The 71,897-nt window shown below is 48.5% G+C and overlaps 4 protein-coding genes across 4 annotated transcripts; 1 reads left to right on the top strand and 3 right to left on the bottom strand.

The window, feature by feature from the left end:
• The first annotated feature begins 17,167 nt into the window (after positions 1-17,167).
• On the top strand, positions 17,168-22,767 carry LOC125516674 (putative pentatricopeptide repeat-containing protein At3g47840). The gene is made up of 5 exons (XM_048682024.1): positions 17,168-19,852; positions 20,936-21,040; positions 21,674-21,754; positions 21,908-21,994; positions 22,317-22,767. Exon 1 carries the CDS (start codon positions 17,168-17,170, stop codon positions 19,289-19,291), a length of 2,124 nt encoding a protein of 707 aa, XP_048537981.1. The 3' UTR covers positions 19,292-19,852; positions 20,936-21,040; positions 21,674-21,754; positions 21,908-21,994; positions 22,317-22,767.
• Positions 22,768-37,127: 14,360 nt separating this feature from the next.
• LOC125515086 lies at positions 37,128-38,039 on the bottom strand. The gene has a single exon (XM_048680507.1). The coding sequence runs from the start codon at positions 37,957-37,959 to the stop codon at positions 37,363-37,365; it is 597 nt and encodes a 198-aa protein (XP_048536464.1). The 5' UTR covers positions 37,960-38,039; the 3' UTR covers positions 37,128-37,362.
• A 6,064-nt stretch (positions 38,040-44,103) lies between these two features.
• LOC125515085 lies at positions 44,104-45,143 on the bottom strand. The gene has a single exon (XM_048680506.1). It carries the CDS (start codon positions 44,967-44,969, stop codon positions 44,391-44,393), a length of 579 nt encoding a protein of 192 aa, XP_048536463.1. The 5' UTR covers positions 44,970-45,143; the 3' UTR covers positions 44,104-44,390.
• A 20,527-nt stretch (positions 45,144-65,670) lies between these two features.
• Positions 65,671-66,538, bottom strand: LOC125515078. Its single transcript, XM_048680498.1, has one exon. The coding sequence runs from the start codon at positions 66,450-66,452 to the stop codon at positions 65,877-65,879; it is 576 nt and encodes a 191-aa protein (XP_048536455.1). The 5' UTR covers positions 66,453-66,538; the 3' UTR covers positions 65,671-65,876.
• Positions 66,539-71,897: the final 5,359 nt, after the last annotated feature.

Here is a 71,897-nt window from a genome sequence, read left to right as displayed (position 1 = left end):
TTCATCAAGAAATTCACCTAGTGGCACAGTATTATCAAGCAGAGAAGTAGTTTCATCATAAGCATCATGCATAGCAGAAGTGACATTATCGATAACATGCGACATATCAGAATCAATAGCACGTGTAGGTGTCGCAAGTTTACTCAAAACAGAAGGAGAATCAAGTGCAGAGCTAGATGGCAGTTCCTTACCTCCCCTCATAGTTGAGGGATAGATCTTGGTTTTGTTGTATTTCAGATTCCTCATAGTGATCAACAGATATAAATCCCAAGTGACTCAGAGAATAGAGCTATGTTCCCCGGCAACGGCGGCAGAAAAAGGTCTTGATAACCCACAAGCATAGGGGATCGCAACAATTTTTGAGGGTAGAGTATTCAACCCAAATTTATTGCTTCGGCAAAAGGGGAGCCAAAGAATATTCTCAAGTATTAGCAGCTGAGTTTTCAATTCCACCACACCTGAAAGACTTTATATCTGCAGCAAAGTATTTAGTAGCAAAGTAATATGGAAGTAACGGTAACATCGGCAAAAGTAGCAGTAGTAGTATTGTAGCAATCGTAACAGTGGCAACAAGAAAGTAACGGAGCAAAGATCAATATGAAACGATCTCGTAGGCAATGTATCAATGCTGGATAATTATGTGGATGGCATTCATCATGCAACAGTTATAACATAGGGTGACACATAACTAGCTCCAATTCATCAATATAATGTAGGCATGTATTTCGAATATAGTCATACATGCTTATGGAAAAGAACTTGCATGACATCTTTTGTCCTATCCTCCCGTGGCAGCGGGGTCCTATTGGAAACTAAGGGATATTAAGGCCTCCTTTTAATAGATTACCGAACCAAAGCATTAGCACTTAGTGAATACATGAACTCCTCAAACTACGGTCATCACCGGGAAGTGTCCTGACTATTGTCACTCCGGGGTTGCCGGATCATAACACATAGTAGGTGACTACAACTTGCAATATTGGATCAAGAATACAAATATATTCATGAAAACATAATAGGTTCAGATCTGAAATCATGGCACTCGGGCCCTAGTGACAAGCATTAGGCATAGCAAAGACATAGCAACATCAATCTTAGAACATAGTGGATACTAGGGATCAAACCCTAACAAAACTAACTCGATTACATGGTAAATCTCATCCAACCCATCACGGTCCAGCAAGCCTACGATGAGATTACTCGCACACGGCGGTGAGCATCATGAAATTGGTGATGGACGATGGTTGATGATGACGATGGTGATGGATTCCCCTCTCCGGAGCCCAAAACGGACTCCAGATCTGCCCTCCCGAGGAAGAATAGGGCTTGGCAGCGGCTCCATCGTAAAACGCGGTGAATCCTTCTCTCTGATTTTTTTCTCCTCGAACGTGAATATATGAAGTTGGAGTTGAGGTCGGTGGAGGTCCAGGGGGCCCACAAGGACGGGTGGCGCGCCCCCCACCCTTGGGGCCAGGGTGTGGGCCCCCTTCACTTGATTCTTTCGCTAATATTTTTATTAATTCCAAAAATGATCTCCATGAATTTTTCAGGTCATTCTGAGAACTTCTATTTCTGCACAAAAATAATACCATGGCAATTGTGCTGAAAACAACGTCAGTCTGGGTTAGTTCCATTCAAATCATGCAAGTTAGAGTCCAAAACAAGTGCAAAAGAGTTTGGAAAAGTAGATATGATGGAGACGTATCATATAGCAGCACCAAAAGTTTGGCCATCCTCAAGAGGAACACGCTTCGCTCGTCCGAACTAATTCAGAAGGGGGCGTTGTTGTTGTCGTTGCAGAGGTGCAGCAGGTTGTGGTTGTGGAAGACACGTGAGCAATTCATTAAGCTTGTTATCCAACTTTGTTTCGAACAACTTCTCCATGCCATGTATCTTCTCCATGGCCTCTTCAAATCTGTTTAGCACATCTCCCACCTGGCCACTCATCATTTGCTGAAACTTATCATGCAACTCCTTGTTTGTCATGTTCTCCCAATCCAGCTTGTCAACTTGTGATCCTGGCATGGTTAGGAGCAATATAAACACACAAGAATATGATCCTACAGACTACTAGAAAGTGGTGGTGGTGGTGTGTCACAAAACCGTCAAGCAAATCTCAAATCCTTACCAGTTCTTACCCAGCAGTAGGTGGTGATCGGTAACCGATGTAATCAAAACTCCCAAAGCTTGGACAGAGCGATTGCCAGGTGGTGTCAAACGCACGATGTAGATGTATGTGGAGCTGGGAAGGCTTATGATATGGTAGCAAAAATGTTAGCAATAATCAATTCAGAGATGCAAAGTTGAATACAGTCCCAACAACGGTACTGTGCTGGTCCTAGGCTAGACCGTGCTAGAGACGCGAGCCTAGAACACTATCAAAAATCACGGCGCGACATGGAAACAAGGGAAAAGCTCACACTGGATTTGTTTTTGCGCTCTTTTTTTGTGCTCCTTTTTTTTGTCGAAAATCACTATAATGGCCAGTGTCTCAAAACTCTTTCCAAGTCAAACTAACAGGATAGGCACAAAAAGATTGACTATTTTTTTGGAAATCAGTGCAACGACGACCAAAAAGTGCGATAAAAAATCACTATGATGGCACGTGTTTCAAAAGACTCAAAAAGCCTAAAAACAGGATAGGGGGAAAATATTTTCACTCGCCGAAATTTTGGCCTAAAAACTGCCCGGGGTTCTCTAGACTCTTTTTTTACAAAACCTACTCAGGAAACGAAACACGAATCGGAAAATAGATGTATCTCGAAAACAAACATAATATGAAAAAAACTCAGATTGATGGTGGATATATTATGGTAAGATATGGCAGTGGTGGTGGTATATGGATACGGATTGGTGGTGGTATATGGATATAGATCGGTGGCTGATACATCTACAACGTATCTATAATTTTTGAATGTTCCATGCTATTATATTATCTGTTTTGGATGTTTTATACGCATTAATATGCTATTTCATATTATTTTTGGGACTAACCTATTGACCTAGAGCCCAGCACTAGTTTCTGTTTTTTCCTTGTTTTTGAGCTTCGCAGAAACGGAATACCAAACGGAGTCCAAATGGAATAAAACCTTTTGTGATGATTTTTCTTGGACCAGAAGACACCCAGGAGACTTGGAGTGCAAGTCAGAAGAGCCATGAGGCGACCACAAGGGTGGAGGGAGCGCCCAGGGGGGTAGGGCGCGGCCCCCTACCTTATGGGCCCCTCGGTGACCCCCCTAACCTAGATCTTCGTCCTATATATTCACATATATTCCCAAACCACCAGAAGCATCCACAAAAACACTTTTCCACCGGCGCAACCTTCTGTTCCCGTGAGACCCCATCTTGGGGCCTTTTCCGGCATCCTACCGGAGGGGGATTCGATCACGGAGGGCTTCTATATCAACTCTATTGCCCTTCCGATGAAGCGTGAGTAGTTTAACTCAGACCTACGGGTCCATAGCTAGTAGCTAGATGGCTTCTCTCTCTTTGATTCTCAATACCATGTTCTCCTCGATGTTCTTGGAGATCTATCCGATATAATCTTCTTTTGCGTTGTGTTTGTCGAGATCCAATGAATTGTGGATTTATGATCAGCTTATTTATGAATATTATTTGAATCTTCTCTGAATTATTTTATGCATGATTTGATATCTTTTTAATTCTCTTCAAACTATCGGTTTAGTTTGGCCAACTAGATTGGTTTTTCTTGCAATGGGAGAAGTGCTTAGCTTTGGGTTCAATCTTGTGGTGTCCTTTCCCAGTGACAGTAGGGGAAGCAAGGCACACATTGTATTGTTGCCACCAAGGATAAAAAGATGGGGTTTACATCATATTGCTTGAGTTTATTCGTCTACATCAGGTCATCTTTCTTAATGCATTACTCTGTTCTTCATGAACTTAATACTCTAGATGCAGGCAGGAGTCGGTCGATGTGTGGAGTAATAGTAGTAGATGCAGAATCGTTTCGGTCTACTTGACACAGACATGATGCCTATATTTCATAATCATTGCCTTAGATATCGTCATAACTTTGCACTTTTCTATCAATTACTCGACAGTAATTTGTTCACCCACTATATTATTTGCTATCTTGAGAGAAGCCTCTAGTGAAACCTATGGCCCCGGGTCTATTTTCCATCATATAAGTTTCTGATGTACTATTTTCCTTCATATTAGTTTCTGATCTACTATTTTGCAATCCTTTACTTTCTGATCTATAAACCAAAAAAACCCCAAAATATTTACTTTATATTTTGTTTAGTTTTATCTATCTCTATCAGATCTCACTTTTGCAAGTGACCGTGAAGGGATTGACGACCCCTTTATCGCGCTGGGTGCAAGTTGTTTGATTGTTTCTGCAGGAATTGGTGATTCGTCCGTTGTCTCCTACTGGATTGATACCTTGGTTCTCTAATTGAGGGAAATACTTATCTCTACTTTGCTGCATCACCCTTTCCTCTTTAAGGGAAAAACCAACGCAATCTCAAGAAGTAGTGGTGGCAGTTAAGCCGGTGGTGGTAGATGGCAGGGGTGATGATGATGGTGCGGTGGTGGCGTGACAACTTATGACCAGAACTCTAAACTCTAAAAGACTAGATGCTAAGACCAGCAACTTTACATGATGATGCAACCGCAAATTCAACAAAGCAAAAGACTAAAAAGACTATGCAAAGGCTCAGACTGGTTCAGATATGATGAACTAACCCTAATTTTTTTGTGGATTTTTCGTGGACTATAGGTATGAAAAACATACTCGATCTAAACTACGAAAAACTGTAAAATCTCACCGAGCAACCTGGAAATCTGATACCACTTGATAGAGGCGAAGGTGTCCCAATGTTTCGATGAGATAACTATCGTTTTCTGTGGAAGTCGACTTTGACGATCCGACTAGGAACGTGCGAAGACGTCACGTCTTAGCAATCGCTAAACCAACTTCCAAGGGGTTATTGACCACGTCGGAGCACGATCAACCTGACCACGAGGGTCTATTTCCTGCAAGCAAACGAAGAACAAGCAAGAAACTGAGATTGCAATCTGGATATTGCGAATATAAGATGAAAGCTTTATTGATCAAGATGAGGTTCTGTGGCGTCTTGATCTGGTCGTTGAACACAAATGAAGTACGTGAAGTTGCAGCTATGTCGAACTTTAAATCTAAACAAAACCCAAAGACTAAACGACGCCCAAAGGGCTGTATATATGGAGCAGGGGGGATTTTGTGTCCCCTTGTAGGAGGGGTTCGAAACCAACCCTAACTTTGTTTCCCCACACATACGAACTCTAAAAACAACCTATACTTAATTATTTCGAAATTACATGGGCCTGGCCAAAAAATAAGGTGGCGCGGCACCTAAAATAAGCTATGGACGAAAGTTATGAAGGGGCGTCTTGTATATTTCGTCCATGTCCTTGTAGGTCATCACAGAGGCTTCAAAGTGCTCAAATATGCACTAGAAATGCCATTCTAGATCCCTTCGCGTGCGCCTTCATCTCCATGCTTGATCCTGCTCCAGTGTTCATCACTCTTGTCCATGCTAGGCCCTTCACTAGTAATCAACACAACTGTATCCAATTTAGGCAACATCATATTCTCATGAACATTAAAATTGTCACAAAGAAATGAAAGTACCTGGTAATTCAATTGGCGTGCACGAGCTCTAGTAATTGGTTTAGTATGTGTAGCGGCAGGGGTTGTGGGTGTAACAATGGTATTGATGTCCTCATGAAATTCCAATGTACATGGAGACAGAAGTGAAATTTGAGGGCCACAAATATGTTGTATCGTGGATGTCCCCCTTTACATCATTGTTTTATGAAATGCACTAACGCTCCCGAAAGGTTGTTCTCAGAATATTTGTATATTTGTTACAACAAGTATGATTTGGTGTGAAGTTTGCCAATGTTGTGTGATGAACCTTGATGTTTAGTATTGAATTATTAGTAAGTGTTTAGTAACCTCCTGCTTTTTTGAGATGTTACTTTTGTAGCAAAGTTGTTTTTGGTATAACTTTAACCTATATTGGGCAGTTGCTGAAGGAAATATGCCCTAGAGGCAATAATTAAAGTTATTATTTATTTCCTTATATCATGATAAATGTTTATTATTCATGCTAGAATTGTATTAACCGGAAACATAATACATGTGTGAATACATAGACAAACAGAGTGTCACTAGTATGCCTCTACTTGACTAGCTCATTAATCAAAGATGGTTATGTTTCCTAACCATGAACAATGAGTTGTTATTTGATTAACGAGGTCACATCATTAGTTGAATGATCTGATTGACATGACCCATTCCATTAGCTTAGCACCCGATCGTTTAGTATGTTGCTACTGCTTTCTTCATGACTTATACATGTTCCTATGACTATGAGATTATGCAACTCCCGTTTACCGGAGGAACACTTTGGGTGCTACCAAACATCACAACGTAACTGGGTGATTATAAAGGAGCATTACAGGTGTCTCCAAAGGTAGATGTTGGGTTGGCGTATTTCGAGATTAGGATTTGTCACTCCGATTGTCGGAGAGGTATCTCTGGGCCCTCTCGGTAATACACATCACATAAGCCTTGCAAGCATTACAACTAATATGTTAGTTGTGAGATGATGTATTACGGAACGAGTAAAGAGACTTGCCAGTAACGAGATTGAACTAGGTATTGGATACCGACGATCGAATCTCGGGCAAGTAACATACCGATGACAAAGGGAACAACGTATGTTGTTATGCGGTCTGACTGATAAAGATCTTCGTAGAATATGTAGGAGCCAATATGGGCATCCAGGTCCCGCTATTGGTTATTGACCGGAGACATGTCTCGGTCATTTCTACATTGTTCTCGAACCCGTAGGGTCCGCACGCTTAAGGTTACGATGACAGTTATATTATGAGTTTATGCATTTTGATGTACCGAAGGTTGTTCGGAGTCCCGGATGTGATCACGGACATGACGAGGAGTCTTGAAATGGTCGAGATGTAAAGATTGATATATTGGAAGCCTATGTTTGGACATCGGAAGTGTTCCGGGTGAAATCGGGATTTTACCGGGTTACCGGGAGGTTGCCGGAACCCCCCGGGAGCCATATGGGCCTTCATGGGCCTTAGTGGAAAGGATAAAGGGGCAGCCCAAGGTGGCTGCGCCACTTCCCCCTCCCCTAGTCCTATTAGGACTAGGAGAAGGTGGCCGGCCCCCCTCTCCCTCTTTCCCCCTTTGGGGAATCCTAGTTGGAATAGGATTGGAGGGGAGTCCTACTCCCGGAAGGAGTAGGACTCCTCCTGCGCCTCCCTCCTTGGCCGGCCAGCCTCCCCCCTCTACTCCTTTATATACGGAGGCAGGGGACACCTCTAGACACACAAGTTGATCCACGTGATCTATTCCTTAGCCGTGTGCGGTGCCCCCTGCCACTATATACCTCGATAATACTGTAGCGGAGTTTAGGCGAAGCCCTGCTGCTGTAGTACATCAAGATCGTCACCACGCCGTCGTGCTGACGGAACTCTTCCCCGAAACTTTGCTGGATCGGAGTCCGGGGATCGTCATCGAGCTGAACGTGTGCTCGAACTCGGAGGTGCCGTAGTTTCGGTGCTTGATCGGTTGGATCGTGAAGACGTACGACTACTTCCTCTACGTTGTGTGATTGCTTCCGCAGTCGGTCTGCGTTGGTACGTAGACAACACTCTCCCCTCTCGTTGCTATGCATCACATGATCTTGCGTGTGCGTAGGAAAATTTTGAAATTACTACGAAACCCAACAGTGGTTTCAGAGCCTGGTTATTTATGTTGATGTTATATGCACGAGTAGAACACAAGTGAGTTGTGGACGATACAAGTCATACTGCCTACCAGCATGTCATACTTTGGTTCGGTGGTATTGTTGGACGAGACGACCCGGACCAACATTACGCGTACGCTTACGCGAGACCGGTTCTCCCGACGTGCTTTGCACACAAGTGGCTTGCGGGCGACTGTCTCTCCAACTTTAGTTGAACCAAGTATGGCTACGCCCGGTCCTTGCGAAGGTTAAAACGGAGTCTATTTGACAAACTATCGTTGTGGTTTTGATGCGTAGGTGAGATTGGTTCTTGCTTAAGCCCGTAGCAGCCACGTAAAACTTGCAACAACAAAGTAGAGGACGTCTAACTTGTTTTTGCAGGGCATGTTGTGATGTGATATGGTCAAAGCATGATGCTGAATTTTATTGTATGAGATGATCATGTTTTGTAACCGAGTTATCGACAACTGGCAGGAGCCATATGGTTGTCGCTTTATTGTATGCAATACAATCGCGATGTAATGCTTTACTTTATTACTAAACGGTAGTGATAGTCGTGGAAGCATAAGATTGGCGAGACGACAACGATGCTACGATGGAGATCAAGGTGTCGCGCCGGTGACGATGGTGATCATGACGGTGCTTTGGAGATGGAGATCACAAGCACAAGATGATGATGGCCATATCATATCACTTATATTGATTGCATGTGATGTTTATCTTTTTATGCATCTTATCTTGCTTTGATTGACGGTAGCATTATAAGATGATCTCTCACTAAATTATCAAGAAGTGTTCTCCCTGAGTATGCATCGTTGCGAAAGTTCTTCGTGCTGAGACACCACGTGATGATCGGGTGTGATAGGCTCTACGTTCAAATACAACGGGTGCAAAACAGTTGCACATGCAGAATACTCAGGTTATACTTGACGAGCCAAGCATATACAGATATGGCCTCGGAACACAGAGGCCGAAAGGTCGAGCGTGAATCATATAGTAGATATGATCAACATAATGATGTTCACCGATGAAACTACTCCATCTCACGTGATGATCGGACATGGTTTAGTTGATTTGGATCACGTGATCACTTAGAGGATTAGAGGGATGTCTATCTAAGTGGGAGTTCTTAAGTAATATGATTAAATTGAACTTAAATTTATCATGAACTTAGTCCTGGTAGTATTTTGCACATCATGTTGTAGATCAATAGCTCGCGTTGTTGCTTCCCTGTGTTTATTTTGATATGTTCCTAGAGAAAATTGTGTTGAAAGATGTTAGTAGCAAAGATGCGGATTGGATCCGTGATCTGAGGTTTATCCTCATTGCTGCACAGAAGAATTATGTCCTTGATGCACCGCTAGGTGACGGACCTATTGCAGGAGCAGATGCAGACGTTATGAACGTTTGGCTAGCTCAATATGATGACTACTTGATAGTTTAAGTGCACCATGCTTAAACGGCTTAGAATCGGGACTTCAAAGACGTTTTGAACGTCATGGACCATATGAGATGTTCCAGGAGTTGAAGCTAATATTTCAAGCAAATACCCGAGTTGAGAGATATGAAGTCTCCAACAAGTTCTATAGCTAAAAGATGGAGGAGAATCGCTCAACTAGTGAGCATGTGCTCAGATTGTCTGGGTACTACAATCGCTTGAATCAAGTGGGAGTTAATCTTCCAGATAAGATAGTGATTGACAGAATTCTCTAGTCACCATCACCAAGTTAGTAGAACTTCGTGATGAACTATGATATGCAAGGGATAACGGAAACGATTCCCAAGCTCTTCGTAATGCGGAAATTGACGAAGGTAGAAATCAAGAAAAACATCAAGTGTTGATGGTTGACAAGATCACTAGTTTCAAGAAAAGGGCAGAGGGAAGAAGGGGAACTTCAAGAAGAACAGCAAGCAAGTTGCTGCTCAAGTGAAGAAGCCCAAGTCTGATCCTAAGCCTGAGACTAAGTGTTTCTACTGCAAAGGGACTGGTCACTGGAAGCGGAACTACCCCAAGTGATTGGCAGATAAGAAGGATGGCAAAGTGAACATAAGTATATTTGATATACATGTTATTGATGTGTACTTTACTAGTGTTTATAGCAACCCCTCAGTATTTGATACTAGTTCAGTTGCTAAGATTAGTAACTCGAAACGGGAGTTGCAGAATAAACAGAGACTAGTTAAGGGTGAAGTGACGATGTGTGTTGGAAGTGGTTCCAAGATTGATATGATCATCGTCGCACACTCCCTATACTTTCGGGATTAGTGTTGAACCTGAATAAGTGTTATTTGGTGTTTGCGTTGAGCATGAATATGATTTGATCATGTTTATTGTAATACGGTTATTCATTTAAGTAAGAGAATAAATTGTTGTTCTGTTTACATGAATAAAACCTTATATGGTTACACACCCAATGAAAATAGTTCATTGGATCTCGATCGTAGTGATACACATAATCATAATATTGAAACCAAAAGATGCAAAGTTAATAATGATAAGTGCAACTTGTTTGTAGCACTGCCGTTTAGGTCATATTGGTGTAAAGCGCATGAAGAAACTCCATACTGATGGGCTTTTGGAATCACTTGATTATGAATCAGTTGATGCTTGCGAACCATGCCTCATGGGCAAGATGACTAAGACTCTGTTCTTCGGAACAATGAAGCGAGCAACAGATTTGTTGGAAATCATACATACTGATGTATGTGGTCCGATGAATATTGAGGCTCGCGACAGGTATCATTATTTTCTGATCTTCACAGATGATTTGAGCAGATATGAGTATATCTACTTGATGAAACATAAGTCTGAAACATTTGAAAAGTTCAAAGAATTTCAGAGTGAAGTGAAAAATCATCGTAACAAGAAAATAAAGTTTCTACGATCTGATCGTAGAGAAGAGTATTTGAGTTACGAGTTTGGCCTTCAGTTAAAAACAATGTGAAATAGTTTCACTACTCATGCCACCTGGAACACCACAATGTAATGGTGTGTCCGAACGTCATAACCGTACTTTATTAGATATGGTGCGATATATTATGTCTCTTACCGATCTACCACTATCGTTTTGGGGTTATGCATTAAAGACAGCTGCATTCACGTTAAAAGGGCACCATCAAAATCCGTTGAGACGACACCGTATGAACTATGGTTAGGCAAGAAACCTAAGCTGTCGTTTCTTAAATTTGGGGTTGCGATGCTTATATGAAAAAGTTTCATCCTGATAAGCTCAAACTCAAATCGGAGAAGTGCGTCTTCATAGGATATCCAAGGGAAACTATTGGATACACCTTCTATCACAGATCCGAAGGCAAGACTTTTGTTGCTAAATTCAGAAACTTTCTGGAGAAGGAGTTTCTCTCGAAAGAAGTGAGTGGGAGGAAAGTAGAACTTGACGAGGTAACTGTACCTGCTCCCTTATTGGAAAGTAGTACATCACAGAAAACTGTTTCTGTGACACCTACACCAGTTAGTGAGGAAGCTAATGATGATGATCATGAAACTTCAAAACAAGATACTACTGAACCTCGTAGATCAACCAGAGTAAGATCCGCGCCAGAGTGGTACGATAATCCTTTTATGGAAGTCATGCTACTAGATCATGATGAACCTACGAACTATGAAGAAGCGATGGTGAGCCCAGATTCCGCAAAGTGGCTTGAAGCCATGAAATCTGAGATATGATCCATGTATGAGAACAAAGTATGGACTTTGATGGATTTGCCCGATGATCGGCAAACCATAGAAAATAAATGGATCTTCAAGAGGAAGACGGACGATGATAGTAGTGTTACTATCTACAAAGCTAGAATTGTCGCAAAAGGTTTTCGACAAGTTCAAGGTGTTGAATACGATGAGAGTTTCTCACTCGTATCTATGCTTAAGTCTGTCCGAATCATGTTAGCAATTGCCGCATTTTATGAAATCTGGCAAATGGATAAACAAAATTGCATTCCTTAATAGATTTATTAAAGAAGAGCTGTGTATGATACAACCAGAAGGTTTTGTCAATCCTAAAGGTGCTAACAAAATATGCAAGCTCCAGCGATCCATCTATGGACTGGTGCAAGCATCTCGGAGTTGGAATATACGCTTTGAGAAGTTGATCAAAGCATATAGTTTTATACAGACTTGCGATGAAGCCTGTATCTACAAGAAAGTGAGTGGGAGCACTACAACATTTCTGATAAGTATATGAATGACATATTGTTGATCGGAAATAATGTAGAATTATTCTGTAAAGCATAAAGGAGTGTTTGAAAGGAGTTTTTCAAAGAAAGACTTCGGTAAAGCTGCTTACATATTGAGCTTCAAGATCTATAGAGATAGATCAAGACGCTTAATAAGTTTTTACAATGAGTACATACCTTGACAAGATTTTGAAGTAGTTCAAAATGGAGCAGTCAAAGAAAGAGTTCTTGCCTGTATTACAAGGTGTGAAGTTGAGTAAGACTCAAAGCCCGACCACGGCAGAAGATAGAAAAAGAATGAAAGTCATTCCCTATGCCTTGGCCATAGGTTCTATAAAGTATGTCATGTTGTGTACCAGATCTATTGTATACCCTGCACTGATTTGGCAAGGGAGTACAATAGTGATCTAGGAGTAGATCACTGGACAGCGGTCAGAATTATCCTTAGTGAAATAAGGATATGTTTCTCGATTATGGACGTGACAAAAAGGTTCGTCGTTAAGGGTTACGTCGATGCAAGTTTCTGACACTGATCCAGATGATTCTAAGTCTCAATCTAGATACATATTGAAAGTGGGAGCAATTAGCTAGAGTAGCCCCGTGCAGAGCATTGTTGACATAGAAATTCGCAAAATACTTACAGATCTGAATGTGGCAGACCCGTTGACTAAGATTCTCTCACAAGCAAAACATGATAATACCTTAGTACTCCTTGGGTGTTAATCACATAGCGATGTGAACTAGATTACTAATCTAGTAAACCCTTTGGGTGTTGGTCACATAGCGATGTGAACTATGAGTGTTAATCACATGATGATGTGAACTATCAATGTTAATCACATGGTGATGTAATCTAGATTATTGACTCTAGTGGAAGTGGGAGACTGAAGGAAATATGCCCTAGAGGCAATAATAAAGTTATTATTTATTTCCTTATTTCATGATAAATGTTTATTATTCATGCTAGAATTGTATTAACCGGAAACATAATACATGTGTGAATACATAGACAAACAAAGTGTCACTAGTATGCCTCTACTTGACTAGCTCATTAATCAAAGATGGTTATGTTTCCTAACCATGAACAATGAGTTGTTATTTGATTAACGAGGTCACATCATTAGTTGAATGATCTGATTGACATGACCCATTCCATTAGCTTAGCACCCGATCGTTTAGTATGTTGCTACTGCTTTCTTCATGACTTATACATGTTCCTATGACTATGAGATTATGCAACTCCCGTTTACCGGAGGAACACTTTGGGTGCTACCAAACGTCACAACGTAACTGGGTGATTATAAAGGAGCATTACAGGTGTCTCCAAAGGTAGATGTTGGGTTGGCGTATTTCGAGATTAGGATTTGTCACTCCGATTGTCGGAGAGGTATCTCTGGGCCCTCTCGGTAATACACATCACATAAGCCTTGCAAGCATTACAACTAATATGTTAGTTGTGAGATGATGTATTACGGAACGAGTAAAGAGACTTGCCAGTAACGAGATTGAACTAGGTATTGGATACCGACGATCGAATCTCGGGCAAGTAACATACCGATGACAAAGGGAACAACGTATGTTGTTATGCGGTCTGACCGATAAAGATCTTCGTAGAATATGTAGAAGCCAATATGGGCATCCAGGTCCCGCTATTGGTTATTGATCGGAGACATGTCTCGGTCATGTCTACATTGTTCTCGAACCCGTAGGGTCCGCACGCTTAAGGTTACGATGATAGTTATATTATGAGTTTATGCATTTTGATGTACCGAAGGTTGTTCGGAGTTCCGGATGTGATCAGGAACATGACGAGGAGTCTCGAAATGGTCAAGACGTAAAGATTGATATATTGAAAGCCTATGTTTGGACATCGGAAGTGTTCCGGGTGAAATCGGGATTTTACCGGGTTACCGGGAGGTTGCCGGAACCCCCCGGGAGCCATATGGGCCTTCATGGGCCTTAGTGGAAAGGAGAAAGGGGCAGCCCAAGGTGGCTGCACCACTTCCCCCTCCCCTAGTCCTATTAGGACTAGGAGAAGGTGGCCGGCCCCCCTCTCCCTCTTTCCCCCTTTGGGGAATCCTAGTTGGAATAGGATTGGAGGGGAGTCCTACTCCCGGAAGGAGTAGGACTCCTCCTGCGCCTCCCTCCTTGGCCGGCCAGCCTCCCCCCCTCTACTCCTTTATATACGGAGGCAGGGGACACCTCTAGACACACAAGTTGATCCACGTGATCTATTCCTTAGCCGTGTGTGGTGCCCCCTGCCACTATATACCTCGATAATACTGTAGCGGAGTTTAGGCGAAGCCCTGCTGCTGTAGTACATCAAGATCGTCACCACGCCGTCGTGCTGACGGAACTCTTCCCCGACACTTTGCTGGATCGGAGTCCGGGGATCGTCATCGAGCTGAACGTGTGCTCAAACTCGGAGGTGCCGTAGTTTCGGTGCTTGATCGATTGGATCGTGAAGACGTACGACTACTTCCTCTACGTTGTGTGATCGCTTCCGCAGTCGGTCTGCGTTGGTACGTAGACAACACTCTCCCCTCTCGTTGCTATGCATCACATGATCTTGCGTGTGCGTAGGAAAATTTTGAAATTACTACGAAACCCAACAGTTGCTTTGCTTATGCATGGATGTGCTGCAAACTTTGTTTTAGATTAGGACATTGCTCTCTCATGTTCGCCCTCTTGGTACCGAACTGGATGGAAGTGTTTACCTTTCATGGTCTCATGAATGTACCGAACTTAATATTGTCTTATAATCTCACGATGATGTTGAACTCGATGATGTCTTCTATTATAAATGAATGTTTCTTCTTTTTTTTCCTCTTCTTTATCATCATCTTCTTCTTCTTTATTTTGTTGTCCTATTTCAATACGTACGCTAAACCAGGATTCCCACTAACTCGAGAATTACTTGCTTCACCACATCGTTGGGACCGGCACCCTCGCGCCAAGACGTGTTTCTGATCTAGTGAGCATGAGAAGAGGAGACCTACACGCGCGCTCCTCCTCCTCCCTCGCCTCGCCACACCAGGTCTCGTCACGACGCGCCGCGGGTTGCGGGAATGAGCCGAGGACATAGCTATGCATGTTGTCTATATTTTTGCTGCTCGGAAAAAAATAATGAGTCATTAATTAATAATTAACAGATGCATTAATTACTGAATTGTTTTCGATTTTGTTGGATCGTGACTCGGACGTGGGGTTTACTCTCACGATCTACCCGGCCGCATTATATAGTCAGTCAAATGTCTACCTAGTCGCCGCCGAATCGTATGGATTCGCACCACCGTTTCAGATCATTGCGCCACCACGCAAGTCTTCTCCACCCCTCCTTTTGGCGTGCACCGCTTAGGGGCAATAGGCCTCCGGAACCCCGCCTCTCGTGATCCTATACGGGAGAGGGATGATCAAATTTTTGTGGAGTGCACTCGCGCGACTGCTGGCAGCGACGACTTCACCAACGACGACTTCTTCCACGACCTCGGCAACCTCTTCCTCAAGGACATGGGCGACAACCTCAACACCAACGGTGTTGCTTCCGTTGCACCGTATGTGATTCTGGCCCTCCTATTCGAGATCATGGTAGAATTCATGTTTCTAGTCTGTGTCCTAGATTCGATCTGTTCATCTGCTATGCTAGTTCACATGATTAGTTTAATCTTTGTTATTGCTGTCATGATTTATTTTATATTTATTCGGACTAAATCTCATAGTAATTTGCTTATATATTCAACACTTCATGGCTGAAGATGTGGTTCTGCTCGTTTTTTAGAAACAAAGAGAGCAGACCAAAATGCCAATGCTTGCATCGGTCGTACAATCCCCAGTTGACTGGCTAACTCGCACGATGTCGTCACAGTACATCAGCGGCTTTGCTACATCAATGGAGCTTTACGGGCTTGGCGCCCACCCCCACCAGTTAAAATCAGGGGGCGATTAATTAGGAGGAGATGGCTATTTAGTCCAATTAAAAAAGAACAAGTCAGCCACAATTAAAAAGGATGGAGTAAGCCATCGGAGGGAGTTCCCAAACTTAATGTCGATGCCACTTTTGATCCTGATAGGGGAACAGGGGGTGCAATCTCACGGGATGAAGCTGGTTTCTTCGTCGCAGCCTCATGAGGTGATATCCCTTTTGTGGAAGACGCGGCTACGGCAGAAGCTAGAGGTATGCGATATGGGCTCTTACTCGCAAATGAAGTTGGGTGCAATAAAATTTGCGTCGAGTCCGATTGCATGGAGGTCGTTGAAGTCATGCAGGGGGGGGGGGTAGTTCGCTAGGCCTGGTAGCCGCAATTTATGAATAATGTTCTTTTCTTGCTAGAAATTTTATTTCTTTTATGTTTTCCCACTGCCCTAGGGAGGCCAATGCGGTGGCAGATTTATTGGCTAGAAACTCGGAGTTCTCTCATACAATTGTTTGAAAATCGAAGCCTGCAGGGTTTCTAGTAGATGTATTAACAAACGATGTATCATTTTTTGTGCATGAAATATAAACCGCCATGATGGCTTTCTCTCAAAATAAAAAAGAAACAAGTCAGCAGGTCCGTAGAATCCCGTTGCTTTAGTGCGTGTATCTAGCATTTTTGGTACATCAGCCACATCTGACGGCTCACGCGCGGCCGCTCGGGAAGCCAGAATCGTGCGCGTGCACGATGAAGTATTTATCTCTATTCTTATAAAAACAGAGTTGGTGATGATGGTGTGTCCGTCATCCTATAATGTAGGCCGTCCGATTTATATTTGACGGATAGGAAGGAAACTATGGCAATTTTATAAAAAGATACCCACACACCTCTTCACAATTGCAAATAAGGCCTTCCTTTATTCATCATTTTTCCTTATAAGATAAACTACTTATACAAATGCATCTTAATGTTCCGTGCAATGCACGGGCATTTTGCTAGTATAGGAGAAAAAAGGGGGTAAAATCCAGGCGGGGAAAACCGGAAAAGGAGGGTTTGCGCGGGCCGTCTCGTGCAGTCGTGCTCTCGCGCGCTTCGCCGCGAAGAGCCCAGCTCCGGCCGGTCGAGCGCCGTACCGCAGAGGAGAAACCACGCCGCGCAGCCGTTGGGGACTGGGCAGGAGCGCCGCCGCGGGCCGGGGAGGAGTTCCAGGCCGCCGGGGGGACTCAAATGGTGACGCGCTTCGCTCCCCGCGTGAAATCTCCCCGTCTCGGTCGCTCCATGTGGGCCGAAGCTGCTCCTCTTCGTTTCGAACCACACCCACCGCCCGTCTTCTCCGTGCCGCCACTGCAAGACCTCAACGCCCGGCTGAAGCGCCTGGTCCAGTCGGGCAGGTTCTCGGACGCGCAGGCCCTGTTCGACGGGGCGCCGCACCGCGACGAGGCCTCCTACTCCGCCCTCCTCGCGGGCCATGCCGCGGCGGGGGACGTCGCCGGCGCCATGGCGCTCTTCTCCCGCATCCGCGCATCCTCGCTCCCGGCCGCTGACCCCTTCGTGCTCAGCCTCGCGTTCAAGGCCTGCGCCGCGGCCGCCGACGCCAGCCACGCCGCGTCACTGCACGCCTTCGCCGTCAGGTCCTCGGCCGTCTCCTCCGTCTTCGTCGCCACCGCGCTGGCCGACGCCTACGCCAAGGCCGGCCGCCTCGCGCTGGCGCTCAGGGTGTTCGACGAAATGCCGCTCAAGAACGTGGTCTCCTGGACCACGCTCATCTCCGCACTGGCGCGGGCCGGCCGCCGCCACGACGCGGTCCGCCGCTTCGCCGAGATGCGAGCCTCCGGCATGCCCTGCGACTCGCACGCCTTCGCGGCTGCGCTCACCGCGTGCGCCGACACCGGGCTGCTGTCGCGCGGCCGTGAGGTGCACTCGCTCTGCGCCAAGCTCGGCTTCGACGCCACACCCTACGTCGCCAACACACTTGCCACGCTGTACGCGCGCTGCGGGGACGTCCACCGCGCACTGGCTGCGGTCGGCCGCATGGGCTCGCGAGACGTTGCCGCGTGGACGACTGTGATATCCTCCTACGCGCAGACTGGTCGTGCCAAGGAAGCCATCCTGGCATTCGTCGCGATGCTTCGTGACGGGGCATCAAACGCGGCAAGGCCCAACGAATACACATACGCTGCAGTTATTGCTGCGTGTGCAAATATTTCGTGTGTACATCTTGGAGAGCAGTTGCACGCGCAAGCTGCACAAAGAGGGTTCGCCAGCTCGCGCTCGGTGGGCAATTCACTCGTCACACTCTATGCCCGCGCCGCCGGTCGTCTGTCAGCAGCCGATGCGGTGTTCCAGGAAAGTGCTGCCAAGGATGTTGTCTCTTGGAGTGCAATCATATCAGGCTATGCGCAGGAAGGGCTTGCCGGGGAGGCTTTCGCCCTGTTTACTGAAATGCGACGGCACCATTGTCCTCGTCCGAATGAGTTTACTCTTGCCAGTCTCCTCAGTGCGTGCGCAACTGCTGCGTCACTGGACGCTGGTCGCCAACTCCACGCACTTGCTGTCGCTGCTGGACTTGAACACCATGCCATGGTCAGGAGCGCGCTCATTGACATGTATGGAAAGAGTGGCAACATGTCAGATGCTGATGTTGTATTTTCGAATCGCACGAAAGATGATGTGGTTTCATGGACCGCGATGATCGTCGGGAATGCTGGGCATGGCCACAGCGAAAGGGCACTTGAATTGTTTGAGGAAATGTGCCGTGTTGGGCTAAAGCCGGACCATGTTGCGTTCATTGGTGTGCTCAGTGCTTGCTGTCATGCTGGGGCAGTTGAGCTTGGATTGAGGTACCTCAATGCAATGAGCAAAAGCTACGGACTGGAGCCGTCAAAGGAGCACTATGGCTGTGTCGTAGATTTGTTGGGCAGAGCTGGTAGAATAGATGAGGCTGAGGAGTTGATTGGTGGTATGGCAGCTAATGAAAGAGATGGCGTTGTTTGGACATCTTTGCTTAGGGCATGTGCAGCTCGAGGGGAAGAGCAAACCGGGAAGAAAGCTGCAGAGAGGGTAATGGAGGCAGAGCCATGGGGTGCAGGAGCACATGTGGCAATGGCAAATCTATACGCCAGCAAGGGACAGTGGTGTGAGGCAGCACAAGAGAGACATATGATGAAGCAGAAAGGGGTTGTGAAAGGAGTAGGCTGGTCATCAGTCACAGTTGGAGGGGAGGAGAGGGGAGTTGGGGTGTTTGTTGCAGGTGACCGGACACACCCCCAAGACAATTTGATCTATGAGATGCTTGACTTGATTTACTATGGAGTTGGAATGGCTCGGTATGTACCCGATCAGATGAATTTAGCATCTGAGGTAGAGCTAATGGTTAACACTTACAGTAGTAGTTATAACTGAGTAATTTCAGAAGGAGATAGGCTTGAAAAGAGAAAAAATATATAGAAGTCCTTGGCACGATGAGCGCTAATGCAGCCATGCGACTTAAAAGTTCTGCTGCTGTGCTGAAGTACTGATTTAGTACTAGTAGTTCTTTGGTATTACCACCGGGGCTTTGATCTTGGTATACTTTTGATAAGATGGTTGATTGCCTGCAGCATATATGTATGAGGCAAGAGTTCTCCGTTGAAGCTTCAGCGCTCAGGCTGGTGCCAAAAGTAGCAGTTCTGTGTCTACCACAGATCAGAGCAACAAAAGTTCTGATATCTGCATCAGAATTGCATTGAAGATCACTCCTTGCTCTATGGACTAATACATGTTTGCGGCATTGCACAAAGGCTTGGACCAGACAATGATGTGATGGGGGATTGATGTTTTTTTCTCTCTTAAGAAGTGTGTGCCTCACTGATCCCCTTCTTTTGAAGGAAGCCAGACCACATTAGATATATCAGCATTCTTTCCAGCAACATTGTTGCACCGGTGGCACCCAAAGTCGTGTCAACTTGTATATCATACTAATTGGTTAGTATCTTGATTCTTGACAAATATATTGATAGCTAGGTGGTGATTCAGCTGAAGCTGGGTAGACATCACTCTGGTCGATAATTTTGAGTCTGGGTTTGCAGAGCTGATGCCTTTAGTCATTTTGAGATAATTGCTACTCCCTTCGTTTCGAATTATAAGATGTTCTAAATTTTTCTGAATTGGATGTATATAGCCGTGTTTTAGTGTGTTTGTTCACTCATTTTAGTCCGCATGTAGTCCATATTGAAATATCTAAAACATCTTATAATTTGGAATGAAGGTAGTACTTGCCTACCCGCCAAATACTCTAATCTTGGTCATTGTCAGGGTCACCGGGGTGCCACCACAAATATGATAGAAACAGGATAGCTATCAGCAAAGTATCTAAGTTCGAGCTAACAACATCTACAAACTTAGAACTGATGTGCACATGTGCTGATGCGCATACAGAGTTAAAGAAATAAGAAAAATGAATATAATTGAATAAGTTTTTTTGTGGGATATAATTGAATAAGTTTCAGTTTATTTAGAATGTACAAATCAAAGGAGATAGAAAAAAAATTACATCTATGAAAGGAATATAGATGATCATCTGAAAGGAGTCATCGCAAAGGCAATTAAGGATGGCAGAATTATTGACATTCCATTTTCTAATGTATTTTATAAGCTTATCCTAGGACAGGTATCTTGGACCCTACATTTTTGAAATGTATATTGTGTTTATTACGCTTTCTTACTTTTGTTAGCCTATATAGTAAGCATTTCTTGTTAGGAGCTTAATATATACGGTAACAATTCATTTGATCCTAAACTGGCAACGACCCTCATGGAATTCAAAGCACTTGTCAAAAGAAATACTAAGTCATGTTCGATGGGGGATATACCAGAACACATCTGATTTGTCTTAATGAGGTTGTAAAATTGAGGATCTTGATATTGACTTTGCGGTCCCAGGGTATCCAGAATATGTGCTTTCTTCAGAGGGTACCTCAGATAATGTAACTGATATGACTGCACTCTCAGTTGCTGGCTTCTCAGCAGATTTAAAAGTATTCTCTAAATTACTCATGTTATTTTTAGGTAACTGATGAGAGTTTGGAAGAATATGTTTCTTTTGTTGTCAACACTACGGTTAAAAGTGGAATCTCAAGACAACTGGAGGCTTTTAAGTCAGGATTCAGTCAGGTATGCTGTATCATGGCGCTGCTCTCGTCTGTTTTTTACTTAGGTAACTTGGGACAGCTTTTCAGTTACACCATCTGAAAGAAGCTTTTGAATTACACTATGGCTAGGTTGGCCCCAGTTCACAAATTGGGGAGTGTGAGTAGATGTATTGTTACTTAGAAGCTATCAGGGCTCCACATTTCGTAGTTTATACGAGTTCTACTCCCTTTGATAAAGTTACTAGGTTGCTGTTTCCTACTAGCATTTTATCTTTAGAGGAACTTGGCAGTAATGCTCTAATTTGACAATGCAAAAACCCTTTCCTTATTTTTTTAAACCCTGTGTATTTCTTAAGCAATCTTAATCCAATATGTATAAACTTATACTTGTTTCTGAAAGTAATTATTTTGCTTCGGCAGTCGACTTGCTCTCTGTCCTTTTACTACATTTGTCCATTCAGGTGTATTTAGATGTGAGATTGCTTTCTGTACTTTGATCTGTAACTCATGAGGCTTACATGGGCCCTATAGGGTGACATGCACTCGATGTTCACTTCTCATTTTATACATTTCACTCTTCTCTGGTGTTGTCTCTTACTGCCCGCACAGTCAAAAAATCCATTTTGTTGTTGTCCACTGACACTGGGGATTGCAGGTATTTCTACTAAGCACACTTCAGGTATTCTCAGAGGATGAGCTGGAGAGATGACTCTGTGGAGAACAAGATAATTGGGATGTATGTGCTTGTCTTTTGTTGGAAGTTGTTGATTTTTTTTGTAACCATTCAATTTTGCGAAAATTTTGTTTTCCGTTACTGACCCCTTGCTTCTGATAACTTTGTGGAACTTGTGGATCACATAAAAATTTGATCATGGCTACGCACCTCCAGCAGTCCTGCAATCTTCTCTCGGATGATGACCTGCCTAGTGTGATGATTTGCGCTAACTATCTCAAGTGACCTGCCTACTGCACCAAGGTCTGAACTCACTACCCTTCTATAAATTGAGCATCATAGTAGATTAATTTAAATCTATTCTTCTCGCCCTTTTTATTAATTTAAGTTAGGTTCTGTAATGTCTCGACGTAACACTTGAGCTAAAAAAGCTATGGACTATGAAGTATGAACCACCAATCGCTCAACCCAGGCACGTCCAAGTCAGTCGTAATTGGCATTCTGAACATGCTATTTCAGGCATGATGATTTGCAGTAGTTAGTTCCAGTTATTGCATGTTTGTATTTCCTGAAACGGTACCATATGATGACCTCTATGCTGATGAGGTTATCTCCCACTGGGCAGGCCCATGGCGACATATTACCCAGCTAAGGCCCATGGAGGCTCAAGCTCATTATCTTTACAGCCCAAGGCAATGCTAGTAACAGGGGGGTTTATCAGTCAGTGTGGGCACCCGTAAGGGGGATTCCATCAGTCGACGATCAGTTGGATTAATCGAGGACACGATATGACGGAACCTAAACTGGCAGATCTCGAGGTAGGGGATTCTAAGATGGGCGTCTAGGAACGATGGTAACGCGCCCTGTTGGAGTTGTGTCGAATATAGTGTACGAGGTAGATTACAGTTGGATTTGTAGTTGTATTGTGTTTAGATAGGATATAGAGTCATGTTCTAATAGGACACTTGTATACTAGGCCTCTCATATATAGCGGGGCTAGACACATGATGTAACCTATGCCAACATAATAGCACAGGCACGTAAGGGGGAGCTGGCGGCGTGTGCCGACGCCCGGATGGCCGGTGTGCGGTATTGTGACGGTGTCATGGGGAGGAGCGCCCATAGTCAAGCCCCGGAGATGTAACCATATCGGTGAACCTTGTTAACAAATGTCGGTGTCGTGCTCGTGTGATTACTTGATCCTCAGATGATCGACAGTATGTCTCGGATTTTATTCTAACAAGTGGTATCATGAGCTAGGTTGTTTGGAGGTAGTGGATTGTTGATCAAAGAGGTGGAGCAGAATTTGTCGAATCGGTCGGCGGTCGAATCATGCGACTGGAAAAGATTGATGGAGGCGGCGGGAGTTCTGTTCGTGTGAGAAGCAATCGAGCCGTACATCTCGGCGAGATCGGATGTGCCGACGGTGGCGTAACAGGTCTGGAGTTCGGCTCGATCCTGCGACGTGCGAAGGCGCTACGCACCAAGGGCTACGTTGGCCCCAGGCAGCGGCCCAGGTGCAGAGGTCCAAAAGCTGGCGGGGCCTCGGGGCCAGGCGCTAGAGGCAGACGCAGGCTCAAGGAGCGGAGGCGTGGACGAGGCACGGTGTACGGAAGTGCAAGCTGCAGCCGTTCCTGAGATTTGTTTTGGACAAAAAAAGGGACCGAGTCCCAGGAGGAGCCGTGTTCTCCTCGTCTATGTGGCGGGTTAATATCAGTCAGTAAGGGAGACAAAGGCACGAGGCAAAGCCGATCAGATCTGTAGAAAATAATTCATCGCTGATTGTGTTCATCCATCGGGAAGGCAAGGGCTTTAGCTAGGCAAAGCTAGCAGTGGAGTTGAGCCACGGGAGACACCACGTGAAGGCCAAGAATGATTCTTTGGTTTGTTTAGCTATTAGTACGTGGAGATTCAGTTCGTGTACTTGGGGCATTGTGTGGAAAGCTTAGATATTTTCTTTCATAGGGTCAGTCATACAAAGGACCATGGCGCCAACGGGTACCAAGTTTGAGGTGAAGAAGTTCACGGAACTGAAAACCTTGGATTATGGCAGATAAGGGTGAAAGATTTGCTGGCGTAACATGGATGCTTGAAGGTGTTGTAGGAAGTCATGTCAGCTAAGATGAGATTATCATGTGATGGATGGAAATGGCGCAGAAGATGATCTGGGAGTCTGGGTCGGACTAGATAGTCTGACGGATCGACGTGAGTCGGTTGGTACAGAAGACGGTGGTGGAATCAGCGACGACGACATAGGTGCGTGATGCTGATAGTGACCGACTTCTGGGGCGTGGAAACACGTGGCGCAGGCCCGAGGGTTTGTGTGGCTTCGACAAGACTATGGCGCAGGGTTGATTCAAGACGGTGCACAAGAGAGCTTGGAGTCGACGAGGTGCGGGGTGGCAAGTACAACCACTATGGAGTCATGTTGAAGGTGGAGCTGGATTGAGGAGCTACGGTGTAAGAATCCAGAGAATCGAAGCCTATTCAGCGGAGGAAACGAGTGACATGCAGTTCGGACTGGAGCCCAGTAGTCTGATGGAAGCGTGAAACTCGTCATCGGTCGGTGATGATCGGTGGTACTATGCAGTGGGGGTTGAGTGATGTGGTTTCGCGACCCTTGAGACTCGACCGGGACAGCGGAGGCTCGACGCGGTAATAGCGGCGAGGCGTGCAGTATGCACGGGACATAGAGACGGGTCAGGGCTCTTGTGGTCATACATGTGGTGAGACAACTGCGAATTTGACTCGGGATGACTACAAGCAACGGTGAAATTCCTTCAAGTTTCAGACAGGCGATCAAGAAAGGAGCGGTGATGTTGAGTTTAGGTAACTCTTATGTGTGACATCCAATATGTGAGTTGTTCACTTTCACGCAGGTCAGTGATCAGTGTGTGATGGTGTTGGACTGATACTCTGAAAGTTGAAAGCACAAACTAGAGTAACAAGGAACTTAATTTTGCTCGAGTGTTGATCATGGTCAAGAAAAGAAGGGACTACAAGTTGCAGGAGGAGTCATATGGAGTCTTTGGAGTAGCAGCGATTCTCATGGGATAAGCTCAAGTCTGATGTACATGGAAGTTTGACGCATGGACAAATCCAGGATGGTGTAGAATATTCGCCAAGGTGGAGTTTGTTGGAGTTGTGTCGAATATAGTGTACGAGGTAGGTTACAGTTGGACTTGTAGTTGTATTGTGTTTAGATAGGATATGGAGTCGTGTTCTAATAGGACACTTGTATCCTAGGCCTCTCATATATAGCGGGGCTAGACACACGATGTAAATTATGCCAACATAATAGTACATGCACGCAAGGGGGAGCCGGCGGCGTGTGCCGGCGCCCGGGTGGCCGATGTGCGGTATTGTGACGATGTCACGGGAAGGAGCGCCCGTAGTCAAGCCCCGGGGATGTAACCATATCGGTGAACCTCGTTAACAAATCTTGGTATCGTGCTCGTGTGATTGCTTGGTCCTCAGATGATCGACAGTATGTCTAGGATTTAATTCTAACACGCCCGATGAGAGCGGGCAATTTCCCAGTCGACCTCGTTATGGCTGAATCTCTGTGGTAGGTAGCTGCCATCCTAAGTGGCAGGGGCAATAACCACTGAGCGCAGACGCGCCTCGTCACAGAACTGACGGGCAGGGCATGCCCCTCCGACATAGGGGCAGCAGTTTCCCCAACGGCGCATGGCAGATTGAAGGGGGTGGCTACACAGCTTCAAGATGGTATGAAGGAGGATGAACAGGCTCAGGGGAACTTGCCAGCTGCACGCACCACACCCCCCTTCAATGCCGCACATGGCATGATCTGCCTAGAGACCTGGTCAATGAAGTTGCTTACAATGGTCTCCACTGTTGGATCATGCAAGGCGACGCATAGAAGCACCCACCCAGACACCACATCACGAAGGTGGGCGCGGCGATGGTGAATGTGGTAGGTGAGGTAGGCGAGGGCGCTGCTACGTCTTGAGTTTGCGTTGGTTTTCTTCGAAGAGGAAGGGATGATGCAGCAGAGTAGCGTAAGTATTTCCCTCAGTTTTTGAGAACCAAGATATCAATCCAGTAGGAGGCCACGCTCAAGTCCCTCATACCTGCACAAAACGATAGCTACTCGCAACTAACGCGATTAGGGGTTGTCAATCCCTTCATGGTCACTTACGAGAGTGAGATCTGATAGATATAATATTTTTGATATTTTTAGTATAAAGATGCAAAGTAAAAAGTAAAAGCAAAGTAAAAAGTAAAGCAAGATTAAAGTGATGGAGATTGATATGATGAGAATAGACCCGGGGGCCATAGGTTTCACTAGTGGCTTCTCTCAAGAGCATAAGTATTCTACGGTGGGTGAACAAACTACTGTTGAGCAATTGACAGAATTGAGCATAGTTATGAGAATATCTAGGCATGATCATGTATATAGGCATCACGTCCGTGACAAGTAGACCGAAAGATTCTGCATCTACTACTATTACTCCACTCATCGACCGCTATCCAGCATACATCTAGAGTATTAAGTTAAAAACAGAGTAACGCCTTAAGCAAGATGACATGATGTAGAGAGATAAATTCATGCAATATGAAATAAACCCAATCTTGTTATCCTCGATGGCAACGATACAATACGTGCCTTGCTGCCCATTCTGTCACTGCGTAAGGACACCGCAAGATCGAATCCAAAGCTAAGCACTTCTCCCATGGCAAGAACTACCAATCTAGTTGGCCAAACCAAACGGATAATTCGAAGAGACTTGCAAAGATAACCAATCATACATAAAAGAATTCAGAGAAAATTCAAATATTATTCATAAATAGACTTGATCATAAACCCACAATTCATCGGTCTCAACAAACACACCGCAAAAAGAAGATTACATCGGATAGATCTCCACAAGAGAGGGGGAGAATTTTGTATTGAGATTCAAAGAGAGAGAAGAAGCCATCTAGCTACTAACTATGGACCTGAAGATCTGAGGTAAACTACTCACACTTCATCGAAGGGGCTAGGATGATATAGAAGCCCTCCGTGATGACGGCCCTCTTTCGGCGGAGCTCCGGAACATGCCCCAAGATGGGATCTCATGGATACAAAAAGTTGCGGCGGTGGAATTAGGTTTTTGGCTCCTGTTCTGATCGTTTGGGGGTACGTGTGTATATATAGGAGGAAGAAGTACGCCGGAGGAGCACCGAGGGGCCCACGAGGCAGGGGGCGCGCCCCCCACCCTTGTGACCGCCTCTTTTATTCCTTGGAGCAGGGTCCAAGTCTCCTGCATCACGTTCGGTGAGAAAATCACGTTCCCGAAGGTTTTATTCCGTTTGATATTCCGTTTCTTCGAAACACTGAAATAGGCAAAAAAAAACAACAATTCTGGGTTGGACCTCCGGTTAATAGGTTAGTCTCAAAAATAATATAAAAGTGGAAAATAAAGCCCAATATAGTCCAAAACAGTAGATAATATAGCATGGAGCAATAAAAAATTATAGATACGTTGGAGACGTATCAGGCATCCCCAAACTTAATTCTTGCTCGTCCTCAAATAGGTAAATGATAAAAAGAGAATTTTTGATGCGGAGTGCTACTTGGCATTATTTCAATGCAAATCTTTTTAATTGTGGTATGAATATTTAGATTGGAAAGATTCAAGACAAAAGTTTATATTGACATAAAATATAATACTTCAAGTATACTAATAAAGCAATTATGTATTCTCAAAATAACATGGCCAAAGAAAGTTATCCCTACAAAATCATATAGTCTGGCTATGCTCTATCTTCACCACACAAAATATTTAAATCATGTACAACCCCGATGACAAGCCAAGCAATTGTTTCATACTCTAACTTTTTCAAAACTTTTTCAATCTTCACGCAATACATGAGCGTGAGCCATGGATATAGCACTATAGGTGGAATAGAATGGTGGTTGTGGAGAAGACAAAAAGGAGAAGATAGTCTCACATCAACTAGGCGTATCAACGAGCTATGGAGATGCCCATCAATAGATATCAATGTGAGTGAGTAGGGATTGCCATGCAACGGATGCACTAGAGCTATAAGTATATGAAAGCTCAAAAAGAAATTAAGTGGGTGTGTATCCAACTTGCTTGCTCATGAAGACCTAGAGCAATTTGAGGAAGCCCATCATTGGAATATACAAACCAAGTTCTATAATGAAAAATTCCCACTAGTATATGAAAGTGATAACATGAGAGACTCTCTATTATGAAGATCATGGTGCTACTTTGAAGCACAAGTGTGGTAAAAGGATAATAACATTGTCCCTTCTCTCTTTTTCTCTCATTTTTTTATTTGGGCCTTTTCTTCTTTTTTTATGGCCTCTTTTTATTTGGACTTCTTTGCCCTCTTATATATATATATATATATATATTTTATTTTTCGTCCGGAGTCTCGTCCCGACTTATGGGGGAATCATAGTCTTCATCATTCTTTTCTCACCGGGACAATGCACTAATAATGATGATTATCACACTTTTATTTTTCTTACAACTCAATACTTAGAACAAAATATGACTCTATATGAATGCCTCCGGCCGGGATATGCAATATGACAATGGAGTGTGTCATGATAAACGGAACAGTGGAAAGTTGCATGGCAATATATCTCGGAATGACTATGGAAATGCCATAATAGGTAGGTATGGTGACTGTTTTGAGGAAGGTATATGGTAGGTGTATGATACCGGCGAAAGATGCGCGGTATTAGAGAGGCTAGCAAAGGTGGAAGGGTGAGAGTGCGTATAATCCATGGACTCAACATTAATCATAAAGAACTCATATACTTATTGCAAAAATCTAGAAGTTATCAAAGCAAAGTATTACGTGCATGCTCCTAGGGGGATAGATTGATAGAGAAAGACCATCGCTCGTCCCCGACCGCCACTCATAAGGAAGACAATTAATAAATAAATCATGCTCCGACTTCATCACATAACGGTTCACCATACGTGCATGCTGCGGGAATCACAAACTTTTAACACAAATATTTTTTAAATTCACAACTACTCAATTAGCATAACTTTAATATTATCACCTCCATATCTCAAAACAATTATCATGTTTCAATCTTTTCTTAGTATTTAACGCACTCAAAAGAAAGTTTCACAAATCTTGAATACCAAGCATATTATTATTAAGCAAATTACCATGCTATTAAGAGACTCTCAAAATAGTTTAAGTGAAGCATGAGAGATCAATAGTTTCTTTAAAACAAATCCATCACCGTGCTCTAAAAAATCTAAGTGAAGCACATAGAGCAAAATTATAACGCTCAAAAGATATAAGTGAAGCACATAGAGCAAAATTAACTAGCTCAAAAGATATAAGTGAAGCACATAGAGCAAAACTACTTAGCTCAAAAGATATAAGTGAAGCACATAGAGCAAAATTACTTAGCTCAAAAGATATAAGTGAAGCACATAGAGTATTCTATCAAATTTTAATTCATGTATGGCTCTCTCAAAAGGTGTGTACAGCAAGAATGATTGTGGCATACTAAGACACAAAGACACAAATAATACAAGACGCTCCAAGCAAAACACATATCATGTTGGTGAATAAAAATATAGCTCCAAGTAAATTACCGATGGAAGTGGACGAAAGAGGGGATGCCTTCCGGGGCATCCCCAAGCTTTGACTTCTTGGTGTCCTTGGATTATCTTGGGGGTGCCATGGTCATCCCCAAGCTTAGTCTCTTGCCACTCCTTGTTCCATGATCCATCAAAAGAATTCACCCAAAACTTGAAAACTTCACAACACAAAACTCAAAATAGAAAACTCGTGAGCTCCGTTAGCGAAAGAAAACAAAAGACCACTTCAAGGTACTGTAATGAACTCATTCTTTATTTATATTGGTGTTAAACCTACTGTCTTCCAACTTCTCTATGGATTATAAACTATTTTACTAGCCATAGATTCATCAAAATAAGCAAACAATACACGAAAAACAGAATCTGTCAAAAACAGAACAGTCTGTAGTAATCTGTAGCTAGCGCAAGATCTGGAACCCCAAAAATTCTAAAATAAATTTCTGGACGTGAGGAATTTATCTATTAATCATCTGCAAAAAGAATTAACTAAATAGCACTCTCCAAATAAAAATGATAGCAGTTCTCGTGAGCGCTAAAGTTTCTGTTTTTTACAGCAAGTTTAACAAGACTTTCCTCAAGTCTTCCCAACGGTTCTACTTGGCACAAACACTAATTAAACACAAAAATACAATCAAAACAGAGGCTAAATAATTTATTTATTACTAAGCAGGAGCTAAAAGCAATGAATAAAAATAAAATTGGGTTGCCTCCCATCAAGCGCTATCGTTTAACGCCCCTAGCTAGGCATAAAAGCGAGGATAGATCTAGGTATTGCCATAGTAATAAGATAGATCGGTGAAGCTCATTTCATATTCTCTACGTTCAGCAGTAAGTTTTCTTTTAGGCAAGCAAAAGTAATCAAAAGGGCTAAATTTAATAGGATAGAAGTCCCCAAGATCAATTTTAGGAGGTATAGGTTCCTCTTTCGGCCCTTCGTAATGTACAACCAATTCATCATTATAAGCATTCTTTTGACAGAACTTTGTGAGCCTAGACTCAAGAGAGTATCCTAGCTCATTATTTCGAATAGCCAAATCATCATTAAGTTCAGAGATTCTATCAATTAAAATATTGGTTGGCACCTTTTTTTCCGAGGTTTTCATTAAAAGCAACATAGTCAGGAGATTGAAAGCGCATAATTTCTTCTTAATCGAAGAGGATAGATTCTATGGGAGGACGACCAACGTCCACCCTATAGTGCGCAAAGATTTCTTTGACTTCTTTTATTATAAATCTGAATTCATTAGCCAAAAAGATGGTAGCGGCACGCTTAACAGAGGAATGCTCGATATTAGAAAATTCTAGAAAAACTCTTTGTATAGATGGGTGCATATGCATAAATTGCCTTTCAAATTCAACGATAAGCATGGCAATAGGGTCCGCAAGACTACTAGTTCTATGGAGAATAGAACCGCCCATAGAGGGCAAAGCACCGGCACAAGTAAAGAAATCTTGAATAACTCCTTTTCCAATAATATTACCACTACCGATTCGAAATCTTTTTGTATGGTAGGTAGGGGGTTCTTCAGCAGGAGCATCAGAATTTTCCATGATATTGTTATCGCTCATATTGGCGATAACTTCCCCAATTTCAGACATAACGACAAGCAAGCAAACTAGCACACAAGCAAATAAGAGCAAGCGGGCAAAAGAGGCAAACAGAGAGGGAGGATAGAGAGAGAGGGCGAATAAAACGGTAAGGGTGAAGTGGGGGAGAGGAAAACGAGAGGCAAATGGTAAATAATGTAATGCGAGAGATAGGGATTGTGATGGGTACTTGGTATGTTGACTTTTTGCGTAGACTCCCCGGCAACGGCGCCAGAAATCCTTCTTGCTACATCTTGAGCTTGCGTTGGTTTTCCCCGAAGAGGAAGGGATGATGCAGCAGAGTAGCGTAAGTATTTCCCTCAGTTTTTGAGAACCAAGGTATCAATCCAGTAGGAGGCCACGCTCAAGTCCCTCGTACCTGCACAAAACGATAGCTACTCGCAACCAACACGATTAGGGGTTGTCAATCCCTTCACGGTCACTTACGAGAGTGAGATCTGATAGATATAATATTTTTGGTATTTTTAGTATAAAGATGCAAAGTAAAAAAAGCAAAGCAAGATTAAAGTGATGTAGATTGATATGATGAGAATAGACCCGGGGGCCATAGGTTTCACTAGTGGCTTCTCCCAAGAGCATAAGTATTCTACGGTGGGTGAACAAAGTACTGTTGAGCAATTGACAGAATTGAGCATAGTTATGAGAATATCTAGGCATGATCATGTATATAGGCATCACGTCCGTGACAAGTAGACCGAAAGATTCTGCATCTACTACTATTACTCCACTCATCGACCGCTATCCAACATGCATCTAGAGTATTAAGTTAAAAACAGAGTAACGCCTTAAGCAAGATGACATGATGTAGAGAGATAAATTCATGTAATATGAAACAAACCCCATCTTGTTATCCTCGATGGCAACGATACAATATGTGCCTTGCTGCCCCTTCTGTCACTGGGTAAGGACACCGCAAGATCGAACCCAAAGCTAAGCACTTCTCCCATGACAAGAACTACCAATCTAGTTGGCCAAACCAAACGGATAATTCGAAGAGACTTGCAAAGATAACCAATCATACATAAAAGAATTCAGAGAAGATTCAAATATTATTCATAGATAGACTTGATCATAAACCCACAATTCATCGGTCTCAACAAACACACTGCAAAAAGAAGATTACATCGGATAGATCTCCACAAGAGAGGGGGAGAACTTTGTATTGAGATTCAAAAAGAGAGAAGAAGCCATCTAGCTACTAACTATGGACCCGAAGGTCTGAGGTAACTACTCACACTTCATCAGAGGGGCTAGGATGACGTAGAAGCCCTCCGTGATGACGGGCCTCTTCCGGCGGAGCTCCGGAACAGGCCCCAAGATGGGATCTCGTGGATACAGAAAGTTGCGGCGGTGGAATTAGGTTTTTGTCTCCTGTTCTGATCGTTTGGGGGTACGTGTGTATATATAGGAGGAAGAAGTATGCCAGAGGAGCACCGAGGGGCCCATGAGGCAGGGGGCGCGCCCTAGGGGGGGCGCCCCCCACCCTCGTGACTGCCTCTTTTGTTCCTTGGAGCAGGGTCCAAGTCTCTTGGATCACGTTCGGTGAGAAAATCACGTTCCCGAAGGTTTTATTCCGTTTGGACTCAGTTTGATATTCCGTTTCTTCGAAATACTGAAATAGGCAAAAAACAACAATTCTGGATGAGCCTCCGGTTAATAGGTTAGTACCAAAAATAATATAAAAGTGGAAAATAAAGCCCAATATAGTCCAAAACAGTAGATAATATAAAATGGAGCAATCAAAAATTATAGATACGTTGGAGACGTATCAGGCGCCCATGAGGGAGCGAAGCTATCCTCTTGATGCCTCCATTTTGCACTTTCAGAATAGGGGATCTGCTAGAGATGCTCTTACATGTCAACAGAAACCCTTGGGTGCTAGTTCCAAGAGCATCTCCAATAACATGTCTAAATTTGATTGTCTAAATTTTCATATGCACAATGGCCTAAAAAGATTTTTTGATATACTCAATCAATTTTTCAGCAGATTATCTATATTCTCTCTCATAACTGCCAATTCAACTATCAGTTGATCAGCCACAGTTCAACCATCATATGGTAGCAGCAAATAAATCAGTAGCACCAATCACAGTTCTTTCCGAGCACCCTATAAATCAGTAGCACCAATCACAAACCATCCCGTGGACCTGGTTAGAAATTTCTCGTAGTTCACCTTCGTGCTAGCTAAGTTCCCTCGTAATTTATGACTGAGTTGTTGCTAGAAATAATTCAGTTGTAATACTGTATTTGAGAAGTAATTGTATTGTGACCCTTTTTACTTGATAAACAACTTCATCTGTTGGCTATTTACTTTATATATCTTGGAAGTTGAACTATTGGACATGATCCGGCTACATCTCTGTTATGGGGCGGTTGTCTTGTTGAAGTGTCGATTTGACAATTCTTCTCCAGGGGACTCATCGAAGGAGCAAGAAGAGCAGAGATTAGGTTAGTAGGACTTATCTTCAGGTGAAACTTTTACTAGAAGAACAGGGAGTTTGATGCTACTATTATTAACCTGAGAAGGCATTCCCCAATAAAGGAAAAACAACCAGATAAATTTTTTTGCACAGGAATTCGTGCACTAGAGGCGTGTTTGGTTGCCCGCATGCAGCCCAACCAGGCCCGCACGGGATGTGCACGGCCTGTTTGGTTGGCTGGGCTGCATGCGGTTTGAGGCCCGCACGAACCTCAAAGCAGCCCGCAGCCTGGCCCGGCGGGAACTGCCGAATCGGCAGTTTCTCGCCAGCTTGGCCGGGCGCGGCTGCGCATGCGGGGCAATTGCACGCCTCGGGCAGCGCGGGAGACGGAGGGACGTCTCATTACTCGCCCCTACTCTCCTGTCACCGTCCAGGTGCACTGTTCCCGCCGCTCCCTCTCTCTCCCTCACCGCCCCTCCCTCTCCTCTGCTCCGATGGCTCCGCCATGCCCACCGTCGCGCCGCCCTCTGACCCCGATCGACCAGCGCGTCTCCAGCATCCAGGAGCGCTGGCTGGCCGGGCTGCAGAACTCGGGCCGCGACCTGGCCTCGGCGCTGCGGGCGCCGTCCCCCATCTGCTGCCCGCCTCCACAAGCGCAGGCGCCGGCCAATGCGGTGTCGGCCGCTCCTGCTCCGCCGCCGATTCCGGACCTCGTGGCCCTGGGATCGGCGCCGGCGCCGTCGACGGAGCCGCCCCTTGTTGGGACACCATTGGCGTCGGGGGTTTTCTTGACCCCCGTCCGAGGGTTTTCTCCGGTCGGCGGGCAGTCCTTCTCGACCTCCGGCATGGCGTTCAGCATGGGGCAGATGCCGCAGGCCGTCGTCGGGTCCGGCTCGTCCTCTGCTCCGCCACCTTTATCGTTCCCGCCGGGGTTTTCACCCCAGCCTTGGTTCGCCTCGGTTGCGCGTGCTCCGGTGAGTCAAATCCCCAACAATCTTGCTCATAGATGTAGATTAGCGGTTAATTTCTTAGGCATGTGCTAGGATTGATAGGATTCTAGCAGATCCGATTGGATGCGATCCCAATCGAACCCAATTGGACTGATATGTTCTTGTTTTGTACAGTGCGTGTGCTGCTGCTTGTGTTCATGCTAGAATGCTAGTAGCTGTGTTACATGTTAGATTCATGTTAATGCTAGATTCATGTTCATGCTAGTGTGAGTGCTACTACATGCTAGATTTGTGCTACATGCTAGTAGCTATGTTCATGCTACAATCATGTTCATGTTGAGTGATGAATGCTAGAATCATGTTGACTGATAGCATGCTCATGTTAGGATCATGTCCTTGTTTCATGTTGCATGTTGAAGCTAGGGTTTGTGCCATGAGTGGATGTTATACGTGCATGTAGTAGGATGGTCCCAAATCTGCATGGCTGCACATGGGTGCTATTGGCACTTGCTGTTGCTATTTTTAGATGTTTCCTTGTTTAGGATAGTGTAGTGGTCAGTGCCAGTTGCAGCAAAGAAGATGCTACTGATTAGTGACTTGCCCAACAGCAAGTGCCATTGATAAGTGCCATTCGAGGCGAATGGCACTTATCAATGGCACTTGCTGTTGGGAAAAATGGCACTTATCAATGTCACTTGCTATTGGGCAAGTCACTGATCAGTGTCATTGATCAGTGCCATTTGCACTACAACAAGTAGATTAGTGCTCTTGTCCAACACCAAGTCCCACTGATCATTGCCATTTGGCCATGAGAACATGCCGCTGATCAGTGGCACTTGCTGTTGGACAAGTCCACTGATCAGTGGCACTTGCTTGCTTGCTTTGTTTGATACTAATACTTGTCATGTTGCCTGACAAGATACTGAAGACTGACTGGGATGTGGCGGGTGGAGGAGCTCAGGCCGTGGCCGGAGCTGAGCGCGCCGAGGATTTCATCCCCACGAACAGGTGGCTCAGGACGGTGGACCTGCCTGGCAGGATCGCCTTCATGAGCGTGCCTCCTTCAAGGGGACGATCTTCGAGGCAGGGCCACGAGGAGGGGGCCAGGGAGCCGATGAGATTCTACGCACAGATCAAGGACAACGAGGACCTCGCCATGCTCGTCATCCCCCCCAAGTTCGTGGAGGTGATGAACACTTGGCTGGTCATCAAGCGACTCCCGCGTGTGGTCAGGCTCTCAGCCAACAAGAGGTGCGTGTTCTGGGTGCATGTCCAGAACTTCGAGGGCCAGATAGTGCTTGGCCGGGGGTGGAACTACTTCTGCCGCCGCCACAAGATCGTCCCCGCCGACCTCGTCGTTGTGCGCATCTCCGGACTCGGACTGAAGGTTCAGATCTACAACCACGACTCGTCGGTGATGTGCAGGTACCGTTGCAGCAGGCATAACTGTCTTGGTGGCATCGAGCAGGCTATGTAGTTAAGTTAAGTCAGGTGTTAGTGGAGAACTTTTAATCTAGACTTATGCTATCTAGTTAGGATGTGTGGAGAGACTTGTGCTGGGAACATGTTCATATTTTGGCCAGATGCAGCACCCTGGCACAGCAAGGAAGGAGGATGCCCTTGCTCTTAATCTAGACTATGATATCTAGTTAAGTAGTTTGCTGTGTTAAGTTTGCTGTCATTACATTGCTTGCTTTGTTTGATCCTGCTGTTGTGATGTTGCTGATGTGCTGATCATGTGTGGTGGTAAGGCCACCATATTTAAATGGGATGAACAGAATACAAACGCTGTTTGCAACCAAACAGCTGAAGTTTGTATTTGCTTACATCCTAAGCACAAATGCGGGCAACCAAACAGCAGGTGGGTAAGTGCCTCTCGATGCGACGTAGACAACCAAACAGATTGCATCTGCTGCATATGAGACTGTATTTCAGCACCAGACTGGGTTGAGATGGACATGCAATGCAGGTACTGTTTCAAACTGCAACCAAACATGCCCTAGATGATTGCTCGTACTGTGTCGGTGGGGAGGAAACGAGGTATATGTTGCTGTGTTGAGAGTTTGAGACGCAAGTTTTGTTCGAGCCGCACAAGTCCCTGGAAGCTATGCTGGTTTGAGAGGTTTGACCGGAATGCAATGTTTATCGGGCTCAGGAGGCCGATCTGCTGGCGTGGTTTACCAGCCCAGGAACGCACCCCGTCTTGACCGTATCGTTGATCCTCACAGGCCACAGCTTCCTTCCTCTCCACTTCTCGTGTTGACGTCTCCTCTCGCTCGCTCGTTCGTTCGTTGCGTTCTATCCGGTGCATTTGACAATTCCGTACGACAAGACGCGACCGTGAGCAGTCTGCGAATCGCTTTGCGACTTGTTTAACCGTTTGGTTGACTCGGCAGGCTGGCCTGGCATCGATGGTGATAGTTGTGAGGATCGTTATCCGTCAACATTGCTTTACGCTCGGAGAGAAGTACGCGTCCTTCACTTTTTCGGTTAAGCGCGCAGTTGCATTTCTGGTTATAGTGCTGACTGAAGCGTAGTTTGGCAGCTACGCTTCGTTTCACAAATGATTTGCCTAACCGCTTGCTTCCGCCACCCGCGATCGGCGGCACTGTCACGCTCGCGTCGCCGTCCAGTATTCCCCCGAACGGCCACCCCGACCGTACCTCGAAATCCATCTCTCGCCGTGGCGTCGCTGGCTCCCACTTGTTGATGGCTCCCGCTCGCCATCGAGTCCGCGGCATCCGTGTCTCGCGCCCGGCGCTCTCTTGTTCTCCCTACTAATATGGATTCGTGCTACAGAAATTTTTAGTTGCCTGAGGATTAGCGAATGTGTAAAATGAACAGAATCTGCTGAAAACTTAACAACTCAAGAATCAGTGTTTTGCATCTACTAGTATTCTAGTGAATCACATACACAATGGGACATATTCACATACCCTTTGCCAGAATACATGTCCTACCTATCCTAAATCTACTAAACCAATTAAATATGTGGGCTTAAACCTAAAATATGGCTTCAAACAAAACCAAAAAACAAAATAGAAAACACTACTACTAGTATTTACAGTATCTTCTTGAGATACGCTTCACTCAGCAACCTCTTGAATGATACTCAGAGCGCGCTTCAGCTTCAGCTTCACCTTCAGCCGCGACCGCGCCGCCACGGCGGCCATCTTCTCTTGGCTCTTCGGCGACACCGCGAACTCCCCGAGCGTCCGCTCGTTAAGCTTCTCGTTGAGCAGAACGTCCTCGCCGTCTTCCACCTCCTCGCGCACCGGCATGACGCGCACCTTCTTCCTCCCGCCGCTGCGGCGCCAGCGCCTCCGCTGCGGCTTCTTGGCCGCGATCGCCGAGCTCGCGCGCACCGCAAGCGAGGCCATGTCGGCGCTGGATAGCGGCCGCCCGAGCAACGCCGCCGGGAGCACGAAGTATATGTGCCCCGGCCGTAGTACCTCCCCGGATGCCAGCGCCGGGGGGCTCTTCTCGAAGTAGAGCGCGTCGGAGTTGCAGACGAAGAAGGACGCGGCGCTGCCGCCGAGGACGTCGGAGACGGTGACGCGTGGGCTGGCATGGAGCTCCTTCAGCGATCCGTCGGCGGCAACGACCCTGACAGGCGCCGGCTGGTGTGGCTGCTGCGAGAGGCTGCCTCGGTGGTTGGAAAAGCAGGAATGCTTCGCTCCCATGGAATCTTTGCGTGTGTGCAAGTGTTGAGAATATTTTTGGAAGTTCGTTGCGACTTGGATATGGAGAGGTTAAAGGATGGTTGCGTATATATAAAGGTTTGTTATGTGCTGAGATCAGAGAAGTGACAAGAAAAGGGTGACATGACTTATCACTTCAATCCTTTGCTTCTTGTTAATTGTGTAACTGCACATGCACTGCTTGGAAATTCCTTCCTTTTCCTTTTTTCTTTCGGGAAAACTGAGAATTCATTCCGTAGTAATAAGATTACACTAAGTTATAAACTGCGAAATGCAGTTTGAACATGATGCAATCAAAATGTGGTTCTATCTTCTTTCTACCATACTTAGTTAAACAGTCGGGAACCCTATTATACTGTCGATCAGTTTTCATCAGAATAAACTATGGGCCTTTGAGAAGGTGCTTAATCTTAGAATATTTAAGAAACATTAACAATAACAAAAGCACCTAATCTTTGAAAAAACAAATAATATAATACTTAGAAGGAACTGGGTTTCCCGTCGGATAATACGAGAATGAACACATTTCTTCTTCTTCTTCCTTAACTCCGATATAGTGTTTGCTTACACACATCATAGTGTAATGAACAAAAGCTTCATTTTCCTACATTTGATATACATTTGGCAAGATGTCGACAAACATGTTTGAAGGAGTATCCAACTTTCAGAGCCTTGAGAAATAGGTATAGGTGGTACTTAGTTCATGTCATTTACCAACACAAATGAAGATATATGACACACATTGTTACTTAATAGTAAAACACGTTTGCTTTTCTCGACCCGCATGACAACTAATTCCCATGCACAGCCGCGAGATGGAGACATGGCGATGTGGTTGGTCACGACTCAAGGCGTCTCGGAGAGGCCTCGCTAGGAGCATGACGGAGATGGGGCCACCGCCAATGAAGGTGTGGTAACAGATTAACTGGTGCTGGTGGGTGCCCTTCAGACGTGATAGACGCTTAGATTGGACCCCGAGCACGAGACGAGGATGTCATGGCTAGCCACGGCTTCACCGACAAGGGCTCGGGCAGGACCTCGTCGAATGTGAGGCAAGGAGAGAACAAGGGACAACGGGGCGAAGAAATCTCGGCGCGCCGGGAGGTTGAAGGAAGAAGAGAACTAGTGACCTTGAGAACAATGGTGGAGCCAGAAAAATAGAATCAGGGGGGCCGAGTGTTGTTCGAACTGGTTGGGGATGGCCAAATCACTGCAAAGTAGGTTTTTAGGAGCAAATGCTCACTAATTTTGCATTGTTCACTAGCTAATTAGCAACGAATTTGTGATGTTTTTTTTGGAGGGGGAGGGGGGGCAGGGCCCTATCTCCGCCAGAGGAGGAAGAAGTGGAGGTTTGATTTTGATCTCGATTTTGACTGAATGGATTTTTTTTTGTCAGACTATCATGTAATATGTAATAGTTGGCCTCGTAAGGCCTCATTCGGTTTGAAGAAAACCAAAACACATGATTTAGGAATAGTACAAGAAGTTGATAGGATGGCACTTGCCATCAGAAGGAATTGTTTTGCCTCGTTTCTACGCACAAAATGAGCTTTGAGTGGATCTATAGATTCATTCAAAAACATTTTTCGATAAATGAAATATATTAATATTCTTTCAAAAATATAGGAAATGAATAGTATTCCTATGAAATTACAGTACGCGTTTCCTACAAACCGAATTGATCTATAAATTTTTTTCCTCTTGAATCCTTGTTCCTATGCTTTTCTGGTAAAAATCCTTCAAACCGAATGAGGCCTAAACATACTCCTTGATGGATGTTTGAACCTTTATAATTCTCACATCTCATAAAATCACGCAAGGAAAAGAAATAGCCTGTACCATTGCGTTGCTTAAAAAAAGTAGTGGGTGTATCTGCAGCTGTATATCCTGCCAACCGATCTCCTCGTCGAAATAGAAACATACAGTACCTTGGTTAAATATAATCTTCCCCATCTACAAAACTCCATCTTTACAGGCGCTGTATTGCAAAATTAACAAGGCAAGAAGAGCAAAGCAAGGCCAGGGGAGCTGTCGTTAGCGCTGACGCACGCCATTGCCGCGTTTGTGCGCTTTGACGCCGGATAGAGATATCCACTGCTTCACCGTTAATCCGGAAAGCAGGCATGCAGACAGCGACGACCATTCCTCCCTCCGGACAGAAGCTGCTTATATTCCTCGGCGTACACTGACCAGTGACAGCGACTCGTCCGGTCAATGGATCGCATCCGTGCGCCCCAAACAACCGCCACGGGCTTCATTTTCCTGCACGCGCCGGCGCCGCGGCTTCGCCAGCGCTTCCATCGCCAGCTACGACGGGACAAAGAGAAAACAGAGAATGTTCCGAGGGAACAGCGTGGAAGCGGCGGAGATGAGACTGGCCGGCCGTGGCAGGGCGATTACTGTTCAACGTCTCTGGCCCGACAAGCAGGTAAGAGGTTGGTGTCTCTGCGGAAATCGAGAAAATTGAATATTTGCCATTTTCAATACATAGTTTCTCAAAATTGCCACTTTTAAGATGGGCTTCGCAATATTGCCACTTTGCTCGTTCGCTCCTTGATTACTACGCCACTTTCCTCTTTTTAATGATTTTCTTTTTCTTTTTCCATTTATAAGCATGGGAAAAGACCAAACTGCCCCTGATTCTATGTATACAATATACTACGTACTGAGATCTGATTATCTGCATTTGGTATTCTCGTTCGAGCAGAGGAGAGAACGAACCACACAATGCAGTAGAATCTATACTCAGATATGGCCTACATCCTTCCAAAAAGCGACCTTTACAATACAGGTCATAGAGATACAAAAATTAAATAATGAATGAAGGTTATATAGTTAGCCATATTTCATCTTTACAATATATTTATCATCCTGTAGGCTGCCAACAATCCTCCAAGGACAATCCTCACTTGACTTGCAGAACTCTCTAAATCTCTTTTTAGCTGACTTCTTCGTGCCTATATCAAACTCCTCATTGATGGCAAATTGCCTCACTGCTAACCTAAATTCCTTCATTGATGGGTACATTGTGCCAAGGTCCATTTTTGGGTGGTCCTTATCATATGTAATCACTCTCATTTGGTATGACATCACTAACAAGAATGGCAGCACCATCATTATCACTGCCCTGCTCAACCATTCCACGACCCTTTGGTTCACTCTTATCTTTTTTCTCTTCTTCATCCTGCAAGCCCAAAATTTCACATAACTGATCCTCACTCGGTAGTTCAATTCTACCTTCTTCATCATGTGTCTCCACTATTTGCAAGTTATCCCAATCGACTTCTGAAATTCACGTTGCCTCAACCTGTAACGATGGATCCTCAGTACTGCTCCCCAACGCGACCTCTGGGTCATGCCTACTTGAAACAATTAAGAAAACATGAACACAAGTTTGGGTTAGCGGTCATAAACATGTCAAAAGTCACGATCAGATTTTTACAAAGCATATATGTAGCTGAACATAAATTCCTCCAGATTGTTTACTATTTCCCTTCTTCATTGATGCATGATGATTCGAAAATTCTACTATTTCAAAATTCTACTGCCTTTACAATTAGGATAACTTTTACCTCTCATTATGATTTCAGGAAGAAATAAGTCTTTCAAGGTTCGGCTCTGTTGAACTAGTGGTTGTGACGACTCTGCTGTTTCTACTTTAGTGAATATACATCACTTTCTTTTTTGCATTCTTACTATATCTAGTACTGCTCCCAGAATTAGATGCCAGATAACAACGACCTTTCCCATCCTTTCTTGATTTAGATATAGGCTATCAGAATTAGATGTGAACTGTGGATGTAGGCTATCGTTTCACCTAGCAGGGAGCAGTTTAGGAATCACGATTGTAGTTTCCCCAGATTCCATACTCACATGATGCAGTGCTTTGTTAACGAGCCATGCAAGGATAGATCAATCGCTACAGATTTTTGAACAGAACAAGGTAAGGCTCAATACGATACCATCCAGAATCCATGAACGCGGCGACGAGAACGGCGACACACGACGTTGACGAGATCGGCGGCACGCAACGTCTAAGCCATCTGCGGCACTCTGCCATCGAGAAGAATCAGGGGCAACACAAACGATATTCTTGGCGGCCGGTGCGCTGCTCTCATATCAATTAGTATCAATTAGAACGTGGATACTACGTACGTGTATAGAATCAAGGGCAGTTTGGCCTTTTCCCCTGCTTATGAATGAAAAAGGAAAAAGGAAAATCACTAAAAGGAGGGAAGTGGTATGGTAATTAAGGAGCCAACGAGCAAAGTGGCAATTTTGTGAAGCCCATCTTGAAAGTGGCAATTTTGATAAGCCATGTATTGAAAGTGGCAAATATTCAATTTTCTCGCGGAGATCTGAGCCGTCGTGGTCGCTTCGTTGCTTTTCGCGATCGGTCGACCAGTCGTGGATGCTCAGGGCAGTGTTACGCATGACTGCTAAAGAAAGAATTTTAATTGCCAATCATGCCTGGCTCATTCCGGTTTTACTGGCTGGACGATTCCATGTGATTTATCAGATTTTGACGTCAATTTTTCTTGTTGATTTTCTTGTTTCCTACAGGCGGGGAAATGGTTTGGTTGCCATCCGGAGGACTTTGGCTGCAAATGCAACTCACTCTCCAACTTAATTAGGTGTGTCTTAACTGACTCTGACGTCAGATCCCTCATATTAGTAATTATCACAGATAGAAGAAGGGAAGAGTCAACAACATACCACATCTTTTGTAAATGCTGTTGCAACAAACAGTATAGCAGACTGAGTTATTATTATGTCTGTTTTTGCAGTGAGCCGTGTACTCGACTCCACTTAATAAACTCTAAAGATACGCTCAATGGAGACTACGGGGCCAGGACCAAAACGCCCCTGCATCAGTATCTAAGCTACTCCGTCAGTCAGTATTTAGCAGGGCAGCGCCGGGGTGTATCAGATTCGGAGATAGCAGGGCCGATTGATCTTGGGACGTGCGTAACTGAGCCGACGACTGACGACACAGCAGCGATTCTGGGTTCTCGTCGTTGCCCGACCCGCCTGCTAATAATTCTTGACCCCGCGGCCGGCTTCCTTGCTGCTTCTCGTGTCGCCGTCGGGTCCTTGGCCGGCGTCTCTCGGGCGTATTAATTTAAAGAAATTTCATAGAAATTTTAGAGGATAGGATTTTTATAGGATTTTTTTCTTTAGAGCCCTTTGGTTCATAGGAATAGATTTTTATTTCTATATAGAATTGGTTCCTATCCTCCACATTTCATAGAAAAATAAAAAGAAGTCTAGACTCAATAGAAAAATTTCTTTAGTGTCAACCAAACGACATCTTGTTTCCTATTCCTACTCATAGGATTTAAGATACATGTCATCTTATTTCCTACAAGATTCCTATTCCTATAATAATCCTATCATATGAATCAAAAGAGGCCCTAAAGTATAACGCGACTACGTGCGTGCGGTTGAATAGTTTACCCAAAGTAAAAAGAAGCCGTCGGTTGACTTGAATAGTCATCTTGTAGTGATCTTAAAGTTCTTATATTGGTTTACATATGGAGTACAGTAAATACGAGTTTGATTCCTCATAATTTTATACTTTCTTGGTCTGAAATTAGTTAACATTCAAATGGATTTTTTTTTGCGGGGTGCCCCTTTCTGCTATTTAGCTGTCGCTGTGGTGCTGTCTGATCGATACATCAAACTATTAACCCGCAAAAAAAAAAAGAAAAAAGAACCCATGGTGTTTTAGAACTTGGAGTCATACATTTAGAGACAGTTCGGTCAGACATTTTGACTACTTCCATCGTAGCATATAAAGCAGGAAAAAAATACCATACAGATTTTGCGCAAATAAACAAAACACTATACAGATTATAAGTACTCCCTCCTTTCATCTATATAGGGCCTAATGCGTTTTTTGAGGCTAACTTTGATCAAATTTTAGAGCAATAATATATGACATGCAACTTACACAAAGCATATAGTCAAATTCGTATGTAAAAGGAGCTTCCTATGATATAATTTTCACATTATACATACACAAAGCATACGGTCAAATTCGTATGTGAAAGGAGCTTCCTATGATATAATTTTCACATTATACATATCATGTATTATTAATTTTGTCAATAATCAAAGGCGGTCTTAAAAACACATTAGACCCTGTATAGATGAAATGAGGGAGTAGATAAGAACTCAAGAATCAGTTTTTGGCATTCCTGGTAGTTTTGCATCTAGCATTGTACTATACACACTGGGAGATATTTACAGTCTATTTCCCAATTTGTTTGTTCTTTCCCGCCTAAATCTACAAAAATCAATTTAATACTATTGGCCTAGGCCGTTTGGCCCCAGGAATTAAGAATGGTTCCAAAATTGAAGGAACAAAAAAAAATGAACAACACTATCTTTCTCTTGTAGAAATGCTCGAGTCAGTCAGCAGCCTCCTGGATGATGCTCAGAGCCCGCTTCAGCCTCAGCCGCGACCGCGCGGCGAGCTCCCCGTTGCTCTTCTTCGCCGGACTCACCGACACCGCGAACTCCCCGAGCGTCCGCTCGTTAAGCTTCTCGTTGAACATGACGTCCTCGCGGTCTTCCACCTGATCCTCGTGCACCGGCACGAAGCGCAGGTTCTTGGTCTTGCCGCCGCGCCGCTCAGGCCTCTTGGCGGCGATCGCGGCACTCGCCCGCACGGCGAGCGCGGCCATGTCGGCGCTCGAGAGCGGCCGCCCCAGCTCCGCGGCAGGGAGCAGGAAGTATATTTGTCCCGGCCGGAGGAGCTCGTCGGAGGCCAGCGCCGGTGGGGGCTCGTTGAAGTAGAGCGCGTCGGAGTTGCACACGAAGAAGGAGGCGGCCTCGCCGGAGAGAACGTCGGAGACGGCGACTCGGGGGCTGGCCGGGAGCTCCTTCAGCGAGCCGTCGGCGGCGATGACCCTGACCGGCCCCGGATGGTGTGGCTGCTGCGAGAGGGTGCCTCGGTGGGTGGAAAAGCAGGAAACCTTGGCGCCCATGGAATCTTTGCAGGTGTGCTGTGCGTGGAAAGTGTGAGACTGAGATTTTTCTGTCGAGTTCGTTGGAGCTTTGGATGTTGGATGTGGAGATGGAAAGGAGGTGAATGTATATATAGAGGTGGGTGGTGAGCATCGGAGAAGACATTAATGACGCTTTTGATACCGCGCCGGTAATGTTTTTACTGTATCGTATTCAGGAAGCGCCGCTTCCGAATATTCTTGCGTAAAACGTGGATCGTTTGGTTACTTCGGCTGAGTCCCGATTTCCAACCCCGACGAATTCGGGCGGTTTTAATTTCGTGAAGGGCTGTATCGGAAAGCGCGTTTATGGAAAGCATCGTCGCCGAAACAAACGCTCGCTATGGTTTTTAGAAACCGATGTAGTCGGAAGCCGCCCTTTTTTCGGCGAACCAAATGCATCGTAAAAATAATAATCAGAGAAGCGATAGAAAGGAGACTACACTTCTCACTTCAGTCCCTTCTTTCTTGTCCAATTATGAACATACACATGCACTGCTTGAAAATTCATACTCCCTCCGTTTCTAAATATTTGTCTTTCTAGACATTTCAAATGACTACTACATATGAATGTATGTAGACATATTTTAGAGTGTAGATTCACTCATTTTGCTCCGTATGTAGTCACTTGTTGAAATGTCTAGAAAGACAAGTATTTAAGAACGGAGGGAGTATATTTGTGTAGAGTTTTCTTTTAACTTGCCGAGTTGCCGCAGAATATTCAATTAAGAGTCTGGACTCATCTACGTCTTATGAACAGTAAATTTTAAAAAAATTCAAAAAAATCTGATTTTTTTAATGAAAGATATTTTAGTACTTGAGAAGCATGCCAAATTTCAAAGGGAAACGTTTACAATCGGTGAGCCAGTCGAGTGTTCGGCTGGTCGCATGCACTCGCCCTCGCTTCCACGTGTTCTGTGCGTCACCGCTCACCATCACACACTCCCATCCTTATCTCGTTGCTCTCTCTTATCGCCCCACTGCAGAAATTCCCCATCTCCTTTCTTCTCGTCCGGCTCATCTCCTACCACCGGCGATCCTGCCACCACCACGAACCACATCTGCCCCTTCAAAACGCCCCAGAACGGACTACCTTCAACCACCCGATCTTTTGCAGCTATTGCGCCATCCGCAACAATCAAGAGATGGGGGGAGCTACATGTGCTGCGTGCTTTTTTCATGGCCGTGGTGGACGCCGTATCAGCGGGGAGGTGGGCCTGCGTTGGCTCGCTGTGGGTCTGCACCATTAGTTGTGGTGTTGCAATCAGCTGCGGCCAGAGCTGGAACCGGCATCACCGGAAGCTGCAACCGGTAGTGCACCGTGGCCGGGGACGGCATGCACAGGATGCTACGGGCAGCGACGCGCGGACGCTGTAACCACCGGAATGGGATGCTGGAATCATCTATTCAAAAGGAAAGCTACTGTCGGGGCAGCTGCTATAACCCGGCGACGACCACGACGACGACAAGGTGCTGCAACCGGCCAACAAAGAGCTGGAAGTGGTGATGTGATTGCTACAACCGGAGGCGTGAGATGCTGGAACCAAGTTCGCCATTGCTGGAAGAACTCTGTCACTCGAGGCCACCATTCAATTTTGCTGCAACCACAGATGTGCCGAGCAACAATCGTCGTGCGTTTTGTTGGAAACAAGGACCACCGGTCCTGGAACCAAGGACCACCGGTGTTGGAGCTGTCCGTTTTGCTGCTACCGCGGATGAGAAAAGCTACAAACGAAGGCTCGAGATGCTCGAAGCGAGAAATGCTACAAGCAAGCGGGTGGTCTGCAGGGGAGCTCACCGCCGGCGTTGTGCTGCGGGATCGACGACAGAGGGGCGTGGCTAGCTCGTCGGACGGGTGCGCGGGATGCAACCGTGGTTGGCTGGTGTCTGCTCACGAGGGAGTCTGTAAGGTTCTCATATAAATCTCCATGGAAATTCGAATCAAGTTCTTACAATTGGATCTCTGGAAAGGAAATTGAAGGGGAGAGGAAGAAGAACACGCTATCTAGCTGGCCATCGTGCCATTTGCCCTTTGCCAAGTCTAGAAGCAGAGAGGGGAAAGGTACTTAAGGGGTTACAAGGCCTAAGGCCCATTCAGGGCCCGCAAGCCGAGTGGGCAGATGAGGCTTGCGTATGGGCCTGGCTCTTGACTGTGCTTCCTCTTGCTGCTCTGCTGTACCCATGTTGCTGACAATCTCCCCCTGTTGAGATGCGGCTTGCCCCCAAGCCGGCGCCCTGGGAAACATTTGCTTCAGAGTTTCCAGATCCTCCCACGTAGCCAATTCAGTGGAACCATTAGACCATTGGACCAGCAATTGCAGTACTCGTTTGGCGCCACGCATCACCACACGTCACTGAAGAATTAACTTAGGGATCTGCAGATGAGCCTCCGGTGGCGGCAGCGACTGCAGGATTTGCTGATCAGGCTTAAGAACCTTACACAGTAGGGATACATGGAACACAGGGTGGACTTTACTAGATGCAGGCAAATCCAGGCGGTAGGCAACTTCCCCCACACATTCCAATATCTTGTATGGACCAAAAAATTTATAGGCAAGCTTATGGTTGGCCCTCGGAGCAACTGAAGCTTGGATGTATGGCTGTAACTTTAGGAAAACTGATTCACCCACCTCAAACGTTCTCTCCGTCCTGTGTTTGTCTGCCTGTGCTTTCATTCATTGCTGGGCTCTTAAAAGTTGATGTTTAACTGTGCTAAAGATCACTTGCCTCTGTTCCAACCACTCAGACAGATCATCGGAAGATATTGTACAATCAGGTCCAATACCAAAGTGCCTTGGAAGGTGCCCATATATAATCTCAAACGGGGTTCTGTCAGTGGCTAAGTGCCAATTGGTATTGTACCAATACTCACACAGGGATAGCCACGACAAAACATCTGAGATAACACTCAATCTGTTGATTAACACGTTCAGTTTGCCCGTCAGATTGAGGATGCCTCGCAGAGCTCATGCGCAATTGGATGCCCTTAGTATGCTGAAACAACTCTTTCCAAAACACACTTGTGAAAATGCGGTTACGGTCTGATACAATAGAGAGAGGCATACCATGTAACTTGTATACTGTATTCAGAAAGGCTTCAGCCATTGTCACTGCTGTAAAGGGATGATGAAGTGGGATAAAGTGGCCATACTTAGATAACTTATCAATCACCACCAGTATGCAGTTGTAACTACCAGACGTCGGAAGCCCTTCAATGAAATCCATAGTTACCATCTCCCATGGCAGACTAGGTATTGGGAGTGGCTGGAGAAGCCCAGGGTAAGGAACCCGTTCAGGTTTCGCCTGTTGGCAGACCAGACAGTGTTGCATAGCCTGTTTGACAAAGGATTTCATACCAGACCAACGAAACAATCGTCTAATTCTTCTATAGGTGACAGGAAAGCCTGAGTGCCCCCCCAAAGGTGAATCATGAAATGCCAGGACCGGTTTATTTTGTAGTTGACTGTCAGCGCCCACCCAAATGCAGTTATCAGTGCATAGAAGCCCATTTCTAAGGGAAAACTTGTTCTCTGCTGCTGGGTGAGCTGCCAAACGCTGTAATTTTTGTTGGCAGAAAGGGTCCTGACTATAACTTGCCAAGATTTCTGAAAGCCACAAAGGTTGTAGTGTTGACACTGCTTGCAGTTCTGCATCTGCATGAGGTCTACGAGACAAGGAATCAACAGCATTATTGTCTGATCCCTTCTTATAGACAATTTTGTACTAAAGCCCCATGAGTTTAGTTAATGCCTTTTGCTGCCAAGGCGTGTGTAAACGTTGCTCAGATAGACTGGTCAGGCTTCTATGATCAGTTTGAATCACAAACTCACTCAACTGTAGGTATTGACGCCAATGTTCAACAGCCAGCAGAATAGCTAAGTATCCCTTTTCATATACTGACAGAGCACGGTTCCTAGGACCAAGAGCCTTACTGAGATACGCTAGGGGATGCCCATCCTGCGATAGAACTGCTCCAATGCCCACATCGCATGCATCTGTCTCAATGACAAAGGTTTTTGTAAAATTGGGCAGAGCTAGTACTGGTGCTGTCATTAAGGCATGTTTTAGGTCCTGAAAGGCTTCCTCTTCACAAGATGACCAGCGGAAGATCACCCCCTTCTTCAGCAGGGTTGTCAGAGAACGGCAGATAATTCCAAAGTTGCGGATGAATTTTCGGTAGTAACCGGCCAATCCCAGAAAACCACGGACCTCCTTGACATTGGTTGGTGTAGGCCATGTCTCTATAGCAAAAATCTTACTTGGGTCTGTGGAAACTCCCGCACCGCTGATAATGTGGCCAAGATACCCTACTTGTCGCTGAGCAAATGCACATTTGGACATTTTCACTTTCCGCTGGTGTTCAGACAAGAGAGATAGCACCTTCTTGAGATGGACCAAGTGTTCCTCAAATGTGAAACTGAAAACCAGTATGTCATCGAAGAAAACAACCACATAGTGTCTATTGCCTGGACCCAACGTACTGTTCATGGCAAACTGAAATGTATTGGGTCCTCCTGTCAGACCAACAGATACCACTGTAAACTCATAATGGCCTAGATGTGTCTGGGAGGCAGTTTTGTATTCATCTCCTGGGGCTAATCGAGTCTGATGATAACCCGAACGCAGGTCTAACTTAGTGAACCAGCTAGCTCCTGATAGCTCATCCAGGAGCTCATCAATTACTGGAATGGGAAATTTCCCTTTTTGATTCATGGCATTTAAGTGACGATAATCGATCACAGGGCGCCAAGTATTATCCTTCTTCTTGACCATAAGCAGGGGAGACGAAAATGGGCTGTTACTTGGTCTAATAATTCCACTGGCCAGCATCTCTTGTATGTGTTTCTCTAATTCAGTTTTCAGAGCAGGAGCTAGTCTGTAAGGTCGAAGAGACACAAGAGTGGCTCCTGGTATAAGAGGAATCTTGTGATCATATGGTCTTCTAGGAGGTAAACCTGTGGGTGCTGCAAACACATGTTTGAATTGATCAAAAATTTCTTGGACTTCAGGTGGAATGGGAACATCTGTGGTAGTAAGAAGAGATGACAATTCCACTAATGCCAGTTCAGGAACAATAGCAGCAGCTCCCAGTAGGGTGACAGTGGTGTCTTGATGTTGGAAGGAGAACCAATGATTTTCCCAATCAACAAGCATTGGACTGTGTGCAGACAACCAATCAAGTCCTATGATTCCATCATAACTGCCCAGAGGAAAGAACTTGAAATCACTGGTAAACTTGTGACCTGAACAGCCCCAATTGCACCCCACAATTTGGTTGGAACAGTTAACTATGTCTCCGTTGGAAATTCTGACAGACACGGGCTTCATTGGTAATACTCCGTGTAGGCTTTGTAAGAGAGACAAATCCAAAAAGGAGTGAGTGCTGCCTGAATCCACTAAGAAGGTACAAGCATGCCCTTGTAACTGAACCCTTAGCTGCATTGTTCTGGGAGACTTGTCTGTTTTACTTCCCAGAGCTGCAGCAGAAATAGACATCATATGGACAGATGCTGAATTATCAGTGTCATCAGGTTCAGACAACTCTGTGTTTTGCAAGAACTCTACCATTTCTTGTACCACATGAAGTTGTACCTCCTGTTTACATACGTGATCCTTGTTCCAACATTCCCCACAAACAAAGCACAACCCCTTGGCCCTTCGATAATTCCCGAGAGCTCCCCATTTATCCTCAGCAACTGGCCTTTTCTGACTATCCACAGAACAACAATCTTCAATAGCTTTACTTGTTGCAGGAGTTTGGAACGAACTAGTTGGTGGAGGGGGCAAAGGTAAGGCTGATGCTCTTCTCGTGTTGGATGGACCTGTTACATGAACATGTGATCCCAGTTCTTCATGAAGAATGGCCAATTGATAAGCTGTGTCTAGATCGGCCGGTTGTTGTATACCCACTGCCAGCTTGATAGATGGTTTCAGTCCTTCCAAGAAACGAGTAACATAGTGAATTGTATTTGGTGAAGTTTCATAGGTAGCAAGCTGGTCAAACAAATCAGAGAACCGTTCCACATAATCCTCAACAGTTCCTGTCTGACTGACACTGAAAAACTTCCTCAGGATGGACTGATGTTGGTTACGGCCGAACCTGGACTACAGTAAGGCAGAATTCATCCCACGTCGCTTGAGGGACTCGACGGCGAACTGAATCAAGCCATCGAGCAGCTGTACCCTCGAACAGAGCCGTAGCAAGAGATATCCACTGCTGCAGTGGAGTGTTCCAGAAACGAAAGTAATCTTCACACCTGGTCTGCCAGAGTTTTGGGTTGGTTCCATCAAATCGCGGCATCTCGATTCATGGTCCAAACCCGAACACATCAGAAGAGTTGTGGCGAAAATTTTCCACCGAACTGAAGGGAACTCTCTGTATTAACTGACCGGATTGCGTACCTCTGGCTGGTGGTGGAACGTAGAGTCGATTTCCGGGACCTCTGTTCTCACAGTCGGCGCGGAAACCTTCCGATTCAGACGGGCCACCACTGGCGGAGCGGATGGGTATGGGAGGCACTCCTCTCGATGTTTCCGCAGCAGTAGGCGGAGTACGATCCAGCTCGTGTCGCAGCTCATCGATGTCGACGCCAATGGACAACTTGACCTCGTCGATACGGGAAGAGAGCAGATCCAACTTGGCATCAAGCTTGGAGATGGCCGCCGTCGTGGAATCGACGCGGTCGCGGTCGGATTTATCGAAATCAGCTCGCAGCAAGTCGTAGATGGCCTTGGTCTTCGGCGAGATGCGGTCCATCGCCGCCGCTCGCTGCCTGTCGGCGAACCGGGTGTGGCGCTGGTGAGCCAGAAGGGCCGACAGATCGAATGGCTCTGATGCCATATTGTAAGGTTCTCATCTAAATCTCCATGGAATTTCGAATCAAGTTCTTACAATTGGATCTCTGGGAAGGAAATTGAAGGGGATAGGAAGAAGAACACGCTATCTAGCTGGCCATCGTGCCATTTGCCCTTTGCCAAGTCTAGAAGCAGAGAGGGGAAAGGTACTTAAGGGGTTACAAGGCCTAAGGCCCATTCAGGGCCCGCAAGCCGAGTGGGCAGACAAGGCTTGCGTATGGGCCTGGCTCTTGACTGTGCTTCCTCTTGCTGCTCTGTTGTACCCCTGTTGCTGACAGAATCCACCATAGTCCAAGCGAAGCGGTGAAGGAGGGGGCAAAGGATAAGGAATGAACGGCTACAAATCACTGCATTGAACGGGCGTGGTGCGACCGGCCGAAATTTTGGCCGGCGCTTATCAGTCGCCAATTTCAAAGCAGTTGGAGATATGAGTAGCTCTCAGCAAAAAGAAAATCGGGTCCAACCCGTGCACAAATCGTAAACTTTTTTACATATCTTAATTTTTTTGCTAATAGCTGCTTAGACATCCAAATGCTCTGAAATTTGGCACAAACATAATTCACTCGGTCATCTTTCTCCCCCCAAAAAATCAGAATTTTTTGAATGTATTTCATGTTTTAACATTTTTTCACTCACAGGTTCATCTGAGAGCGGGCGCCGAAACGACTTTCCCTGGTGAAGTAGCACCTAGAGTGAACTAGTTATCCTCTTAATACTACTACTATATATACTATGAAGATTTTTACGTGACTTGAATATATTGCTGCTAGCCTGCTACTAAGTGTACACCAATCACATTGTAGTGGGGCGAAGCTCCAATTTGCTACTCGTTTGCGAAACTCCATTCTCACAGGGATTAGAATACAAAAGTAATAAGAAGCCAAGATGTGGAAAGCTGGCGTGTGCACTGACGCAAAGGCACAGCGACGACTATTCCACATGAAAAAGGAGCTCATTCCTCTGGAACCCGACAGCGACCAGTGAGACACACCCGAGTCAACACTCTGGAAGTTCCTGTGGGGCCAGCATGTCAGCCATCCAGTAGAGCACTGCGTGTCCCCATCATCTCCTGGCTCCTGCGCACCGCGTGCTCGCACCAGGCATCAGCGCGTGCGTATGCACCTGGCCATCCAGCGCCAACCGTGCGGCCCAAACAATCGCCACGGACCTTTCGGCGCCAAGCGTTTCCCGTGGCTTCGCCCGTGCTTCGAACGCGATAGGAGAATGTTCTGAGTATAGCTGGCCAAATGGGCCGGGCCTGGCATACCGACCCGCAAGCACGCTGGCACGGCACATGATGGGCCAGGCCCGGCACACTCTAATCGGGCCGTGCCAGGCACGCGGCCCGCCTTGGGCCATGCCTGGGCCTGAAGGCTGGCACACGGGCCGGCACGACACGGCCCATTTATTTTTTTATTTTTTATTCAGATTTTTTTTATATATAACACATTAAAAACAGCCTAGCAGACCAAAATCAGTCCAAGAAACAACCTAACAGACCATCAGGCTAGTGGGCCAGCGTGCCTGGCGTGCCATCGGGCCGGCCTGTTTGACTCCTGGGCCGTACTTGGGCCGGAGGGGGCAGAACGGGGGCCAACACAACATGACCTGACTAATAATCGTGCCATGGCGAGCCGGACCGTGCCAGGCATGATTAAAATGGGCCGTGCCAGACCGGGCCGGCCTATTTGGCCAGCTATAGTTCTGAGCATGAAAGCGGCGGCCGGAGACAAGATGACAGTACTGTGGCCGGGCGCGTTCCCAATATGGCGGGGGCAGCAGCAAATCCATTACTCTTCAATCTGTGCAACAACGGAAAATCAAACTATGTTCCTAATTAAAATATTTGTTTAACTAAGTTTTGTTAGATAAAGTTAAAAAAGAAATTCAATCAATTAAGTAGCAAGAGTACTGTTGAATATATGGTTTGTGCATGTATATTATATAGTCTGGTCCACCTCCTAGTCATTGTATAGTTAAGATTGTGGCCCACCTTGTACTCCATATATACGTGCACTATGCCGATCAATACATCGAGTTACATTGCCAAAATATTCGTTTCCAACATGGTATCATACCTACGATCCTAACCCTAACTCCTGCCGCCGCCGCCGCGATCCCGTCGCCGCCATCCGCCGCCGCCGCCACTTCGTGCTGCCGCCGCCGCGTCTCCTCGCCGCCGCCCCCCTGTGTGCCGCCGCCGCCTCACGCTTCCGCCCGCCACCCGCAGCGCCACCACCCGCGCCGCGCCGCCATCCCTCCCGCCGCGCCGCTTCACCACGCGCCGCCGCCCTCCCCTCTCGGCCATGGCCTCCCCCGGTTCCACCGGTACCACCCGCAGCCGCCGCACCAACCCCTTCGACGGCCCCGATCCCGTCGTCATCCATGATCTCAATATCCTCGCTCGGGTTCCCGCCGTCCTCGATCAACTCACCTCCACCTACTATGCCTGGAAGACGTACTTTTCCCTTGTGTTCCGTGAGTACAATCTCCGGGATCACATCGATGGCTCCGTGGACTCCCGCTTCATGGAGGACGATGAGGAGTGGACGCCCATCGACGCCACTCTTATCCGCTGGTTCTACACCACCATCTCGAAGGACCTCTTCCACACGGTGGTCTCCGCCGATGATGACGCTCACGCCGTTTGGACTAAGCTCAACGGCCTCTTCACCGACAACGCGCTCCAACGCAAGGTTTTCTTGCACGGCGAGTTTTTTGGGTGCCAGCAGCTTGACTCGTCGGTCGACGATTATTGCATGCGCCTCAAGAAGCTTGTCGACGAGCTTCGTGACCTTGGCGAGAAGGTCTCCGACGAGCTCCTCCTCAGCACTCTCATCGTCGGCCTGAACGAAGACTTCGGGAACGCCGCCTCCAACATCCCTCTCATCACCAACCCAACCTTCCCCAAGATCGTCGCGTACCTGAAGCTGGAGGAGAAGAGGATGCGGATGTCGCGCGCCCGGGCCACCCATACGGCTCTCACCGCCGGAACCCGCGGTGGTGCGCCGCCCACCGCTCTGGCTCCCCCGCCGCGGCCCGCCCAGGGGCCCCTCCACGTGCAGCCGCCGCCCGGGTTCCCATATCCCGCGCCGCCGCAGGCCCCTCCGCCGAGCAGCAGCAGCGCCGGGGCGGGCGTCGCGGCCGAGGTGGCCGCAAGCAGCAGCAGCAGCCGCCAGCTGCCCATGGTGGGGCGCCGCGCCAGCCGCAGCACCCGCTCCCGCCGGCGCCTTGGCAGGCCGGCCAGAACCCCTGGACGGGGGTTGTTCACGCATACTCCATGCCCATACCGCGCGCCCCCGTCCCCGGTGTTTTTGGCGCCCGCCCGGCCCCTCATCAGGCTCTGTACGCGGCCCCTCAGGCGTATCCTCCGGCGCCGCTCTACGGCCCCTCGTCGGCCTATGGGCTGCCTCCGGCCGGTGGGCTCGTGGCGTCGCCGCCACAGCCTCTGCCGTCGGCCCCGGCCCTCCCGCCGGCACCATGGGACCCCGCGCTGCTAGCGGCCCTCCACACTGCCCCCACGCCACAGCAGTACACCGGCGGTGGCGACTGTTATATGGACACCGGAGCCATGGCTCACATGGCCGCCAACCCCGGTAACCTTCTTACCGCTCACCCTGTTCACACTGCTGCTCGCATTACCGTGGGCGACGGTTCTTCCATGCCCATCACTCATGTCGGCCATGCTGCTTTTCCTTCTAACTCCGTTCCATTACATCTTTCTAACATACTCGTTTCACCTGTCATCATTAAAAATCTTGTTTCTGTTCGTTCTCTTACACGTGAAAATCCTGTCACCGTTGAATTTGACATGTTTGGCTTTTCTGTTAAGGATGCCCGTACCCGGATGGTGCTCCACCAATGTGACAGCCCCGACGATCTCTACCCGGTCAACTCCTCCACATCCTCCGTCGCTGCACCCATGGCGCTTTCCGCTGGAGTGGACCTTTGGCATGCTCGTCTCGGTCATCCCAACCCTGCCACCCTTCGTCATATTCTTCGCAGTTTTTCATTCACGTGTGATAAGATCGACGATCACACTTGTCATGCTTGTCGTCTCAGCAAACATACTCGTTTACCCTTTAGCACTTCCTCGCATGTTGCTTCATACCCATTTGAGTTAATTCATAGTGATGTTTGGACCTCTCCTGTTGCAATTAACACGGGCTATCTCTATTATCTTGTTATCCTTGATGATTTTTCGCACTATGTGTGGACCTTCCCGTTGCGGCGAAAGTCGGATTCTGTTGCCACTCTCACCGCATTCCACTCCTATGTCTCCACGCAGTTTGGTCGCCCCATTCATGCGTTGCAAATAGACAACGGGAAGGAGTTCGATAATCTTGCACTCCGCAACCTTCTCGCCACACACGGCAAGATTTTTCGTCTCACTTGCCCGTACACTTCGCAACAAAATGGCCGCGCTGAGCGCGTGCTTCACACTCTTAATGACTGCGTTCGCACCCTCCTCTTTCACGCCAACGTGCCACCACGTTTCTGGCCTGACGCGCTCGCCACCGCGTCACTACTCCTCAACATCCGTCCCTGTCACACTCGCGGGATTTTGCTCCTCATCGTCTTTTGTTCGGCACGCCACCTTCCTACACCGAGCTTCGCATTTTCGGTTGCTTGTGCTATCCTAGCATCGCTTCCACTACTTCTCATAAGCTCGCACCACGGTCCGTGGCCTGTATTTTTCTCGGCTATCCCCCCAACACCAAAGGCTACCGCTGCTATGATCCTATCTTACATCGGGTCATCACTTCCCGACACGTTTACTTTGATGAGATAGTTTTTCCGCTTCAGCAGGTACCTTCGGATGTTGCGGCCTTGCCCGCTCCTGGTGACGGCCGCTCGGGCGCTTCTCTCGGACCGCCTCCTGGCTTTGAGGGTGCCCCCCGTGCCCTGGGTCGAGTTCCTCCCCGGTCGGTTTCCTTAGGGGCTGCACCCCTCCCGGCGCCTACGACGCCCCCTGCGCCACCATCGGCGCGGGCCTCCTCGGCGCCCCCCGCGCCCTCGCCGGCGGCCTCGCCCGCGGCGGCCTTCCCCGCGCCCTCGCCGGCGGCCTCGCCCGCGGCGGCCTTCCCCGCGCCCTCGCCGGCGGCCTTCCCCGCGGCCTCGCCGGCGGCCTCGCCCGCGGCGGCCTCACCCGCGATCTCACCCGCAGCATCAGTGGCGGCGGGCTCTTCTTCGTCCTCGCCCGTCGCCCCGGACTCGCTGCCCTGCCCGATGACTCGCTCTCGGGCCGGTACCTTCCGCCCGAGTATGCGGTACACCAGCGATGAGTATCTTCTCGCCGCTTCCGTCTCCGAGCCGTCTCCTCTCCCATCGTCAGCTCGAGCCGCCCTTCGGGACCCTCATTGGCTCGCTGCGATGCAGGAAGAGTTCGATGCGCTCCAACGGAACCGCACCTGGCAGCTTGTCCCTTGGCCACCTCGTGCCAACATCATCACGGGCAAGTGGGTCTTTCGGCATAAGACTCGTCCCGACGGGACTCTCGAGCGCTACAAAGCTCGCTGGGTGGTTCGAGGCTTTCGGCAAAGTGCGGGCGTGGACTTCACCGACACTTTTGCTCCGGTTGTTAAACCGGGTACGATCTGCACCATGCTTCACCTGGCAGTCTCCCGATCTTGGCCCGTGCATGAGTTGGACGTCTCCAACGCCTTCTTGCATGGCCACCTCGCCGGGCAGGTGTTCTGTGAGCAGCCCACCGGCTTCGTCGACGCCACACATCTGGACCATGTGTGCTTGCTCTCCCATTCTCTTTACGGGTTGAAGCAGGCGCCTCGGGCCTGGTACCAGCGCATCACTGCCTTCCTGCAGACGCTCAGATTTACATCGACACGCTCCGACGCGTCCCTCTTCGTGTACCATCACGGGGATGACACGGCCTACTTGTTGCTCTACATCGATGACATCATCCTAACGGCTTCCACTGTCGCGCTTCTCCAGCGGCTTACTGCTCGTCTTCGCGATGAGTTTGCCCTGAAGGACTTGGGGCCCCTCCACTACTTCCTCGGCATTGAGGTGGTTCGACGGCCAGATGGGTTCTTTCTGCACCAGCAGCGTTACGCCCATGAGCTTCTCGATCGTGCCGGCATGCTTAACTGCAAGCCTGCTCCCACGCCTGTTGACACCAAGGCCAAGGTTTCAGCTTTGGAGGGCTCTCTCGCATCCGGCGCGGCCTTCTATCGCTCCATTGTGGGTGCCTTGCAGTACCTCACTCTGACGCGCCCCGACTTGCAGTATGCCGTCCAGCAGGTTTGTCTTCACATGCATGCTCCGCGTGACTCTCACTAGACCTTGGTGAAGCGTATCCTCCGTTACATACGCGGCACTACGTCCATGGGACTTACACTGACGGCCTCCGCCTCTACCGACCTCGTCACCTACTCTGATGCGGACTGGGCTGGCTGCCCGGACACACGACGCTCCACTTCGGGGTACTGTGTCTACCTTGGGCCGTCTCTGATCTCTTGGTCTTCCAAGCGACAGCCCACAGTCTCTCGCTCGAGTGCCGAGGCAGAGTATCGGGCAGTGGCTAACGCCGTTGCCGAATGCTCTTGGCTTCGTCAGCTGCTCCAGGAGTTGCTTTGTGATGTTCACAAGGCCACACTCGTCTACTGCGACAACGTCTCCGCCGTGTACCTCTCCGCCAACCCGGTCCATCACCGACGAACGAAGCACATTGAGCTCGACATACACTTTGTTCGTGAGCAGGTGGCCCTTGGGCGCATCCGGGTCCTCCACGTCCCGACGGTGCAACAGTTTGCTGATGTTATGACAAAAGGACTGCCTACTTCTGTTTTCAAGGAGTTCAGGTCCAGTCTTTGCGTCTCCGGCGACGCTTCGACTGCGGGGGGGGGGGGGTGTTGAATATATGGTTTATGCATGTATATTGTATAGTCCGGCCCACCTCCTAGTCATTGTATAGTTGAGTTTGTGGCCCACCTTGTACTCCATATATACGTGCGCTATGCACCGATCAATACATTGAGTTGCATTGCCAAAATATTCGTTTCCAACAAGTACAATCAGCAGTGTGCTGGTGGACACGAACTATAAAGGCTAGGGGGTGGCTTGCATTGTTCTCATCTCTTGCAATCGGGGCATATCCAAAGTGGACCTCAAATAGCCTGCAAACATTTATATTATATACTGTGTGTTGTTTGCACACAGTTTGCCATCCAACGCCGTTCTGTATCAAACCATGAACTAAGAGCATCTACAGCCGGACTTGACAAATTCAGGCTCTCAAACACCTCCGACTATAGTGATCGTGTACTCCTCAAATTGCGCCGACCACATCTGTGACTCTCATATCCGAACCCCTATATCCATACTATATCTACGTAGATCAGCTCCGGACATAGAAACTGCACAATAGTTCATCAAAAGATACACCAAAGTTCACATAAACGACGGACAACTTTATACTACATCTAAAACTTGAAATTAAAATCAACTTCACCACTTCCGGGCCGGCCCTTTCCCCTTCTTGGTTGCCGGCATAGCTGTACCTATCGGCGGCTAGTGGAGGATCGTCCGGTTCATCGTCCGAGGAGCTGTGGTCGTCGAAGGAGGAAGAGTCGACGATGACGAGGCCCTTGAGGCGCTGGACGGCCCGGTCCTACTGGTGCCTGAGCTTGGCCAGACGAGCCACCTCCTTCGTCTTCTCCAACGCCTCTCGCTCAGACTGCTTGATGGCAAGCCGAAAAGCCTTGGCGTTCTTCCCTCCCCTGTTGTAAGCGACTGGCGGTAGACCCACACGAGGAGCCGCCGGTCCTTGTCGGGCTCCGCCGGTAACCCACGTCGGCGAAGGACAAAGCTCTCCACAGCCTTCCTCTCCCTTGCCCGCTGCATCTCGCGGAGGGCGGTACACGCCTCCGACTCCGGCGTGCGTGTCCGGGTCGGCAGGGCGGGCACAAGCACCCACCGCTGCCCCCACGAGGGGAAGCAGTAGCCGGGGAGGCGAGGGGGCGGCGTGGGGAAGCAGCAGAGATAGCGTCGGGGGCGCCAATTGCGCTGGCCTCCTGTCGGAGCTTCCCATGGGCTTGGAGGTGCTAGTGCCGGCATCCGAGATGCGCCGACGGGGAAGTGGTGGCTGCGACGAGGCTGCAGATCCGGAGCTGCCCCCGGTCTCCACCTTGGACCGCTCCAAGGCGATCCGGAGGGCAGCTCATACTCCGGATCCACCTTGTCGTCGGAGCGGATGCCGGAGCTCGACATTGCGCCGGATTCGATCGGAATCGGCGAGGGAAGAGGAGAGGACGAAGCGAGAGAGGAGAGTGAGTGAGCTAGGGTTTTGGACTGATGAGGCCGATCGTTTTTTTTGTGGGACATCCATGGGGTCGGCTGTGGGCCGGGCTTGTCAGGCGGACGCGCCCGGGCCAACCCACATCCACCCCATATTTGGGCTGGATATGGGGGTGCCGGTTAGTCCAGGCGTTTTAGACCCGTTTGAGGCGTCCATCTAGGTCGAAAAAACGCGATCGGGCAGTGACCGAGCAGCCCGCCCAGGCGTATGAGGAGGCTTTGAGAGGTCCGGCTATAGATGCTCTAATTGAATTGTTCGTTTTTCACAAATCAGAAGCAAATTAGGGAGTTTTGCAGGAGTTCGGCCCACCTAAAACATCACCCAGGCCCTGCATCTTCATTCTTTTCTCTTTCTTCCTCGCCAACGTTGCAGCTCTACCACCCCAGCCGCTCGCCAAGTCTTTTTCGGACCTTCGCGACCTCCACGGCTACACCCGGTCGCCACGTCATTTGTACCCCTTTGATGGTCTACACCACTCATTGGTCCTATTAAGTATGTGTTTTGTATTGCACGTGTATTGGAGTTGTGGTCCACCACCTAGTCTTGTATAGTTGAGGTAGAGGCCTTCCCTTGTATTATATATACGTGCATCAGCACCCCATCATACAACATTTATTATATTGCAAACTTTCCCGTCTATATGGTATCATCTTGGAGGTCCTGACCTAGGGCAAGCCGCCGCCGGCGCGCCACACCTCCTCACGCGTCTCGCCGCGCTCCCCACCGCCGCCGCCGTCGCCGCGCAGCACCTCCCCACCGCCGCCGCCGCACCGCGCCTCCCCGCGCACGCCGCTGCCGCCGCCGCGTAGCGCCCCCTGGCGCGTCGCCGCCGCGCCGCCGCCACCGCGTCCTCCTCTGACGTCGTCGCCGCCCCGTGCCGCCGCGCCGCTTCCGCTCCCACCCGTTGCGCTGACTTACTACCGCCGCCGCTCCCTGCCGCGCCGTTGCCGCCCCGTCATGCCGCAACCCTAACCCGCCGCGCCACCGCCCCCTTACTTTTCCCGCCGCCTCTGACGCCTTCCATGGACTCTCCAGGCTACTTCACCATCTGCGGTGGAACTGCTTCACCGGCCGCGCCAATCCAGTCGCGTCCTCCCCCGCAGCACCCGCAAGGGAGCGGGGGCCGATGCACCCAGCGTGGCGGAGGTCGCCGCCGCCTGTAGCAGCCGCAGGCCCAGGACGCGCGCGGGGGGGGGGCACTATCAGCAGGCTCTCCCCGCTGGCCACCAGGTGTTCATCGGCGCGCCCTTCCAGCTGACTGGCGCCGGCTATGGCGCCCTCCCCGCGCTGCCGCCCCTCGGTGGTTATGGCCCGCCTGTCCCGGCGCCGCCCTACAGGGTCTTCCGCCGCCGCCGGTACCTGTGCCATAGGACCCCACCCTCCTCGCCGCCCAGAACTCCGCACCGTCGTCGAGTAGCTCTGTCGGTGGAGGCGACTAGTACATGGACTCAGGTGCTACTGCGCACATGGCGGCTCATCCCGGTAACGTAACCTCCTCCACTCCCTTTCACACACCCACTTGTATCACCGTCGGCAACGACTCCTCCTTACCTATTACTTATATTGGTAGCACTAGCTTTCCCTCCACTTCCACACCCATCACTATGTCTAATGTTCTTGTTTCACCTGATTTAGTCACAAACCTAGTTTCCGTTCGTCGTCTTACTCGTGAGAACCCACTTACTGTTGAATTTGACAGTGTCGGCTTTTCTGTGAAGACGCCCGTACCCGGATGGTCCTTCACCGATGTGACAGTCCCGATGAGCTCTACCCCGTGCACGTCGGCGCCTCCACCTCCACAGCCGTTGCTCTTGCCGCCGGCGTTGACCTTTGGCATGCTCGCTTGGGTCACCCCAACCACACCGTCTTACGTCAAATCCTTAGGAGTTTCTCTTTCTCATGTGATAAGCTCGATGAGCATTCTTGTGAGGCTTGTCGCTTAGGCAAGCACGTTCGTCTTCCCTTTAGTGCGTCTTCTTCAGTTTCCACTTTTCCGTTTCAATTACTTCATAGTGATGTTTGGACATCTCCCGTTGCGAGTAACATGGGCTATCTATACTACTTGGTGATTTTAGATGATTACTCTCATTATGTGTGGACTTTTCCCCTTCGTCATAAATCGGATGCTTTAGCCACACTCACCGCCTTTTATTCCTATGTCGCCACCCAGTTCGGTCGCCCCATACTCGCACTCCAAACTGATAACGGAAAAGAGTTTGACAACGTCACTCTTCGCACACTTCTCGCCTCTCACGGCACCATCTTCCGTCTGACTTGCCCCTACACTTCCTAGCAGAACGGCCGCGCCGAGCGCATTCTCCGCGCTCTTAATGACCGTGTTCGCACGCTACTCTTTCACTCTAACGTGCCCGCTCGGTTTTGGCCCGATACCCTCGCTACCGCCACTATCTTAGTTAACATTCGTCCGTGTCGCCCTCGGTGGAACTACGCCCCTCACCACCTTCTCTTCGGCACACCACCGCCCTATGATGGTCTCCGCATCTTCGGGTGTCTCTGTTATCCTAGCACTGCGTCCACCACGCCACACAAGATCGCACCACGATCCGTCCCATGCGTCTTCCTTGGCTACCCTCCTAATACCAAAGGTTAACGGTGCTATGGTCCTGTCACTCATCGTGTGTACACCTCGAGGCATGTGTACTTTATCGAGATGGTGTTCCCTTTTTTTCAGGTTCCTCAGGCTTCGGCTCCTTCGGCGCCGGCCCCCGCGCCCCCTTCGTGGAGCGATGCACGGCGGCAGCCCCCGACGGCGCCCCCTGCACGGCACCCTATGCCGCTACCACCTGGCTTCGTGACTCCCTTCCCCGAGGTCGAGTCCGAACGGGCCCCCCGGGTCCCCGTCTCCCTCATACGAGGTTGAGCCCGGCACCCCGCCCGCCACGCCTGCGACGGGCTCGACGTCAACCTCGCCCGTCGCCTCTTCCGCCACCGGATTGGCCGACCCTGCTGTCGCCGCGCCCCCCACCACCGCGGCCCCCGCCGCCGCACTGGGTGTCGCCGCACCGGGTGCCCCCGCCGCCGTGGCCCCTGCGGCCGCGGCACCCGCCGACCCTGCTGCCCCGTCACTTGGTGTGACTACCCGTGCCCGAGCAGGAGTGCTTCGGCCCAGTACGCGCTACTCCGTCGATGAGTATGTGTGCACCGCCTCGATGTCGATGCCATCAGCCGTCCCCACCTCCGCTTGTGCTGGCCTTCGGGATCCCCACTGGCTAGCTGCAATGCAGGAGGAGTTCGACACCTTATAGCGCAACCGCACGTGGCAGCTTGTTTCGCGCCCCCCTCGTGCCAACATCATCTCTAGCAAGTGGGTGTTTCGCCACAAGACTCGCCCAGACGGTTCTCTTGAGCACTACAAGGCTCGATGGGTGGTTTTTGGTTTCCGGCAGCGCGCGGGCGTGGACTTCACCGACACCTTCGCTCCGGTTGTGAAACCGGGCACGATCACGCCGTCCTTTAGCTGGCCGTCTCGTGCACCTGGCCTGTGCATCAGTTGGACGTTTTCAACGTCTTCTTACACGGTCATCTCGCCGAGCAGGTGTTCTGTGAGCAGCCTATTGGTTTCATCGACGCCGAGCACCCCGACTTCGTGTGCTTCCTCTCCCGCTCTCTGTACGGGTTGAAGCAGGCGCCTTGGGCTTGGTACCAGCGTATCGCAACCTTCCTGTAGTCTCTGGGATTTCGGTCCACTCGCTACGATGCCTCACTCTTTGTGTATCATCAGGGAGCTGACACTGCATATCTGCTGCTCTACGTCGATGACATCATCCTCACGGCGTCCATCCCCGATCTCCTTCAGCGGCTGACTGCTCGTCTTCGTGATGAGTTCGCCCTCAAGGACTTGGGGCCCCTGCACTACTTTCTCGGCATCGAGGTGATCCGTTGGGCTGACGGTTTCTTTCTGCATCAGCAGAAGTACGCCCACGAGCTCCTTGAGCGTGCCGGTATGCTTAACTGCAAGCTGGCGCCCACCCCCATCGACACGAAGGTGAAGGTCTCTGCTTTGGAGGGGTCTCTCGCGTCCGATGGAGCATTTTATCGCTCTATTGTCGGTGCTTTACAGTACTTGATGCTGACTCGCCCCGACCTGCAGTACGCTATTCAGCAGGTGTGCCTCCATAAGCACGCCCCACGTGACTCTCACTGGACTCTGGTGAAGCGTATTCTCCGTTACATACACGGCACCATGTCCTTGGGACTCATCCTGACGGCCTCCGCCTCCACCGACCTCGTGGCCTACTCGGATGCTGACTGGGCTGGCTGCCCCGACACGCGACGCTCTACGTCAGGCTACTGCGTCTACCTTGGGCCCTCGTTGACCTCTTGGTCATCGAAGCGGCAGCCCACGGTCTCCCGCTCCAGCGCCGAGGCAGAGTATCGCGCCGTGGCCAACGCCGTGGCCGAGTGCTCTTGGATACGTCAGCTGCTCCAGGAGTTGCTTTGTGATGTTCACAAGGCCACTCTTGTCTACTGCGATAACGTCAGCGCGGTCTACCTCTTCGCCAACCCGGTGCACCATTGACAGACGAAGCATATTGAGCTCGATATTCACTTCGTGCGCGAGCAGGTTGCCCTTGGCCGTGTTCGGGTTCTCCATGTGCCAACGACGCAACAGTTTGCTGATGTGATGACTAAGTGATTGCCTACTCCCGTCTTCGAGGAGTTTCGGTCCAGTCTCTGTGTCTCCGGCGACGCTTCGACTGCCGGGGGGGGGGGTGTTGAGTATGTGTTTTGTATTGCACGTGTATTGGAGTTGTGCCCCACCTCCTAGTCTTATATAGTTGAGATAGAGGCCTCCCCTTGTATTATATATACATGCACCAGCACCCCATCAATACAATTTTTATTGTATTGCAAACTTTCCCGTCTACAGGTCCGTCGCGCAGGTATCATCAGCCCATACGTAGGCCACCACTTTTGAAAAGTGTTTGGTGGAATGCCTATGCTAATTTTTTGTCTCCTCTTTGAAGCAATGGTTTCGGACATGAAGCACATATACAAGCACTATGTTGCATCATCCGACGACTCGTCTATTGAGGAAGATTATGCGGATGCAACAACAATGATGCAGGCGGTGCTTGCAAACGCCGAGTGGGGCGGAGAGCATGTTCTCAATTTTAAGGGTTTCGATCAAGGGCCATCCACTGAATTGGAACATGGCGCATGTGTACTTGACACTTATGGATGACTAGTTGTCATCGATTCCTTTTTCACTCCTCTACAATGACGTGCAGTCCTACGATGACTATTTCATTTTAAAGAAGAATGCCGTAAGAATGGTTGGATTCTTTGGCTATAAGAAGTGCACCATTATATTGCGGATACTTGCATACATCACGACCGTAAATTTGTGAGACGAGTACCTCCGCATGTCAAAATGCATATGCAGAGACAGTGACATTTACAGTACTTGCATCGTAGCAGGTAAAGCAGAAAAAAAATATACCATATAAATTTTGCGCAAATAAACAAAATACCATGCAGATTAGTAGGTAACAAGTCAAGAATCAGTTTTTGGCATTCATGATAGCTTTTGCCACCGGGAGATATTTACAATCTCTTTCCCCCCTAAATCTACAAAAATCAGTTCAATACTATTGACTTAGGCTTAGGCCGTTGGGCCTCAGGAATTAAGAATGGTTCCAAATTGGAGGAACAAAAATCAAAAGCACTGTTTTTCTCTTGGAGAAATGCTTGAGTCAGTCAGCAGCCTCCTGTATGATGCTCAGAGCCCGCTTCAGCCTCAGCCGCGACCGCGCGGCGAGCTTCCCGTTGCTCTTCTTCGCCGGACTCACCGACACCGCGAACTCCCCGAGGGTCCGCTCGTTAAGCTTCTCGTTGAACATGACGTCCTCGCAGTCTTCCACCTCCTCGCGCACCGGCACGACGCGAAGGTTCTTCTTGCCGCCGCGCCGCTCAGGCCTTTTGGCGCCCGCGATCGCGGCGCTCGCGCGCACGGCCAGCGCGGCCATGTCGGCGCTCGAGAGCGGCCGTCTGAGAACCGCCGCCGGGAGCAGGAAGTATATTTGTCCCGGCCGGAGCAGCTCGTCGGAGGCCAGCGCCGGTGGGGGCTCGTTGAAGTAGAGCGCGTCGGAGTTGCACACGAAGAAGGAGGCGGCCTCGCCAGCGAGAACGTCGGAGACGGCGACGCGGGGAGTGGCAGGGAGCTCCTTCAGCGAGCCGTCGGCGGCGATGACCCTGACGGACGCCGGCTGGTGTGCCTGCTCCGACAGGCTGCCTCGGTGGTTGGAACTGCTGGAAACCTTGGCGCCCATGGTTTCTTTGCGGTTGTGTAGTGTGAGAAAGTGAGATTTTTCTTTCGAGTTCGTTAGAACTTTGGATGTCGAGATTAAAAAGGATGGTGGCGTATATATAGAAGTGGGTGGTGAGCATAGGAGAAGTGATAAGAAAAGGAGACAGGACTTGTCACTCTAGTCCCTTGCTTCTTGTCCAATTGTGAACATGCACATGCGCTACTTAAAAATTACTAGTATTTGTCAATATTATTTGGACATGCTGGAGAAGTCGTAAGTGTCGAACTGCATACATAAATATACTAAAAAGTGAACTGGTTGTCCCGTTAATAATGAGTACTACGAAAAATCTGAAGTGACTTGGATATATTGTTGCCACACTTGCTAGTGCTCGCTAGTATGCACACATCACATTGCATTGGTGAAGCTCCAATTTCCTACCCATTTGCAAAACACGATTCTCATGGGGACAGGCATACAAAAGCAATGAGATGCCGAGAAGAGGAAAGCTGCCGTGTGCGCTGACAAGCAAAGGCATGGCAGCATTGCGCGCATGGGAACCCGACAGCGACGACTATTCCTCCGCACGCGAAAGCTACTCATTCCTTCCTCCGTGACCAGTGACGCTGACCCCCAGTCAACACCTCCGGAGCTCCCCGTGGGGCCCACCTGTCACTGTCAGGCACCGCGCGGTCGCGTGAACGCATCAGCGCGTGCGTAGGCGCAACTGGCGATCGAAGGCCGGCCGTGCGCCCCAAACAATCGACTTCCTGCGAGCGGCTTCGCCCGTGCTTCCAACGCGAGGAGAGAATGTTCGCAGCATGAAAGTGGCGGAGACGAGACGACGGAAGTGTGGCCGGACGCTTGCTCTTCAATCCGCGGTCCCGCGCAAGCATCTTCAATATATGATGCAAATTTAAATATGTAAAATTAGAAGATGTAAAATTTACATTATCAGAAAGTGTAATTTACATCTCTAACAAAGAGGTAGTTCCAACACATAATGTATATTGATGATTTAATACTTCAATTCCAATAGATGATGCAAAGTGGAGATGTAGAGATTAGAAACTTCACTACTACTTTATTTGAAACATAATTCAAACATATTTCTAAATTTTAAAATAAATTAAACAACTACTACAACTAATTCAATCTACTACATCCATCAAACTAGTCGTCCTCCTCCAGAGCATGCAACACTCCTCGTCGTCCTCACCTAAGGGCCCCTAGAACTCCTTGTCCTCCTCCTCCGAGGACTCGACAGGGATCACCGTCGAGGGATGGTGTCGTCGTCCTTCTTCACCTCATTCTTCTTCTTCCGCTCGGCCTCGCGCTTCCAGAAATGCTCCTGCTCAGCTTGAACATACTCCGGATGCTCCCGTGCGAACCTTGCCATCGCCGCCTTGCGCTTCCAGAAGTGCTCCTGCTCGGCTTGAACATACTCCGGATGCTCCCGTGTGAACCTTGCCATCGCCGCCTCGTCGCTACCGCCGGAAGCAACGACAATGGCCGGCCTCTTCTTTGTCTTCTTCTTCGTTATCTACTCCATCCGTATACCCTCTGGCACGAGGAACTCCGCATCCGCCCGGGTCTCAATCTTCGTGAAGTTGAGGTCTGTCTTTGGCCTCCCGGCACGCCACACTGCTACTCGTACGCACGTGCGGCCTTGTTGGCAATGGTGTAGGTGCCGAGCTAGAAGCGCCGGCCGACATCGGAGAACTCGACGCCAAAGTTACCGGACGACTTCACTCGCAAGCCGAAGAACCCCATCTTGCTCTTCAGGAGCTTCTTCGGCGGATGGCGACGACGAGGTGGTGGAGGTGGGCAAATCAAGGGGGGGGGGGCGTCGGGATGACACCGATGTGACGTGATGCAGCAGTGGTGGTCGAGCGTCGGGGCAGTGGCGGCTGTGCGTGAGGGCAGCGACCAAGGAGCGGTGGGGCGGCGGGGGTGGCGAATCAGGGCGGCGATTCGAGGTGGAGCGATGGCAAATGAGCGGCGGAGTAGCGGTGGAGGGGTGGTTGACGGCCAGATCTAGTACGGACTGGCGGCAATAGAAGTGCTGTGAGCGAATCGGGGCGGCGGCGACTGTGTGGCGGGCGGAGGGAGGAAGAAGGGAAAGGAAATGAAGGGCGGGTTGCGGTTGGCGTGCGACCGCCTTTGCATCTCCAGGTGTTGTATTTTACATCTCCTGGACCAAGTGATGTAATTTTTTTTGCATCTACATCATTTGTTGGAGGTGGATTTTTGGGCCTCGAATATGCAAAAATTAGTTATTTTTGCATTTACATCATCTATTGGAGATGCTCTAAGAGCAATGCCAACGCGGTAACTCAAACTAACGCTGATTTTGTCCTTATTTTGTCCGTTTGGGTCGCCGAGTGTCGTGGGAACATATTTGACAGTAGAGTATAGGGGTACGTATAGGAGGGCAGAGTCTAGCTACGGCTTGTTGGTACACTTGGATTTACGAGTTCAGGCCCCTCTCGGAAGAGGTAAAAACCCTATGTCTCGGTGTTGCGGGAGCTTGTTTATCTAGAGTGTTGTGTTACAAGAGGCGCGAACCCTTGTGCAGGGGCGGAGGGGCGACTTATATAGAGTTCGCTGGCCCCTCATGAATGCCCCGTTACTCAAGGGTTCAATGGCGAGGTTAAAGGTTGTGGGCGTTACATGTAACGTTAGCATTATATGTTCTTTAAGGCGATGAACTGATCGTCTGACCGTTGCGGTCTCAGGGTGACCCTAGGTCTTCTGTGGTCGAGTGACGCTTGGTACTCCGAGTGGGTAGAGATGGTCGAGTGATGGTGAGGCCTCCGAGTGAATCCTGCGTCCGAGTGACTTGTAAGTTGCAGGTATTCCAATCGGTGACCCCTTCCTAGCTTTGTGGGCATTGGATTCTTATATGTGGTGTCTTTGGGTAGGGTATGTAGGTCAGGCCTAGGACCCTACCCCAGATACATGTCCTCGTCATTAGCCCCCGAATGGATCGGGGTTCGAGTGAAAAAAGATTGGAGCGGAACCTGACTAGACTCAATGCCTCGGAGGTACTTTAGAGCTCTGCAGATACCCGCGCTACTTCAATTCCTTGCCAATCGCCTCGATCGATTCAGGCTCATTGTGCGACTGAGTGAAACGAATGACGGGTCATCGAGCATCGGGTCGGACCCGAATGAACAAGGAAATCTTCGACGCAATCAATTGTTCTGCCTTGTCCCGGATTTCGCGGGATTCGAAATTTTGGAGAAGCGCGTGAATCGGCAACAACGCGGTAAGTGGGGCGAGACTCCTCGATTTTCGCTCCTACTTTATCGCCATGTATCGCGCGGTCTCCGTTCGTGGGATGCGCTGGGATCTCGCGGGCCCAGGGGTCAGTGACTCAGGCATGTTATTATAAGAGGCAATGAGGCCGAGGGGCGTAACAGTGCTTCTCCTCCATCCCCCCTTCCGCTCGTCTCTCCACCTCTTCTGCCTCCGCCCCATGCGGCTCCAGTCGACGCTGATGACCACTGCGGAGATGGTGAAGGACAAGACGGCGAAGCTGGAGCGCGCCAAGAAGGCGGCCAAGGGAAAGAAGGTGTCTAGCTCTCGGGCCGCGCCGCCGCCGGGTTGGATCCAGGGCAACTGGCTGCCGTCGACGGCCACGACAGAGGACCTTGACAGGCTCGCCGCCGACAGCTTGCTGGTCCCAGGGTCTTGGAGATTGCTGGAGGAAGGGGAGGTCGAGCCTGCGCCGCGCCCCGGATAGCAGGTCCTCCTCCTCACCCACGTGGAGAGAGGTTTCTCCCTGCCCCCATCCATTTTTTGAGGGTTTCTAAATTTCTTCGGCGCTCAACTTCATCAGCTTCCCCCAAATGCCATATCATATCTTGCTGCCTTCATTTCCATGTGCGAAAATTTCTTGGGTTGTCATCCCCACTAGGGATTGTTCAAGCATATCTTCACGTGTCGTTCTCAGTCGGCCAAGAAAGCAGATCCGAGTGATGAGAGGACCCATGTGACCCAGTTGTGTGGTGGTCTAGGTATCCAGATGAGAGGCATGAGTGCGTTCCCCTCAATGACCTTTCCCGAGTCTGCTAGAGGTTGGCAGTCAACCTGGTTTTACTTCAATGACGTTCCATCTTATGGTTCGTCGACTGGCCTTCCCCCTTTCACGTCTGCAAGGATCAACGCTAACCGCTCGCTAACTGTGGCTAAGGAGGAGAATGCTGAAGTGGGAGTCTTGGTAGAAGATGTAGTCGAGCTGATCCGAGGCGGAGTGACGGGTTTCGATATGTTAGAGGTGTTCCTCAGTCGACGGATGTCGGAGTAATGGGCCATGGGTAGGCCAACCCGAGCCCCATGACCTTTCAAGACATCGGGGCAGGCTACGCCCCTCAAGACCACAGGGCGAAGAGCCGCCTCCTGGGGAGTCTACGGCAAGGCGGCCGACTGCCCGCTCACGGCCGAGTCCCAGGGACGACTTCTAGAGAAGCCGGCTTTGGGGAGTTGGCCGGCGACTGCAACAAACCGTGACCTCATCGAGAGGGACGGGGCAGGGGCGTGGCTACAATAAAGCCCACTCCCCGCCCCTTACCAAGGGCAGGCATGGCCACATCGCGCCTGACTTGGGAAGATCTCCCCGCGGCGTGGCACTGTTGCCCAGCCGGCCCTGACATCAGCACCATTGTACCTAGTCCTGCGCCCACGATGGCTTGTCTGTACGGCCTGGAGGCAGCAGGGCCCACCAGCGAGCGAGACCTCGGGAGACGGCGGGGGCACCGCTAGTCGGACCCAACGGGAGTCGGCCTGGGGGAGTCGGCCGAGCCCTCCCCCGGGCCCACGCGCCATTAATCAAGAAGAGATGGTGTGTGGCCATAGTGATCGCCCGCCAGGCGGCGGGGCTGTTGCCACGACCCCTTGACCAAGCTTGCATCATCAGGAGCGCGGCTACAGTAATCAGCAGCCGGCAAGACTCGCCCGCGGCGGACGCGGCCTGTCGGCTCCGTACCAGACCAGTCGGCGGGGCCCACCAGTCAGCGGGCCCCAGCAGTCGGCGGGCCCCAGCAGTCGGCAGAGAAGTCGGAGGTCGGAGACACTGACGGCTGGGCCCGCGCCCAGTCACATTACCATTGTACCCCTGGGGGGGGGGGTAGGCCTATATAAACCCCCCAGGGCACCCATGCAAAGGGTTGGATCCCAGTAGTCCTATACCTCACCAGATAGAGGGAGAGAGCTAGCCTTGCCCTCTCCTACCACATACACAGCTCAAGGAGCAATCATGTAAACACTTGACCATAGTGATCATGCGGAGACCCCGCAGAGCAGCAGTAGGGGTATTATCTCCCCGGAGAGCCCCGAAGCTGGGTAAGATTCACCGGCGTGCATGTCTTCGCCTCATCCCGTTTCCAGGCACCGGCGACGTTCTACTCGCCCCCACCATGATAAGCCATCCGCTGGCATATGTCGCACCAAACCCCCGACATT

This window comes from Triticum urartu, chromosome 6 (genome assembly GCF_003073215.2).
Source record: "Triticum urartu cultivar G1812 chromosome 6, Tu2.1, whole genome shotgun sequence".
Classification (NCBI taxonomy): domain Eukaryota; kingdom Viridiplantae; phylum Streptophyta; class Magnoliopsida; order Poales; family Poaceae; genus Triticum; species Triticum urartu.
Note: the sequence above shows the minus strand (reverse complement) of the source record. Positions and strands in the feature narration are given on the sequence as shown.

What these genes read in the sequence shown, in the direction of transcription:
- LOC125516674 (XM_048682024.1), top strand. Translation starts at nt 17,168, where the DNA reads ATGTGGGCCGAAGCTGCTCCTCTTCGTTTCGAACCACACCCACCGCCC.
- LOC125515085 (XM_048680506.1), bottom strand. Translation starts at nt 44,969, where the DNA reads ATGGGCGCCAAGGTTTCCTGCTTTTCCACCCACCGAGGCACCCTCTCG.
- LOC125515086 (XM_048680507.1), bottom strand. Translation starts at nt 37,959, where the DNA reads ATGGGAGCGAAGCATTCCTGCTTTTCCAACCACCGAGGCAGCCTCTCG.
- LOC125515078 (XM_048680498.1), bottom strand. Translation starts at nt 66,452, where the DNA reads ATGGGCGCCAAGGTTTCCAGCAGTTCCAACCACCGAGGCAGCCTGTCG.